Source organism: Saccostrea echinata, unplaced genomic scaffold, assembly GCF_033153115.1.
Source record: "Saccostrea echinata isolate AGI-Se365-2 ecotype Australia unplaced genomic scaffold, CSIRO_AGI_Sech_v1 ptg000009l, whole genome shotgun sequence".
Taxonomy (NCBI): domain Eukaryota; kingdom Metazoa; phylum Mollusca; class Bivalvia; order Ostreida; family Ostreidae; genus Saccostrea; species Saccostrea echinata.
The window spans coordinates 17,406,754-17,477,996 of NW_026889758.1; the positions used below are offsets into that span (position 1 = coordinate 17,406,754).

General features: G+C 33.3%; 7 protein-coding genes across 8 annotated transcripts in view; 3 read left to right on the top strand and 4 right to left on the bottom strand.

The window, feature by feature from the left end:
* Positions 1-647: 647 nt before the first annotated feature.
* LOC133181910 (lon protease homolog, mitochondrial-like) lies at positions 648-16,985 on the bottom strand. 2 transcript variants are annotated; one of them, XM_061316564.1, is made up of 22 exons: positions 16,497-16,985; positions 16,142-16,230; positions 15,744-15,863; positions 15,519-15,583; positions 14,574-14,690; positions 13,990-14,129; positions 13,714-13,775; positions 13,553-13,620; positions 12,186-12,244; positions 11,366-11,449; positions 11,113-11,244; positions 9,962-10,050; positions 9,541-9,679; positions 9,316-9,438; positions 8,858-9,001; positions 8,474-8,599; positions 8,116-8,232; positions 7,830-7,970; positions 6,991-7,156; positions 6,027-6,241; positions 5,398-5,562; positions 648-1,172 (listed from the first exon to the last, which is right to left on the bottom strand). In XM_061316564.1, exons 1-22 carry the CDS (start codon positions 16,977-16,979, stop codon positions 1,011-1,013), a joined length of 3,006 nt encoding a protein of 1,001 aa, XP_061172548.1. In that variant the 5' UTR covers positions 16,980-16,985; the 3' UTR covers positions 648-1,010. The 2 variants fall into 2 exon arrangements, with proteins under 2 accessions (XP_061172548.1, XP_061172547.1); XM_061316563.1 differs by having other exon boundaries at positions 14,574-14,699.
* Positions 16,986-17,170: 185 nt separating this feature from the next.
* Positions 17,171-20,366, bottom strand: LOC133181912 (BTB/POZ domain-containing protein 17-like). Its single transcript, XM_061316565.1, has 3 exons — positions 20,272-20,366; positions 19,400-19,755; positions 17,171-19,085 (listed from the first exon to the last, which is right to left on the bottom strand). The coding sequence occupies exons 2-3, from the start codon at positions 19,739-19,741 to the stop codon at positions 17,991-17,993; spliced, it is 1,437 nt and encodes a 478-aa protein (XP_061172549.1). The 5' UTR covers positions 19,742-19,755; positions 20,272-20,366; the 3' UTR covers positions 17,171-17,990.
* Positions 20,367-20,996: 630 nt separating this feature from the next.
* LOC133183393 (serine--tRNA ligase, mitochondrial-like) lies at positions 20,997-31,639 on the top strand. Its single transcript, XM_061318356.1, has 13 exons — positions 20,997-21,255; positions 21,440-21,475; positions 21,790-21,867; positions 22,146-22,200; positions 23,228-23,291; positions 23,425-23,578; positions 23,918-24,026; positions 25,202-25,241; positions 25,483-25,570; positions 26,555-26,658; positions 28,176-28,269; positions 31,155-31,250; positions 31,443-31,639. The coding sequence occupies exons 1-13, from the start codon at positions 21,001-21,003 to the stop codon at positions 31,623-31,625; spliced, it is 1,356 nt and encodes a 451-aa protein (XP_061174340.1). The 5' UTR covers positions 20,997-21,000; the 3' UTR covers positions 31,626-31,639.
* Positions 31,640-33,805: 2,166 nt separating this feature from the next.
* On the top strand, positions 33,806-41,675 carry LOC133181913 (uncharacterized). Its single transcript, XM_061316566.1, has 9 exons — positions 33,806-34,190; positions 36,223-36,310; positions 37,749-37,987; positions 38,277-38,404; positions 38,982-39,163; positions 39,262-39,360; positions 39,450-39,598; positions 39,715-40,787; positions 41,415-41,675. The coding sequence occupies exons 1-9, from the start codon at positions 34,061-34,063 to the stop codon at positions 41,622-41,624; spliced, it is 2,298 nt and encodes a 765-aa protein (XP_061172550.1). The 5' UTR covers positions 33,806-34,060; the 3' UTR covers positions 41,625-41,675.
* Positions 41,676-46,443: 4,768 nt separating this feature from the next.
* On the bottom strand, positions 46,444-48,597 carry LOC133183394 (peptidoglycan recognition protein 1-like). Its single transcript, XM_061318357.1, has 4 exons — positions 48,434-48,597; positions 48,138-48,329; positions 46,973-47,086; positions 46,444-46,743 (listed from the first exon to the last, which is right to left on the bottom strand). The coding sequence occupies exons 1-4, from the start codon at positions 48,588-48,590 to the stop codon at positions 46,535-46,537; spliced, it is 672 nt and encodes a 223-aa protein (XP_061174341.1). The 5' UTR covers positions 48,591-48,597; the 3' UTR covers positions 46,444-46,534.
* Positions 48,598-52,832: 4,235 nt separating this feature from the next.
* LOC133182474 (peptidoglycan recognition protein 1-like) lies at positions 52,833-55,054 on the bottom strand. Its single transcript, XM_061317321.1, has 5 exons — positions 54,792-55,054; positions 54,641-54,669; positions 54,346-54,537; positions 53,512-53,625; positions 52,833-53,278 (listed from the first exon to the last, which is right to left on the bottom strand). Exons 1-5 carry the CDS (start codon positions 55,052-55,054, stop codon positions 53,070-53,072), a joined length of 807 nt encoding a protein of 268 aa, XP_061173305.1. The 3' UTR covers positions 52,833-53,069.
* A 6,415-nt stretch (positions 55,055-61,469) lies between these two features.
* Positions 61,470-71,243, top strand: part of LOC133181915 (arrestin domain-containing protein 3-like) — a 15,385-nt gene continuing 5,611 nt past the window's right edge. Inside the window, exons 1-5 of the mRNA XM_061316569.1 lie at positions 61,470-61,605; positions 66,473-66,607; positions 66,789-67,012; positions 67,128-67,307; positions 69,775-69,957. Coding sequence (XP_061172553.1) covers positions 61,488-61,605; positions 66,473-66,607; positions 66,789-67,012; positions 67,128-67,307; positions 69,775-69,957 — 840 coding nt within the window. The 5' untranslated portion in view covers positions 61,470-61,487. The remainder of the gene's footprint in view (positions 61,606-66,472; positions 66,608-66,788; positions 67,013-67,127; positions 67,308-69,774; positions 69,958-71,243) is intronic.

Sequence of the window (71,243 nt, forward strand, 5' to 3'; positions counted from 1 at the left end):
GTAGAACGCTGGGGGGGGGGGGGGGGGCACTCCCCACTTTTTTCTGAGTGTAGTATTTTGCTATAAAAATTTTCCCTTAAATGCTGGTTCCCCCCACCCCCAACTTTTTGGTGTTGTAAGGTCGAGCACTGGCAAATTCCAAGATTTGGACTTTTTTTTTCCTTGTCAGATGATTTTTTGAAGCCCCCCCCCCCTTTTGGTCAGTTCAATTTTTTTTCTGCTCGTCAGATTTTTCTGTGAATTTGCCCTCCCCCCCCCCCCCTCCACAACTTTTGAAACCGTTGTTATGGGCTTGAAAGACCAGGCTTTTTAAATTATGGACAACAGCTTCTTAAGAATATCCACTCCTCAGCCAGGAAGGATAACTGTTAAATTTATTATTTAATTTTAAAAAGCGTCAAAATGAAGCCTGAAATTGAAAACTTTTTGTGCAACAATTTTCATTTTATGTATCTCAATATTATTCAAGTTTCTTTGAAGCCTTAGAAACGGTTTTGCATAGTGTATTTTCTACATCCCTGCCCTTATGTACAATTATAGAAGTATATCACATAGTATATCTGGCCTCTGTGTATACATGATTAAAATCATCCATAATGTGATAGCTTTCAGTTTATTGTTTTAATGAATGAGAAAGACATTGCGCATACAGGTAGACTTTGTATCACATTTAATGAACATGAACATAATTTACATACACATATACAGATATTTTATATATAATATCTCGGGCAAAAAACACTGCAGTCTTTAGTTATAAAGTTAATGATTTCTTTGCTCTATCTTTTCATTAAGAAAGTCCATGCAACTTGAATGTTGCTTACATGTTTCCATATGCCAAGCTGTTTTCTATGTTGCTTTGGACAACTCTTAATAACTCTGTAGATAAGGAACAGTGTCACTGATTTGTGAAAGAGTGAAACTTAATATCACATCTTAGTTCCTATTTGAGTTTGGATATAAATGTCTGTCTGGGGACTTTCTGTGATCGGTGTTTTTCTATATTCCTATCAAGATTGTGATCCTTCCCTTGGAAATGCAATATCAAACACTTCTTTGTAATGTTTCACAAAGTGCACTTCCAGATCAGATTTCACTGCATCATCCAAATCTTCAAATTTACTTCTGTTTTCTTCTGGTAATATAACACATTTCATCCCAGCTCTCTTGGCCTAGAAAATCACAGAAGAAATAAGATTTTATAGTCATAATCCTGTTTCCCCAGGACAAGAAGTAAAATGCATTTCAATTTTTTAGCCTTTGAGAACCATTTTTTTAGCTGCAACTTGAGTCTCCTGACTTTATAGATGCCATATCAATAAAATCTATGAAAATTCCCACATCCATACCTTCAATTATACTCAGACTAAAATCTATTACCAGACATAAGAAAATTGAAAAGGGGAAAAAACATGCGCAGCTTTCCAACACTGAAGTTGCCTTAATATTTATTTGCATTTACCTTTTGAGAAAATCTTTGGAACTACAACTTCAACAATAACAACAAAAAAAAAACAAGAGGCCCAAGGGCCTTAACGGTCACCTGAGTATAATACAACAATTTAGAAGTTAAATACACTGATAGATGAAGCTTTGTTGCCCTAAAGCAAGAGAAGTAGGAAGATCAGGATCAACAAAATAATAAGTCTAGTATTCAGTATCAACTCATAACTTTTAAGTTCTAATCTGTCCCCCACTTAACACTATCACCATGCAGACTATTGACAAACTATTAGTGCTTCTGTACTATTTTTAAACCCATATTAAGACCTCTAGCATTGACCTCTCTTATAGTCTTTGAAGAACTTTTAATAAGATAAGTTATTTTTGTCTCATTTTTATTTATCTATTACTTACATGTCTGCCTGATTATTAAAACTAAGAAAGTACTTTTTGAATTATACAATAAACATTCTTGCATAATTATCTTATTCTATTAACCTTTCAAATACATTATTTACAGTGATTAATTATCAAAGGTGAATGGAAAAGGGGAGTAACTTCTCTCAGTAGAATACAAATTAATAGAGCCCTGCCCAGAACCAGAATGCTTAGACAAATGGTCCAGATGTTCAAAAATCTGGTAGAAATACGCTTACTTACATCATTTAAACTTTTACTCAGTTTGCTTCCGATATGCCCAGAAGCAGAGAAGAATTTCACAGGTACAATGCATTTTCACTACAGATTCAACAAAGCCTTACCCTAACACCAGAACCCAAGACCAAAGGTCAAGAAATTACAAATTGGAAGAGTTACCCTCATCATCATAACTATGGACTTCAAAGTATTAACACTTTTCCACTATATTATCAAAAGCCCCCCCCCCCCCCCATTATGCCAGGACCCCTGACCCTAAGACCACAAGATTTAAAAATTCTGTTCGAAGCTCCCATTTTCATCATAGCTAAGCAATTTCTTTATCAGCTCAACGCTAAGGAGCAGACAAGATTAATTACTGATTAATTAATAGAATTAATGCTTTTTCACTGTATAATCAATAGAGCCCCCCCCCCTTCCTCAAGAACCCCAAAAACTGAGGCCATATATTTAAAAATTTTGGAAGAGGCATCCTTGCCTATCATAATCATGCACTTAGTTTGTTTAAATAATCTCCAGTAGCAGAGAAGATTTTCAAAGAATCAATGCATTTTCACTATATAATCAATAGAGCCCCGCCCTAACACCAGAACCCCTGATCCTGGGGCCATGAAATTCACAATTTTTGAAAAGGCATCCTTATGCATCATAACCATGCACTTAGTTTGTTAAAATAATACCAAGGAGCAGAGAAGAAGATTTTCAAAGAATCAATGCATTTTCACTATATAATCAATAGAGCCCCGCCCTAACACCAGAACCCCTGACCCTGGGGCCATGAAATTCACAATTTTTGAAAAGGCATCCTTATGCATCATAAACATGAACTTTGTTTGTTTAAATAATACCCAGGAGCAGAGAAGAAGATTTTCAAAGAATTAATGCATTTTCACTATATATTCAATAGAGCCCCGCCCTAACATCAGAACCCCTGACCCAGGGGCAATGGCTTTCACAATTCTAGAAGAGGCCACCTCCTCATCATAACTATGTACTTAGTTTATCACCTTAATGCCCAGGAGCAGAGGAGAAGATTTTCAAAGAATTAATGCATTTTCACTATATAGTCAATAGAGCCCTGCCCTAACACCAGAACCCCTGACCCCGGGGCCATGAAATTCACAATTTTGGAAGAGGCTCTCTTGCTCATCATAACTATGTACTTAGTTACTTTATTCAATACCCAGGAGCAGAGAAGAAGATTTTCAAAAAAATAATGCATTTTCACTATATAATCAATAGAGACCCGTCCTAACACCAGAACCCCTGACCCTGGGGCCATGAATTTCACAATTTTTGGAAGAGGCACTCTTGCTCTTTACAACTATGTACTTAGTTACTTTACTTAATACCCAGGAGCAGAGAAGAAGATTTTCAAAGAAATAAAGCACTTTCACTATATGATGTATATAGCCCCACCCTGGGGCCAGAACCCATGACCCTGGGGCCATGAATTTCACAATTTTGGAAGAGGCACTCTTGCTTATCATAACTATGTACTTAGTTACTTTATTTAATACCCAGCAGCACAGAAGAAGATTTTCAAAGAATTAATGCATTTTCACTATATAATCAATAGAGCCCCACCCTAACACAAGAACCCCTGACCCTGGGGCCATGAATTTCACAATTTTGGAAGAGGCACTCTTGCTCTTCACAACTATGTACTTAGTTACTTTATTTAATACCTAGGAGCAGAGAAGGAGATTTTCAAAGAAATAATGCACTTTCACTATATGATCTATATAGCCCCACCCTGGGGCCAGAACCCATGACCCTGGGGCCATGAATTTCACAATTTCAGAAGAGGCATTCTTGCTCATCATAACTATGTACTTAGTTACTTTATTTAATACCCAGGAGCACAGAAGAAGATTCTCAAAGAATTAATGCATTTTCACTATATAATCAATAGAGCCCCGCCCTAACACCAGAACCCCTGACCCTGGGGCCATGAATTTCACAATTTTGGAAGAGGCACTCTTGCTTTTCATAACTATGTACTTAGTTAGTTTATTTAATACCCAGGAGCATAGAAGAAGATTTTCAAAGAAATAATGCACTTTCACTATATGATGTATATAGCCCCACCCTGGGGCCAGAACCCATGACCCTGGGGCCATGAATTTCACAATTTTGGAAGAGGCACTCTTGCTTATCATAACTATGTACTTAGTTACTTTATTTAATACCCAGCAGCACAGAAGAAGATTTTCAAAGAATTAATGCATTTTCACTATATAATCAATAGAGCCCCACCCTAACACAAGAACCCCTGACCCTGGGGCCATGAATTTCACAATTTTGGAAGAGGCACTCTTGCTCTTCACAACTATGTACTTAGTTACTTTATTTAATACCTAGGAGCAGAGAAGGAGATTTTCAAAGAAATAATGCACTTTCACTATATGATCTATATAGCCCCACCCTGGGGCCAGAACCCATGACCCTGGGGCCATGAATTTCACAATTTCAGAAGAGGCATTCTTGCTCATCATAACTATGTACTTAGTTACTTTATTTAATACCCAGGAGCACAGAAGAAGATTCTCAAAGAATTAATGCATTTTCACTATATAATCAATAGAGCCCCGCCCTAACACCAGAACCCCTGACCCTGGGGCCATGAATTTCACAATTTTGGAAGAGGCACTCTTGCTTTTCATAACTATGTACTTAGTTAGTTTATTTAATACCCAGGAGCATAGAAGAAGATTTTCAAAGAAATAATGCACTTTCACTATATGATCTATATAGCCCCACCCTGGGGCCAGAACCCCTGACCCTGGGGCCATGAATTTCAAAATTTTGGTAGAGGGCTAAATGCTTATTACAATCATGCCAACAGTTTGACTGCTTGATGTCCAGGAGTAAAGAAGAAGATTTTTAAAGATAGCATTAATTTTGGTGGTTTTAGCCCCACCCCTCAGGCCCCAGGGAGGCAGGGACCATGAAATTCACAATTTTTGTTCCCCTTTACACATAGATGCCATATGCTAAAATTGGCTGAAATTGGTTCAGCGGTTTCAGAGAAGAAGCTTAAAATGTTCAAATGTTAACACACGACGGACGACGACGGACGAAAACAGATAGCAATAGGTCACCTGAGTGACTCAGGTGACCTAAAAAGAAAAAAAAAAACAAACAAAAAAACAAAAACAAAAACAAAACAAAACGAAACAAACAGAAAAAAATACTTCAGGTGAAAAAAAAAAATTTTTTTTTGGTATTATAAATATAGAAACATGAAAAAAATGAGGAAAACTTCTAGTAATCTAGAATGTAAAATATACATACTGCCAGCAGCTTTTCTTTGAGGCCACCAATAGCCAGCACTTTTCCTGTCAGAGTGATCTCCCCTGTCATAGCCAGTTCCTGTCTGCATGGCCGACCCATTGCTAAGGACAACAGAGCTGTAGTGATGGCAATACCTGCACTGGGTCCATCCTTTGGTGTAGCACCCTATGCAAACATAACACATGATAAGTATTTACTTGAAATGATAACTGGAATAAACACAAATTCTCTTTTATTATTCTTGTTTAAAATAGTAATTAATGATAAAGGTATACAATGTTCATCCTGGTATATTGATCATTTTCAGTGGGCATGCTAAGTAAAGAACAATTTATAATATTTTTTAAGCTTCTCAATCATTTACATTTGTATAACCAAATTAATCTAAGACAATGTTCATCCCGGTATATTGATCATTTTCCGTGGGAATGCTAAGTAAAGAACAATTTATAATATCTTTTAAGCTTCTCAATCATTTACATCTGTAAAACCACATTAATCTAAGAAATCAGTATTCATCAATTGCTTGATGCGCCAAAAGAAAACAAATGCCTTACATACATCAAAGAGGTAATAATAATAACAATTTACTGACCACTGACACATACTTCTGTACTGTAATTACTAACCTCAGGGGAGTGAAGGTGAACACTAGATCTGTGGAAGAAGTCGTTGTTAGGGTCCATTTCCTGCAGCAGTGTCTTGGAGTATGTGTAAGCAATCTTACTGCTCTCCTCCATTACTTTGGCCATGTTCCCTGTCACATTCATAGAGGGAGGGCTTTCCTTCTCCTTGTCTGAAGCAGGGGGTACCTTTACACACTCCAGATATAATGTTGTTCCTCCTGAAATAAACAAGGTATATGGGTTAAATGCTTATTTTCCTTAGCAACAACATTAAAAAAATGAAAAAAGGACTGACAAGTCCATCTTAAATGATCTTAATATGACATCCAATCAAAATTTAGACATCTTGATAATTGTCATTTTATTTTATTCTTCCCTTCCCCATTTCATTTTTATCACAATGAACTTACTGAGTGCAGGACTCACTGAACATGAGCATATCATATGAACATGGTCATTCATTTGTCCTTCATTTGAATACAAGTACAAAGTTACATGAATGATTGTGTATATTTTCATAAACTGTGAACCTCCATTTTAGTGTCAGATACATTCTAGTATGTATTCATTCTCCATTAAAAGGTCATAGTCATGACAAGATTTTTTTTCTTCCAAATCCTTTAACCTGGTCTAAAAATAACCTTGGATCAGGTTTTGGCTTTTAAGACATAATAAAAAGAATATTCAAACTTTTAAACCCTGTCACCTTGACCTTGTTCAATGATCTGGTTAAGAGCAATGGCATACTTTTTGGTCATAAGCAACTTTTGTGTGGTGTTTGTGCTTCTACAATTTTTTTTTAATGGGCATTGGCTCATACAAAACATAGTATTGACAGATGCTACAAAGACTGAAATGTTGAAGGGTGACTCCTATGTACCCTTCCACTTTGTTTGTAGAAGGGAGTTAAAATCGAATACATTTCATTAATTACAGCAGAGGATTTCTTTGGATGGGATGATCGTACCATAACTGGTCCAAGCTAGCCCTGTGACGACCCCTGGTGGTGTGACATCATACATCCTGTCCGTCTGGTAAATCGGCAAACCTATGAACTTCTGCAGAGTGTCATTTTGGACCTCAACTTTCTCACTCTCCTTCCTAGCAATCATCAAGGCACACTTTCTGTATATCTGGGGAAGGAAGTTTTGAAGTTAAAACTCTTGAAATAAAGTGCATCATTAAACAATCTTAACATCAAACATTTTGGAAATAATGAATTGTATATCAGCTAAAAATTCTGGATAAAATTAAGCCTAACTTTGAACAAGAGGCCCTAGGGCCTTAATGGTCACCTGAGTATAATACAACAATTTAGAGGATCCATAGAATTATAAAATAAACCGATCAATGAAACATTGTTGCCCAAAAGCAAGAGAAATAGGATGATCAGGATCAAATAAAAACTTAGTCTAGTGCTCAGTAACAACTCATAAAGTAGATCTACAATAATGTGCATTGAAGTGGTAAAATTTTCCGTTTGAATGAAACGTTTTGAGCTTTCTTTTGAAAGCAAGAGAATGACTTAGGTGCCCTGAGAAAAAAATAATTTGCTCACAAAATGACTATTTGTAGACCCATACATGTACTTTCAAATCAAGGTCAACATGCATTTCTGAAGACTGTACAAACCTGCTTAACACTTGCTCTAAGATAACACTTCATCTGTTAACAAAATTTAATCATTCTTGGCCTAGCAGCATGCAGAATATGATTCAAGCAAAAATCATTTAAAAATAATGTTACAGTAATATAATTTTTTATAGAACTGATGAGTTTTGATGATTCTTTGATGTGAAGAATTACCTTTTCGATGTGCTTTTGAAGATTCCTGACACCACTTTCTCGACAGTAAGAATGAATCAATGTCTTTAGGGATTCATCTGCTATATGAACCTGTTCACTTCCAATACCAGAATTGGTCTCAGCTTGTGGGACTAAATATTTCTTTAAAAAAAAAATAATAAAAAATTAACATCATTAATCCTATACAAGATACAGATTTCTTCATCAACATCAAAGAACAATGAGTTCAAAGAATACAAATATATAAATCCATGCTTGGCAAAGCATTGTTTATAATAAGACTAACCTGTGCTATGTGGAATTTTTCATCAGCAATGTACCCTGAAACTTCAATAACTTCCATTCTGTCCAATAATGCATCTGGAATGGTTTCAATGTCATTGGCAGTGCTTATAAAAAGGACCTGGAAATGTAAAGAGCAATATATGACAAGTGTCTCAAATGGCCCCTTAAAATGATTATCTTAATTTTACTTTATATATAGCTTTACTTTGCACAGCTATACACATGACCTTTATTCGTAATTTTCAATTTGATCAAAATGCCATTAATTTAGAAATATGACATCACATAGGAACCTATAAATTCTATGTTTAAAATGCAGCATAGAAAATTCAAACTTCATGAAGAGAGGGAATTCTGACCTTGGACACATCTATAGGTACATCAAGGAAGTGATCTAGGAAGTTAGCATTCTGTTCTGGATCTAACAACTCCAGCAGCGCTGCAGCCGGATCTCCATGCAGTCTGTTACTTCCTATCTTGTCTACCTGTTCAACGTAACATGGAATATAATTATAAGCATTGTAGACCTTTTTTACTAAAGAGATGTCATAAATTTCTTGAGATTAAAAAATTGTAACAGGTAAAATTTTTCTCTATAATTCACTTCTCAAAAATCACATAGTGCAGTGTTCCTAATCTCATTACAAATCAAACATTACAATAAATGTTACAGCTGGTACAGAACTGCTGAGTCTTGTAATTCAAACAGACCTCATCTAAAACAAACCTCGTCTATAACAAACCTCATCTATAAGCACCAGTGGATTCTGTGATTTTGTCTTCTTCAGACATTGAATCATTTTACCAGGCATAGCCCCTACATAGGTTCTCCTGTGTCCCTTGATTTCTGACACATCATACATTCCCCCTACACTGAATCTGTAATACTGCAAAATAAACAAATAATTACAAGATAGAATTCCCAAATAACTGCATCAATAAAATTTTTGGAAGAGTTCACAGAATAATGCCAGGAAAGTGAACCATCCAAGTCACTTCCTATTTATTATACTGCAGCATAGTAGAGGTTCACTGGGAGATACATTTGAGTTGGTACCACAAAATCAAGCTCTTACTTGTAGCAGTGTCCTTGTTAGTATTCATTGAAATTTGAATGAAAAAAAAAGGCAAAAATAAAAAAATACAGTATCATTGAGGCCTACATATTTTTTCTGTGTGAATTCACAGAAGTATCCATTACCTCTCTGCCTAGTGCCCTGGCTATAGACTTGGCTATACTGGTCTTCCCCACGCCTGGTGGCCCTTGGAAACATAAAATCTTGCCTTGTGTTGATCCCTTTAATTGGCTGACTGCTATAAATTCCTGTAGATTTAAAAAAAAAAAACAATCTTACTTTTACCTAAATGTACAACATTTTTATTTGTAATAAGTACAATTTTTTCTGCACTATTAAATGATGCATACCATTATTCTGTCCTTGACATCTTTCATGCCATAGTGATCGGCCTCCAATATCTCCTTTGCCTTGCTCAGATCTAGATTTTCCTCTGTGAACTTTCCCCAAGGTAGAATAGTTAGCCAGTCCAGGTAATTACGAGTGACACTGAAATAAAATAGGTAATTTTGTGTGATACTGAAATAAAATGGTTAGTAAGTCCAGGTGATTATGTGTGACACTGAAGTAAATGTAAAATAGTTAGCCAGTCACTGTGATTACAAGTGATACATGTAATTATAAATAAAACTGAATAGCACAACTCCATCAGTGTGATTTCATCCACATGGACAAAGTGGTCCTGATGTATCCACCAAGCATTTCAACATTTTCAAAATAATATACTCAAACTAAATACTCACAGACATAACACACAAAGAAATTGTTTACCTGAATTCTGAGGAGTGATTATCAAGAATGGATAATTTATTTAGTTCTTCATTGATAACTTCCATCACATGATCAGGAACTGACAAACCCTGAAAAGGTAAATAAATAAATATTAAAAACAAATCCTACACACTACTGATATTTACATTTATAATTTCAAATTTCTTCACCTAATGCAATGTTATGAAATCTGAGAAACCTAAATATGTATGTACATGTATTATTATACATCCTCACTAGTAAAACTTAATTTTTTACTGTGAAATCAGCATTAATGGTTGCAAATAACAGATGAGAAGACAGTTATTCCCTAATTTAAACTGTCTTCTTTGCTTTATCTGAATCAAGTCTCTTTTATTTTACAAAAATTTACTTCAAGTCTCGACATCTGCATTTCTCAAGTACAACCCTCATGACAGAAATTTTCTGAAACTCAAGTTGTTTGTGTCAAAACAAAAGGTTCTATATATGGTAATGAAAGGAGATGAAGTGGAGTCCCCCAATTGTGCCTCCTCCCCCCCCCCCCCCCCCCAAAGAATCTGTTATGATTTGGGGATGCATAAAATATTACGGTGTGGGCACAGTTACAACCATAAATGGCACTGTGAATAGACATACATGTAAATATACAGATATCCTTCAGAACAACTTGTGGCTCGTTAAAGCTACCCATTGTCCAAACCAAAACTTTTTTATTTCAAGAAGATAATGCTCCACTCCACCGAGCCCAAGATGTCAAAAATTACCAAGCCAGGAATCATATAAATTGTATCAACTGGCCTGCACAAAATGTGTGGCTAAAACTTAAACAAAGATTGCAACATTGTGTGGAAAACATCACTACAATGTACCCCGATGAACCATCCAGGGCTATCGTAGACATATGGCAAAATCTCCCCTTGGAATATAATTCTCTGCCAAAATGTATGAGGAAAGTGTTGAGGGTCAAAGGTCAAATGACAAAATATTGAACACAGGTACAGTATTTTCCACTTGTATTTATGTTTATAGTTTACATTATGCTTCACACTTGAGCAAGGCCATTTTGGTTTTCTGCCGTTAAATTATGGCACACGTCATACATATGTAACTATATATGACTTTATATAACTAAATAACTAATACTTATCCAGTTTTTTACACAAACTTACCTCTAACCTTTTTCTAAACTTTTCCTCTATGGCATCCTTATCATCTTTCTCCATACCCAATTCCTTTTTAATCAGCTTTAACTGTTCTCTTAAGATAAAATCACGATGTTGCTTTCTCACTTTTTCCTCAACCTATTATACATGTATATATATATATATATATATAAAAGATCCATAGGCCAATGTAATTCAATAAGCATACAAAGCAATCAATTCAAAATTATAAAGCAGCTTAACACTTTCTTGCCATTACCTCTTCACCAATTTTCTTCTGAAGTTTATTTCTTTCAAATTCTTTCTTCAGCAATGTGAGCACCATATGTAATCGCTCTGATACCTGAAGAGACAACAAAACATTAAATTTTATGATGATTACAAAGATATAATCATTTTTTTTAAATTTGTCTAGCTGTACGACAACTTAACCTTATCTAAATCGCTTGGTTTGACTAAGACACATATTTTTTCTTTAACAATAAATATACATGTATAAATAAAATGTGTATAAAAATGAAACATGCAACTGGTATTTTTTTTTTTTTTTTGGGGGGGGGGTGTTTAACAACATTTATAAGAGAAATCTCAGTTGAAAACCATGTTGACAAAACAAACACGCTGTGGATATTTAAATGAGTGACCAAGTGACTTCCAAAAGCTAAACAAACTCTGAGGTGAAGAAATACATGAAAATACAGTTTGACATAATTTGTATCATATTCCCAATCTGAACTCAGTCCTGGGGATTCCTGCAGGTACTCTGCTGTGTGCTTTTCAATACATTGTTTTCAGTCTTTTTTCCACTTTGGGTTTCTTCTTTTTTTGCCCAGAGTCAGGTAAAGATTAGGGACTACCACATGTTCATTTGACTTTCATCATGTGATTTGTTAACAAAGCACAGCACATATGCAAGCTTTGGATTCTCTTGGATTCCTGTGTACAAGTCTACTGCACCATTTACCAAGAAGGTATTGGTCTATTTTTCAAACAAATGATGAATGGTTTTACATTATTAGTTACTTAGGAATTGGACTATGTACTAAAGTCTCTGGTTACTAGAACTTGTATTTACTTACATCCAGCTCCTCTAAAACAGACTGTAAATCGGAGGATTCAGCTGCCGTTAACTGGGCACCTACACAAGAGTCAAATTCAAAGTCATGTCAACAAATAACAAGAGGCCCATGGGCAACATCGCTCACCTGAGTAACTTTGGCCATGCTGTTCTTTACCAGATTTCCCGCCTTTTAATATACCTATTGTGGCCCCGCCCTACCCCCGGGGGTCATGATTTGAACAATTAATAATCTACACTACCCCAGGATGCTTCCATATAAGTTTCAGCTTTTCTGGCCCAGTGGTTCTTGAGAAAAAGATTTTTAAAGATTTTTTCTTATGTATTTCAATGTAAAACTTGGATTCCCTATTATGGCCCCGCCCTACCCCCGGGGGTCAGGATTTGAACAATTTAGAATCTACACTACCCCAGGATGCTTCCATATAAGTTTCAGCTTTTCTGGCCCAGTGGTTCTTGAGAAGAAGATTTGTAAAGATTTTTCTTATATATTTCAATGTAAAACTTGGATTCCCTATTGTGGCCCCGCCCTACCCCCGGGGGTCATGAGTTTAACAATTTATAATATATCTACACTACCCCAGGATGCTTCCATATACGTTTCAGTATTTCTGGCCCAGTGGTTCTTGAAAAGAAGATTTTTTAAGATTTTTCCTATATATTTCAATGTAAAACTTGGATTCCCTATTGTTGCCCCATCCTACCCCCGGGGATCATGATTTGAACAATTAATAATCTACACTACCCCAGGATGCTTCCGTATAAGTTTCAGCTTTTCTGGCCCAGTGGTTCTTGAGAAGAAGATTTTTAAAGATTTTTCTTATATATTTCAATGTAAAACTTGGATTCCCTATTGTGGCCCCGCCCTACCCCCAAGGGTCACGATTTTAACAATTTAGAATCTACAGTATCCCAGGATGCTTCCACATAAGTTTCAGCTTTTTTGGCCCAGTGGTTCTTGAAAAGAAGATTTCTTAATGACCCCACCCTATTTTTGTTTTCTCTTGATTATCTCCCCTTGTAAGGGGACTTGGCCCTTTATTTTAACAATTTACACTCCTCTTCACCCAAGGATACTTTGTACCAAGTTTGGTTAAAATTGGCCTTGTGGTTCTTCAGAAGAGTTGAAAATGTGAAAAGTTTACAGACGGACGGACAGACGGACGGACGACGGACAACGGGTGATCAGAAAAGCTCACTTGAGCTTTCAGCTCAGGTGAGCTAAAAAATTAGTACAGTGTAGTACTTTCAAGTTCAATTCAATTTATTGGAATCGTTAAGTTAGCATACAGTAATTTGTCATTATAAATATTTCATATTAGAAACTGTATGTGATTACAGAAGTTTAACAAAAGGTGATGCCTATACCTAGGTCACTGATGTAAACTGGATTATCATTGAATCTGTTGTGTTGAATCATGTAGGCCAAATTTTCTCTGAAAAACACAAATTGTATTGATAAATTTTAGCCATGTGATTTTGAATGCACGGTTTACTTATTCTATGTTCACAATAAACTGTAAAAGTACCTGTAAATAGGATTCAGAGAGATGATATCTCTAATTGTTTCTACCACTGCTGCAGTTGTGGCCTGGAAAAGATATAGAGCAGTGCAAATGAAACACGGATATAAACTTACTGTAGGAATATAGTAGGTTTATAAATTACAAGTAATCATGTCAGAATATCTATGATTTGGAATATAAGACTCAAGTATTTTCTTACAGTGTAAATTCCAATTTATGTCTCACAACAGATTTAATTTCCCTCATACTGATATTTCAGTGCTAATCCACCAAACTTACCTTCATTTGATCATTGTACTCATAAGATATGTCCTTGACATTCTCTGTTTCCACCATCAGAATTTTATTCATGGACACAGTTTTGGCAACATCTTCCTCTATTTTTTCGCCCATGGGTGGAGGTGTAGGTGTGTTCATTGCTATAGAATAAAATATTGCCTTTAATGTGTCCCGTTGAGCAATGCTCAAGAGTCAACATAAAATATTCTTTAAAATTCTCAAATGAAAAGGATAAATGTATGTCAGCTGACTCAACTACTTGAATTCAAATTAAATATGTTTCTAAAATCAAAAGCTAGTTGTACCTACAGCTGTACATATAAAAAAATCTCTTTCTAAAATCTGAATCCTATTCAACTAAAATTTTCCATTGACACATTATCCTGATACAAAGAAATTAATCTTGCAATGCTTTTTTGAGTGTGCCTTGTGAAATGCTCTCATTTTTCTCTACAAACTTGGATTACTTTGTTACACTTCGAGAAATGACATTTTAAATAAATCTGTAAAAAATGTATCCTTGAATTAATGTTTTGTGCCATTCAGCCATAAGTACATGTGTTTTTATTAATGTGTCTACTTACAATTTGTTGATCCTTCTAGTGTCTCTGTGGTTTCCACTTTCTCATCACCATTGCCATTATTTGCCTTGCCATTTCTTCTTCTCTTCATTTTTCTTTTGCTGTCATTTTTCTCTTGAACTGTTTTGACTGTCAATAAAAAGGAAATAATAAATTAATGAACATTTTTATATACATGATATAAATTTAAATTCAGATTTTTAAAATCTCGAGTTTTACAAATTCAAGACTTGTGAGAAAAAAAAAGACAGCAAAATTCTCTCTTACTTAGGAGCTCATGTAGCTTTAAGAACACTTAATTTGATATACACTGTAATAATAGGAAATATTTCCATAAAAAAGTTCTACTTTAAATAATCAATAAGTGGTTTGATCCAAATTTCAATTCAGCTCAACAATCTACAGATATAAAACAAGTATAGACTAACAAAATGTCAGATATCCTCAAACTGTAGAGAGTAAACTAAGAAATGTCCTAAGTATCCTAAACTGACATGAGATGTAGACTACTGAATTTCAACAACTTTTGCTGAATAAAATATGTACTAGAAAAAAAAATACATATAGTGGCTTTATTGCACGGTTTTCATTCATTTTCAGGAATATCTGACGAAGCATAGTGGTGGTAGTTTCTATTGAACCTGATGGTTTTAAGCTATCTGAATGTTAGAAATGCTTGTCTATATACAAATGTATTTAATACCATGTATTTATATTCATTTCCTAAATGGCATCGTAAAATTTGTTTTGTTTTTATTTACCTCGCTAATATAGTTTCAGGTGTTTAAATCAAGTAAATTGATGAACTAGCATTGTTTTGGATAAGTCAATTAAGCCCCTCTATGGCTTGAGTAAAAATTATGGTCTAAGTTTTATAGTATGCTTCAATATTATACAACAAAGATCAAAACCAACTTTAACATGCATTTGTACTGTCTGAGTACCTACGTGGTGAAATAGTCCCCGTTGGAAAAGGTTCTGCATCTTCATTTAAAATATCAGTAATCCGGATCCTGGAAAAGGAAACCACACCTTTATTTTTGTGCATATTATTCACGAAATAATGTTTGACTTGAAAATTATAAATTTAAAATAAACTTATGAAAAATGTTCATTGTTATTATTCTTAATCTCATAAATAAGATAAATGCCAATAAAAATTACTGAGCAAACCTTCTGTGGCAGTTGACAATTAATCTTATTTTTGTTTTCATGTCTTGCAACTCAGCAATTTGAACAAATGTTCCCACTTTGTAGATATCATCTAAAGAGGAGACACAGTCTGCTTCATTTCTAAAGAAGAAATAAATATTTGCCATTTAGTTAAACATTGTCTTCTAGAACATTCTATAAATAGTACTATCTATCTGTCTATTGGCTGCATGCTTACAATCTAGACTTTTAAACAACAAACCATACTTTACCATTTGCAAACATCTACTGGGTCAAGGTTGCATCTGTGTTTTTTTTTTTTTTTTTTTGCTACAGTCTGATGATACTCATGTGCATTGTGGCCTTGATATTTTATGATGCAATATCAAAACATATATGATACTGTAAAAAACACTTACGAATCACTTTTCTTCAGAAAAACTCCTGCATATGGTTGATTCAATTTAACTTTCCTCCTCAACAAATCCATTAAATCAGGATCTTTTATCTATGGAAAGATTATTTTTAAACATTTAAAAACATCCAACAATTTCCAGCTCCACCTGATTGCCATGTTAATTTCATTCTACTAGCCATCTAAATATGCACTGTTCCATGTAAAATAATTTTCACTTTTTTAAATATCTTTATTATCGTCTTTAAATATGAAAAGATTAAAGAACAAGCATACTTTATACAATTCTATTTCATAACATCTAATGCATTCAGCAGATTATGTTCTTGCACATGTCAGCTACGGAAAAAAATATTTACCTCTAACATTTTACTAAATTTAGGGAAAACGGGATTTCTGTTGACAGCTAATACCGGCACTCTTGGAAAGTAATCTGGTACGGTAAGGGGTGTCGGGAGGTACTGGGGTCCCTGGGGTGGAGGAGTTTCTCCGTCCTCTGTGTCCCCCGAGGATTGTTGACTTGAATACGCTCTTAAACAATGCCAGTTTACAGAAGATGCTCGTTTCCATGTATTCAAAAGATTGTTATTCCAAACAGACAATTTTTTAGAATTACATAACCTGTTTTCTACACTGTAAATATGATGAAACCTCCGAACTGTCGATTCTTTAATCGTTGGTAGTTTGGCTGAACAGGAATGGCGAATAAAGTTTGATCGAAAATTTTCTGAAATTTGTCGAGATGACTTTGAAAAACACTGATAATGTCTATGTAATCTAGTTATTCGTGAGTGTCCAAAATTAAAGTTACATGTGCGTAAATTTCGCATGAAGGTCGCCATGTTTAATACTACTTCCGGTCTTCAGAGTTTAATGAATTCGTACATGGTCGACTCGTTTAGCTATTGCAGATCTTAGTGATTTAAAAATGAAATAATCAATATCAACATTGTTTCAAATAATTTTGATATATGTTTATGACAAAATAATCATTTCAAAAAAAAAAAAAAAAAAGAAAAGAAAAGAAAATTACTATTGTTCTAAATTTATTTGAACTTCTACATGCATGTTATTGAGTTTAATAAGCTCTATCAGTGAACACTGAAAACATTAAATGTTTCAATTTGATTGACATTAAACATGCAAATCATCTACAACAAACATGTAACAAATATAAATTATGGATATATATAAAAAAAATTCTGCATGAGACATGCCCATAATTGTCTGCATTTATCTGATTATACGCATACCAGCTAGTATATAACATTATTTCTGAAACAATTAACAACCTAAATGGAATGTTCTCCTAAATACGCCACTGTTCAATATGATTTTTAGTGTTTTGGTCCATTTTGATTATAAGCAAAATGAAACAACAAATTACAAAAAAAATAGTAGCTTGTCAATGATCCAACATCATTTAAATAAAAATTCTGCTATTGTGGACTTGGGTATAACAAGATTCTGGGATATCAGTTTAATGTATCTCAATCATTTTAACTAACACTTGTTATATCTGAAGTCTTCAACTCAACATAAGCTGAGAATCGGTCAGTATTTTAATAAACACTTATCATTTAGCATGTTTTCATTTGAAATAACATATGTTCATCTAATAAATGAAATTAAAGCTGAGTTTATCTAAATAAACAGACTACTTTGAATTAAAACAGTGCTTTGTGAATGACAGAAAATTTGCAATAAGTTAACTACTGAGACATCTGTTCTAACTACATTATACTTTACAGTACATTACAATATATAGCTGTGCATCCTAAATCTTAATGCTCTGGCACAATTTACGAATCTATAACACAGATTGCAGATCCCCAAATAGATGTATTAAATTGTTATTCTACTGGTTTAAGTGTTATTTGCAGGATCAAAGAGTCATCCAAAAGTAGAGGGGAATTTGGTTGGCAGAGTTCCGCAACAGATACTTTTTTATCCATCTCAGTGTCAGCGGTGTATCTTGTCTTGGAGAAATTTTTACGTCCACTGACAGAGTGAAGAATTTCTTCCTTCCCTACTACAGACAGTAGATACTCAATCGGACGAGGCTGATCCAAAATAAGATTAGAATACAGTATACATCTGAACTCCTCCGATGTCGATGAGAATCCTTTTGGGTGACATTTTAGATCCCAATCCCAAGTCTGCTGAGGAAAAGTTGAAGCCCTCGTTGAAAACCTGAAGCTTACTTCTGAACACTTAGGACAGGCAGAAAATGGTTGAATCACAAACCGTTTGTCCCATCTGAGATCTGTGTAGTTCCTCAGTAAGAAGCATGGACCACTGAATTCTTTAACAGTAGCCCTACTAGTCAAGGGTAGTGCATGATACTTATAAGCCTGAAGAAAATGCCTCTGGAAGATATCTTTATACTTCTGTGCCACTTCACTAGATTCTACAGCACAGAGCTGCTCAGCTGTCATCATAGGAAAACGAATGTGCTCCACAATTTCAGCCAGCTCTTGAATCTTCTCTCCTGCTCTAGCTGGGAATTGTGGACACAGTAACCACTTTAACATGGCATTCCATAGCTGGAATTCATCTTTGATACATAAATCTGAGCACTTGAGAAACTCAATGAGCTGCTGATTGTCCATATTAACCCACTCATCTTCCCATTCCACTGATCCAATGATATCATCCATCTTTTCAGCCATAGCTCTGATGCAGGAATTGGTCAGTCGAGTGTTGTTGCACTTTGTGGCATATTGAAACCAAACATGAAACACCTCTTTCAGCTGTAATTTTGGGATGATAAACGAGCATGCAAATGAGATACAGACATTGCGTAGGTCTGTGACATTGTATTTATCTGCTAGAATCAATACTGGTAATGTGTTGTCCATGTTTAGTTTGATATGACAACTGTATAGGAATTGCAGAAATCTTGGAAAGACATTGACACACATACTGTCCTCTGTCAAAGTAAGATCCTGAAATATAAAGAAATTAAATTCTTTACCTAAGCTTGTTCACACCACTAAACATTTAATATTAATCAGATGGAAAAAATATGTGCAACAATCTGAGTACTCAGCAAATCTGCATTAAATTGCATGAAGAAAAAATGGAAAATGTAATTTTTATTATCTTATTCTTGCAGACATGAATCTCTCAAATAATTTGAAGGACAAGCATTAAAATGTGTGATAGAATTGCTCCTCAAAATAAATCTACATTTGATATATTTTACAATTTATTTTATAGTACAATATATACACATGAGTAATTAGAGTTATGTTGGTACCTTTTTGCTACCATCACTCCACTCTTCACTCAGCATGCGCTCAAACACGTCACTTGAACGAACCAGAATGAGCTTGTGTGCGTAGAATTTGTTGCCTCCCACCACTAGTGTCACATCACTTAGAGTAGAATTGTTGTAGAATTTTGCCTGGTCACTAAGAACCTGTCTCTCATTACCATAGCAGTCAATTCCCTCTGGACTAGCCAGGGAGAGGGCAGTTGGGGAGGTGGGAATAGATACAGACATCTGACTTCTGGAGTTGAATGACACCTGCTCACTGTCATGTTGTGCTAGAGGTGCTGTGTCCAACTGTAGACCAGCAATGTTTAATCCAGCAGCCATCTATAGGCAATCAGCTAAAATTACAGAATACATGTATATAACAATTTCAAGAAATATGAAAATAATAAAACTGATAGAAAACACAAAATGAGAATGGGTTGCATGTCTCATAAACAAAATTGTTTGTAAATAATGAGCATTGGAATATGTATACATGTACATATATGTATATATCTTGTGAACAAACAAGCGAGATACAGATCTGCAACTATAATATAGCTATTTAATTAATTCATGATACAGCTGGTATATAATTCTTAATTTATTAATGGAAGGAGTTATATTTAAAGGGCGCATCAGTATATATTTTAATTAATATTATATACCCATTTACATAAATTCTCTTAATTATAAAAATAAATTTTACAGTGATTAAATATGATGGTGTGAAGGAAAATCGGTCAATTTTTTTTAACATGCATAATCAGATGTACACGAAATGACAGTTCTTCAGCAGTTTTATGTTATATAATTTCAAATATTTTAGATGTATTAATACCAAAGTGATAATAAATAAATACATATTTTACCTGTGTTGTTTAATGTTTACACACAGCTAGACTCAGCTGACTTTCTCTTTGTTTATGTTTTGCGTGTTGTCTACTGTTACCGGAAGTAAGTCTGTTTACATTATTGCCTCCCTTTGCACTCAGCACATGGGAAAAACGTTGAAGAGGAACATGTTAGAGTGATGTCAACTGTTTTTGAATATTAAGGTCAATTTACTAATTGTTACCAACTAGTAGGCTACATATATGATAAACTTGATAAACAAATACTTAATTAGTAACTGTTTTGTTAAGATATAGCAGAATATTCGACTTTCTCTTCATTATATCCACTGAAAAGTGTGCTCAAGGGGGATAACTCTGGGCATTCATGATGTGAACCAATAGGTTTATGTACAGCGTTGACAAGCGTAAAATGTCATGAGTGTAGAGACTCTCCCACACACAGTTGCTTGCAAGATGGATGACATTACTATATAGAGGATAAATAGCAGTGTAAAGATGTTGTCCAGGCCGGTATTCTAGCTAAAAAAAAATGTTTCTGTACCCGTCTATAGTTGTCAGATATTTCCTCTTTTTTTGGTAAACATTTTAATATTTTCTACTTGTATGTGTAGACGTGCACATGTATGTAATTATTCTATGCCTAGATCCACTGAAATTTACCATCCATTTTATTAATTAATAGCTTAAATATTCTTTCATTTAGTTAATTCAGCTACCCTACTGACTGAAGATTTCCAGTGTATTATGAATTTATGTGTATGCAGAAAAATGAAAGCTTTACAGTTAATGAGAAGGATTTCTATCCCAGACTTCACATTCTGCAAAACAAAAATCCTCACCAGATTTTTAAGTTCTAGCGATAGCATTAAAGAATGGACCCAGCCATTTGATCCTCCTGTCCCAGAGTTTGATTGGCAATACCTGTGTAACGACAAAAATCAAAAGGAAATAAAGGAAAACATTATTAACAGGAAAGGAATAGGAGACATAGAGAAAGTGGTAAATTTTATACAGTACATATACGTATTAATGTTAGTTAAAATTTTTGTTCAGATGTTATTGTTAATATAGAAAAAAAATGTAGAAAAATTATTAAAAAATATTTACCTTTAACATATTATTATTATTAACAATATTTTCTTTTGACAGTGTCTAACTTGAAGTTTATGTCCATATATTTCAGATTTCTTTGTGGAAATTATATCAAAAGGAAACGAATGTAAGTTAATTCTTATTCATAGTGCAAGTCTATATTTATATACATATATATATATATAGTTAGAATTTCCATCTTGTTCAATTCATGTACTTGTTCAGTATGTGAATTGAAATTAATTAAATCACTTTATTATTAAGATAGTAAAGATGATATGTTTAACAAAAATAATAAAAAAAATTCTAATAAAATAATTGATTGGAATTTTTATTTGGACACCCTAATGAATTGCCATTCTAACTCAAAAGTTGTGTTGGTATATATGAAAAACTTTTCCTGTGAAAATAGGCTTATAAAATTGGCTAATGTACATGTAGGTTGCACTGAAAGGCTCCCTGCTACAACAGTTAAATGAAGCAGCATCTGCACTTCCCAACAGAACCTCTCCAGCATCAGTGAGTTACTGCCCTTTACTGTACATATTATTACTAATTAGTCTTAGAAAGTACAATAAAACTTGGTTATAAGTCAATCACTTGAACCTTGAATTTGCTTCCTTATAATAGAGATTCTTTATATCCCTATAAGAAACAGTGAAGAGTCTTCTATGTGATTCTTACTTATAAAGTTTCTCACTGACATAACCAAGATTTCTTTGTAAGTGAGTTCTGTATATCCAAGTTTTACGGTTAATTCATTGTGCTATTATTTTTTTGTGTATTTTGTTATATAGCCAATAGGAAGTGAGGATGTGGCTGAGTGTAAAGGGCTGTATGGAGCAAGAAGAGGTTTGTTTTTAAAATCAAAATTTATCTTATAAATCAATAATTCATTCATTAATTACTGTATATACTCGCCAATAAGTCGGTCCGCCTATAAGTCGGTTGTATTTTTTAAGCTTATATTAGAGGGATTGACCCTCTAAAATACCAATCATTTTATAACTCGCCTATAAGTTGGACAAAGAGTTTTAGACCAAAGTTTAGCTCCCAAAAAACTGACTTATAGGTGAGTATATATGGTATCTCTATCATAATGCTTCTCATTTGTCTCAAAAGAAGATGGGTGAACAAAGCAAGAAAAATGACCATTGTGTGACAAACAAGAAAGTGAAAAATTAAATGTCAATTATGACAAAATTGTCTTTGATATTTCACTTATCATTAATGTATACTTTATGTAAAATCTCCACAATTTGCTACAATCTCACAAAGATTGAAATTATTTTCTATGAAATAGCATATACACACCATGCTATATCAATTTTTCCATATGAGTGGGTCCTCGCTCCATTTGAAAGATTATACTCAAAGTATGTGTATAACTAAATTCATATTTTGGCTAACTAAAACATGAAGCAAAGACCCACTATACCTAAAAGATACCCTTTTATGACACAACATTTGTATCTTTCTGAGAAATATTTGAAGTACATTTAGTCAAGGGTCAATTCACAAATGTGATTTATATGCAGTTAATGCCATATGAGCTGTATAGCATAGTGGTTAGCATGTTGGTCTCTAAGAAAAAAAAATTATCTGATGTTCAGGATTTTTATTGCTTGGGTTCGAACCCCAAGAATACCATATATATTTTTTTTAAAATCATAGAATGATTTTTGCTGGAAGAATTTTCTGCAGAAAAGTTTTCTTTGTTTGCCATAATTTCATACCTCTCAAAAAAAGAACTTTACTATATTTACAAATTGAATATGACTTTTACACATTTGAAGCTATAGGAATTTTCCATACCTTGTTTGCCCATTCCTTTAATGTACTAAATGTACTAATTTACTAAAAATCAGTTTATTTTCAGATTTTACGTTTAAACCACAGTCTGTGCTAGAAATTGGACAGAGATTAAATCTTTTAAGAATAAGGTACTCTAACATCGAGTCTACATGTATTAGATTTTCGTGAGAACTGAAATATTAAATGCATTTTTTTGACACTTTTATTCATACCTATGGATTTTCACTCATTAATTTTACTTCACATCTCTTGTTTTTTTAGTGATGTTGGCCACACTACAGGACCACGGACCTACTACTTAATGTCTGACTTTGCTAAATTGGAGCAGGCCTTGATTAGGTACACCTTGGACCATCTTCTGCTTAGAGGGTTCTCCCTGGTGTCTGTCCCAGATCTCCTAAATTCTAATGTCGTTGTAAGTCATCCATTGTCAATGCTGTCAAAGCATTACAGTTTCACTACTTTAATATTTTGACTAGTAAGTCACTGAGCTCATTGCTCAAGAAATATGAAACAACTATAAATACCATAAATGAGAATTATGCCTCCAAAGAATACACTGCTTATGCAAAAAAAAATATTTACCAATATACATTTTGTTGAACAAGCAAAGATTCAATGAGTATTTCCCCAAAACTGCTAGAAATGAGCATTTCACTTTTTGAATCTGTGGAAAGAAACTTTTTTAAAAAAAAAAAAAATAGATCAGCACATTAGACATGATTGTTATAAATTCTTTTTGAAAACCATGCAGGAAGCTTGTGGATTCAAAACAACAGGAGACAGGAACCAGGTTTATAAAGTAGATTCACATCACCATGACAACCTCTGTTTAGCAGGAACATCAGAAATATCTCTTGCTGGTAATGAAATAAGTTTTTAATTGTGGAATTCACATACTGTTCAAATTAAAAGTTTAGATCTCTAGTCCAATGAAAACACAAGGTTTTATAATTTGATACAATTTAACCACATTTTTTCCAGTCAGTGCCCTTGAGTTTCACAACTCATCGAAATAAAATAAATTGTTTCAATATATATATACACACACTGTAAAAATATGGGTGAATGGAAAGTATTGAAAAAAAAAAAGAACAATCACATTTTATAAGTTGTAAAAATAAAAATAGAAATTTACTCACGCTGTACTATATATAGACTGTCATACAATCATAATGTAAAACTCCTCAGTTTTACAGCTTGTTCTAAAAATTTTCAAATGTTTTTAAGTTCTTTTGTATTTTCCACACTAAGGAGCTTTACTCATTTAAAAACACACAGTTTATTAAATAAAACCACTTAATATACTTCATTCTCAACATAAAATGGACATTTCAAAATAAAATAAAACTCATCTTCCATATCATTTTGATCAAGATAACACTAAAATTTACAAAACCTTATATTCCTTCTCACATTATTATGCCTGATTTTTTCAGTATTCAAAGGGTGTGAAGATGTTCTCAATTTTGCTATACATTTTTTCCCCATTTAAGTTAAGTTAATTTGGTTTTTAAGATAGGCTAATAGACAAAAATTGTATTTCAAATATTGATGCAAAACACTCTTTGGTGAACTTGATAGAGAAGATTATAAATTCTGTTTGTAAATATCCGATATCCTATTTTCAATTATCTTATAATTCTTGAGTGATTTGTACTTGACTCTTTAAACATGAATTGTAAACCTATATTTGACAGCCGATCTTTTGTCATTGTTCGCAATTATGTTTTCATAACATTCTTTCAAAATACAGTTATTCATGGTTTTAGTTTTTAGCCAGTGCATGTATTTAAAAGTTCTTAATGTTGTTTTAATGTGTAGGGGGATCTACCCAGTTCACAATACATTAAGCTATTTTTAGTTCCTTTGTTTAATGAAAGAATACTATGTACATATGTACTGATCACTGTCTCACCTTACAGTAAACACTGACATTCAATGGGGAGTAAATACAAAATGCTTTCTTGATGAGAAATTGTTAGCTAATTATAGAAGCACACAGACTTTTATTTTTGTTTTCTTTTTCTGATCGTAGGTTTGTTTATGAATGAGTTGTGCAAAAATTTACCAAAAAGGTGAGTTTGTATTTGCATATTCTGTACATGCTTTTTCCATTCTTTGAAAGTATGAGATCATCTTGCTCTAAAATTATAGTGCCAAAAATTGTTATAGTGCTTTAATGATGAAACATTGTATTTTTATCTTATTTAGGGTAGGACCCCATTGGAAATAAGCTCTCCAGCTTTAATGGGTTATCCTGGTATCAACTAGTCACTAAATTGCTAGCATCTAAACTTTCTCACTATTTATTCACAGGGTTTGTGCTGTAAGTCGCTGTTACAGGGCAGAGGTGTCAGCTACTGAGGAGGAGCAGGGCATTTACAGAGTCCACCAGTTTACAAAGGTGGGTGTTAGTATATAAGGTATTTATAGAGTCCACCAGTTTACAAAGGTAGGTGTTAGTATATAAGATATTTATAGAGTCCACCAGATTACAAAGGTGGGTGTTAGTATATAAGGTATTTATAGAGTCCACCAGTTTACAAAGGTAGGTGTTAGTATATAAGTTATTTATAGAGTCCACCAGTTTACAAAGGTGGGTGTTAGTATATAAGGTATTTATAGAGTCCACCAGTTTACAAAGGTGGGTGTTAGTATATAAGATATTTATAGAGTCCACCAGTTAACAAAGGTGGGTGTTAGTGTATAAGGTATTTATAGAGTCCACCAGTTAACAAAGGTGGGTGTTAGTGTATAAGGTATTTATAGAGTCCACCAGTTTACAAAGGTGGGTGTTAGTATATAAGGTATTTATAGAGTCCACCAGTTTACAAAGGTGGGTGTTAGTATATAAGGTATTTATAGAGTCCACCAGTTTACAAAGGTGGGTGTTAGTGTATAAGGCATTTATAGAGTCCACCAGTTTACAAAGGTAGGTGTTAGTATATAAGATATTTATAGAGTCCACCAGTTTACAAAGGTGGGTGTTAGTATATAAGATATTTATAGAGTCCACCTATTTACAAAGGTAGGTGTTATTGGCATCCAATGCTGACATAAGTAGCACAGGTTGAGCACCTTCTAAGTTCATCCAGTGTTTGTGTCCAAGTGTGATCTATCTTGTATTTCTCCCATTCTATTACACAAAATTTATTTTTCTCTATCCTACAGGTAAGAAAAGCCAGTTGCAAACAAATTGTTACTATCAAACATTTTTTCTCACTCTCTGAATTAAGAACTTTACTTGGTACTGCGTTTTATAGACACACAAGGTAATTGTTATATTCCATATTCACACTGCAGACAAAAAGAATGTTTGTAAATTAAATGACATATTATATATGGCTTATAAAAGTCCTTTTACATACCAGTGTATGTACTTTGACAGGTTGAGATGTTTGGCGTAACAAAGAAAGGACAGGGAGATGATCTTCTTCAAGAGTTTTTAGAGACAGAAAAACAATTATTTTTGAATTTAGGATTACATTTTAGGTAAGTCACAAGTTTAATGAATAAAAGGAAAAAACTAGGGGAAAAAAAAATTAATCAATAGTTTCTCATTCACTGCCGCATCAGGACAAACACTGCCGCATTGATCAATTTTATTGACATATTGAAAGGGAAATAACTCAATTTTCTATTTTTCCAAGTTGAGAAAGAAAATTGAGTTATTCCCCTTTTCATAAATGGTATTAGACGTTTTTATTAGATAAACAATACATTTCTTGTTAATACGGTATTTTATGAATTAACTTTGTTTGGAATAACATTATTTAAAGTTGAATACATATTTCAATTAATGTAAGAGAACCAAAAAAGTAAGAATCAGTTGATATCATCATTTTGTTGAATGACTAACATGAAAAAAGGTATAAAACCTGCTTCAAAAAAATAAATAAATAAATAAATAAATAAGAACCTGCCTGCCGCATTGAATTTTGAAATTTTTGGCCTGAGAAACTATTAATTAATTTTTTATGGCCTAATAAATGGAAAAATGGACAACATATATGTATTTCGTACAATCCCTGTTCCAGTGTAATATTTCTTCTAAGGAAAAGAATTTCATATTGCAAATTATGTACATGGGCAGTTTTTTCTATGACTTTATGTTATTGATGTCAGCCATTTCTTTTACAAATGATCCAATTTTCATTTTGATCCAATAGAAAAGAAGGCTGCCATTAATGTAGATAGAACAGAAGAGTATGCAGATTTTGCCAAAATAAAAATTAGAAATAAAAGCAGAAAGGCAAAATGTAGTGCTGAAAATAATTCAAATGGCAAAAGCTTGCTACATATCAAGTTTCATAAAAATCTGTGCTCAAGTTGGAGTTATGGCCCCTGAAATGTCAAATTCTGATGATTTTTGGCTATTATCTTGCAAACTATCAGAATTAAAAGTGTATAATTATTGTAATAAGAAAAACTGAAGGCAACATAAAGTGTACCTGTGAACCATATTTCATATACATATGTTCATCCTGAATGTTGGGAGTTGTTGCTCCTGAAATATGATAATTTTGTTATTTGTGTAGTTTTTAGCTATTTTTTTGAAAATTATGAGATAAATTTATAAGAAGCAAATATGGCTGACTATAGACAAAATCATATGTCTTAACAGCAAGTTCTCTAAATATCAGTCCTATCATCTATTTTGAAATTTTGCTCCAGAACTGTTGATGTTACATGGTTCTTAGTTCAGACATGTATCTTAATTCAGACAAGTATTAGGATTCTTTTTTTATTGGTTACAGCAAGGTGAGGAATTTTTGCCCCTGGGAGCTTCTCATTTCTTGATGAAGACATATTTAGTAGTATTTTCAATGTTAAGACTTTATGAAACCTATTTATTTTTTTGCAGTTATGTACGTAGATGTATAAGGATATTGCTTGGACTTTGAATTTACTTTGCTATATGTTTAAATGTAATCAGTTATCCCACATCAAGATTTTAAACTAGATATTTGTGAGTGAATAGATAAAGAAGTTATTTTATTTTATTACAGAGTGCTAGAAATGCCTACACATGAACTTGGGGCACCTGCTTACAGGAAATTTGATATAGAAACTTGGATGCCTTCTAAACAATTCTGGGGAGAGGTAGGTTTGCCCTTGTTTTTTTTTTTGTTTTTTTTTTTACATTAGGAAATTTTATCAAAATTCAAAGTTACGCTTTAACTATAAATGAGATAATGTTCATGTATATAATTTTACAGACTGTGCTCATGCAAAAACATGTATTTATTGTACTTAGGTGCTTCTTTGAATTCTTACCTCCTTTTAATGTTCAGACTGATTTGGATTCTTAGTGATATGGTTCTTAATTTTGCATGTTCTTGAGGCTGCCACTTGCGATATAAATCAAGATTGTGTATGGATGTTAGGAAGTGACATTCACATGAAAAATCTCATTTCCACATCAAGATGTTGTGCTTTAATAAGGTTAATAATCAGATGCATCAAGACTGTGTTATATTTGATTGATTGTATGTTGTTTTACATCCCATTCAAGAATTTGTCACTCATATGGGCAGTCAGAGCCATTGAGTAGTGAGGGATCTTTTTCGTGCCAATGCCTACCATGACACAGGGCCTCGGTTTTTAAGATTTCATTTGAAAGACCTGCAACTTTCACTTCGGAAGTCAGAGCAGTTGTGAAGGAACAGTTGCTACCTACATGTATTTTTAATTGACTTAGGTCTGTCCAAGCCGGGGCTTGAACCCACGACCTTCCAATCACCATGCAAGGGCTCTACTGACTGAGCTACCATGGTAATATTGTTAATTTGAAAGACATTAACTGTTTATTAAATATATTTTCAACACCATTCTGAAAAAAAGTTAACTTTACTAGAGACCCATCCTTTGTGTCATATGAAACAGTTTTATTTTGATACCAGTGTAAGTTTTTCCTCATACTAGAATTTCTTTAATCCTAGAAATGACAGGATCACAAAATTGCATGAACTTATTTCCCTTTGTCCGTGTGGTCAGAGATTTTACTTTTAATCAGAGTCTTCTGAACTTTCAGTTTGCCAAGCATTTTTAGCTCAATTGAGCTGAAGGCTCAAGAGAGCTTTTCTGGTCAAAATTTGTCCATTGTCTGTTATTTTTGTTGTTGTTGTTGTCATAAACTTTTCACATAATCATCACCTTCTCCAGAACCACTTGGCCAATTTCAACCAAACTTGCCACAAAGGATCTTTCAGTGAAGGGGATTCAAGTTTTTCAAATGAAGGGCCAGGCCCTCTTTCAAGGGGAGATGATTAAGAATTAGTGGAAAATTAACTGCATCTTTCATAAAATCTTCTTCTCAAGAATCACTAGGCCAAAACTTATGTGCAAGCTTCATTAGAGAAGATTCAAGTTTGTTCAGATCATGACCCCTGGGTTAGGGTGGGATCACAATAGGCGATCAAAGTTGTACATGGGAATATATAGGAAAAAATATTTTAAAATCTTCTCAAAAACCCCTTGGCCAGAAAAGTTGAAACATATGTGAAAGCTTCATTACATAATGTAGATTCAAGTTTTTTCAAATCATGACCCCAGGGGGTAAGGTCAGACCTTAATGGATGTTCAAAATACATAGGAAAAATCTTTAAAAATCTTCTCAAGAACAGCAAAGGCATAATTAGTCATATTGATATGGAAACCTCCTCAGGTAGTGTAGATTCAATTTTGGTCAAATCATGCCTCCCCGGGATAGGGTGGGGCCATAATAGGTGATCAAAGTTTTACATAGAAATATGTAGGAAAAAATCTTTAAAAATCTTCTCAAGAACAGCAAAGGCTGGCATGATTATTCATATTGATATGGAAGCATCCTAAATTAGTGTAGATTTAAGGACAAACAAAAAATCGATGCATGGGTTGGTACATATTTTGACTGATTTTGATGAGAAATAACACAAATAATAAATTCCTAAAATATTAAGAAATTGTAAGTATTCTTTGGTGTTTAAATTTGAGATATTTTGCCATTTTCTATATAAATCTATACAATTTTTTGCACTCATTTTATGACATTATTGCAAAATCTTACAAAATTTCTACATTTACTTTGGTAAACATTATTCAAATTATCTATAAGAACAAAAATTTATTAGACTTATTGCTGATTTCTGAAAAATTTTGTTTGTGTTATTTATCCTTAAGTTTGTTCAAATCATGATCGCTGGTATAAGGTTGGGCCATAATGAACAAAAAAGTTTTACATATGATTATAAAGGAAAAAATCTTCTTCATAAAGAACAGCCCATGATCGGAAGGTCTTGTGTTCGAAACAAAGCTGCAACTGACCTAAGTCGATAAAAAATAGGTAGCAATTGTTCCTTCACCAAGCACTTGGCACTTTGAAGTGAAAGTTGCGGGTCCTTTGGATGAGACCTTAGAAACCGATTCCCAGTGTCATGGTAGGCATTGGCATGATAAAGAACCCTCACTGCTCAATGGCCCTGAGTGCCAAGTAAAGGTCTAAATTTGAAGCCCTTCATGGGTATATGGTGACGTCTCCAGATGAGTGAAAAATTCTCGAATGGGGTGTAACACAACAAACGATCAATCAATCATACAGAACAGCAAAGACATGAATACATGTAGTTATATTGATATGGAAACATCCTCAGGTAGTATAGATTCAAGTTTGTTCAAATCATGACCCCTGGGAATAGGGTAGGGCCACAATAGTAATCAAGGTTTTACTAAGGAAATGAAGGGGAAAAAATCTGATGTAGAAAAGCAAGGCCATAGTGACTCAGGTGAGCATTGAGCCCATGAGTCCCCTGTTTATTTATTTATTTTTTTATCAAAGAATTATGGACCATGTCATTTTAATGGAAAAGAATAATTTACAAGGAAGACCAATTACATGCACCCGTAAATAGGGTAGGAGCCGCAGTGCCAGCCAAATGACACACACAGATTGTATTATTTTTTGTCATTTGATTTAACATTTTCAAGAGATTATTATTTTATGTCAATAGATATCAAGTGCCTCAAATTGCACAGATTATCAGAGCAGAAGACTTAACATCAAATACAGAGACCCCAACAAGGAAGGACCTGTTCATGTTGAAACTGTAAGCTAATTTTTATCTCTTACTTAACCTGTATATCACATTAAGGATACATTGTATATACCATGAATTGTTTGCAGTGTGTTACACTCCATGATCTTTGTAAAATTTATGCAAACAAAAATATTTTTAACTCAACTCAAACTGAGCTGAATATTCTTTTTTTATGGTTTTTATAACCTTTTGTCTATCCAGGTTAATGGCACAGCCTGTGCAGTACCAAGATTAATCATGGCGATTATTGAGAATTACCAACAAGAGGATGGCAGTGTAGCTGTCCCAGAGGCCTTACAACCTTACATGTCAGGACAAACTTGTCTACAGAGGTCACCAATCAAAGGAAAAATGAAGTTTGTCCAAGGAAAGTTCTCAAGATAGACAGCTCATTTTATTTTAATTCATTATTTTTTTTAAAATTTTTTATTTATTTATTTTTTTTTTTGTATATAAGATTTTTCTTAAATTGAGATTATAAAATGCATGGGTTTTAGCTCACCTGAACCGTGGGCTCAAATGAGCTTTTCTGATAAAAATTTGTCTGTTGTCTGTCATGATTGATTGATTGAATATTGTTTTAGGTCCCATTCGAGAATTTTTCACTCATATAGAAACGTCACCATATACCGGTGAAGGGTTTCAAATTTAGACCTTTACTTGGCACTCAGGGCCATTGAGCAGTGAGGGTTCTTTATCACGCCAACGCCCACTGTGACACGGAGCTTTGGTTTTTAAGGTCTCATCCAAAAGACCCACAACTTTCACTTCAAATTGCCAAGCGCTTGGCAAAGGAACGGATGCTACCTATTTTTTATCGACAGGTCAGTTGCGGCCGTGATTTGAACACATGACCTTCCAATCATGGACCGAGCACTCTACCAACTGAGCTACCGTGACGGTGTAACGTCGGTGTTGTTGTCTGTCATGTGTCATCTGTAAACTTTTCACATTTTCGACTTTTTCTAAAGAACCAATGAGCTTATGTCAACCAAACCTGCCACAAATCATCCTCTGCTGAAAAGCATATAAGTTTTTTCAAATGAAGGGCCATGCCCTCTTTCAATGGGAAATATTTTAAATTAAAAATTAGTGATAATTGAAGGCATCTTATAAAAATCTTCTTCTCAATAAACAAAGATGAATCTTATGTGAAAGCTTTATTAAAATCTGCAGATTTAAATTAAGATCAGGAGGGGGGAGGGGAGAGAAGTCCACAATGGGCAATCAAAGCTTTACAAAGTAATATAAAAGAAGAATCTTTAAAAAAATCTTCTTCTCAAGAACAGGAGAGCCTTGATTATTTATGTTTTTATGGCAGCATCTTCAGATAGTGTAGATTCAAGTTTGTTCAAATCATGACCCCCTTCTTTTTTTCTTCTGGGTTGGGGTGGAGGGTAGAGAAACCACTTGTATATTTAATTTTTCAATACTGAACTGATATCTGCTTTTCTGTAGCCAAAGTGCTCAGGTGAGTGATGTTTTTTTACAAAAAGAGGGATCTTTGTTTCAGTGTGGATTACATTTTTTTTTCTTCCATTAAAGATGAAATAAACTTTAACTTTTTAGTCTTGTATTTATACATTCATTTATGACCTTAAGGTAAATATATTTTTAGTATATAATCTGTACTTTATAATTGATGGAAATCTATGTTATTCTCCTGACTCTCCTAACAAAAAGTTAGGTGTATCATTTTTCAGCAAGCCACGATGGTACAATTCTCTGCAAAGGAAACATTTAACAAACTACTTAAACATCATTATTTTTAAAGCAGACCCTGTCATGACATTTGAAATAATAGATATTAAGTTTCTTTTTTAAATACTTTTTCAAGCTATTAAAAATTCGCTTTAAAAATCGCAAATAGTTTATTCAAGGAATAATATATATTTCCTTTCAATTAAACAAATACTTTTCTGACCAATTAAAGAAAAATAATCCGTGACATGAAAATGAACACCTTTCCTGGCAATATGGTCATGAACACAAAATATTCTCAATATTGTTGTGAAGAATCAATATTTATAGTCGCGACTATTCATTCTCTTGTGAACTTTTAAATGTAACCATAACAAAATTATTCTAAGTTTTTCTTGATTTACACAATAAAGGTTTTAAAGTCCCGATTGAAAGATTACGCTAAAAATAAACCGGAGGAGAGCAGCAACGATTTTTTTTTGTTCTCTTAGATCATGTTTTTAGTCTTTAGAATTTATGTATCGAACACTTGAAAGTTTTGGATCATTAAATCTTATGTACACAGTTTATGTACCAAGAGAGGACGGTCGCTAAATAGCTAACCAAATATGCTTCTGTCCATGTGTGATGTATAGTATGTACAGCAAACATGGTGTAGAACAAAAATGACACGTGCTATGTTTGAGTTACGGATAATTTTTCTTCCTGTAGTATGTATCAGGAGAAAAAAAAAGACAGTACATGAAAAAACGAACCAACAGAAAACGTACAGTTTTTTGCGTTTGACAAATTCTGACGTCAGAAATTAAGGAACTTCATTATTAACAGAGGAAATTTTTGTACATCAATTGAAGAGGAAGAATGTTGTAAAACGTAGTCTGTTCTTCTGAACTTCGTTTATTACAGCTGAAAGTTGCGTGTATTGTGAAGTGGAGCGATTGTTTAATTAATGGTGTTTACCCCATACCAATTTAAACACAAGGATTTCTCTAAAGTTTAATGGACGAGTTTATTCAATTTAAAGAAAACGTTATGCAATTTTTACGGCCCAGAGTAACCTGGCGTTATTAATGAAAAAGTTAAAAGATACTCTCTAATTTGTCATCCGCTGAGTGAAAATGGCACATATGCAACAAAGAGTTGTTAAAATTATTTCTAAGTCTCCAAGCGAGAGGAAAGATGCAGAAATTCAGTTGGTTCTACCATGGTTACGGAAAAAGAGCGATTTATTTAAGGATCTGGACAAAAGTGAGTACAAATTAATTATATAGGAGAGAGAGAGAGAGAAGCATGATTCAAAACTTGAAAAATATTCATAAATATTCAATATAAATGCTAGTACTACAATATTTTAAATTCAAATTTTAATTTCATTTTGCACAAAACATTTGATAAATTTCAAGCCCATATGCATATTTTACATATCTACAAATATAAATGTTATTGTTATCTACTGAAGGTATAATGTTTCCAACTTTTTGTAAAGCTTTTTACATTTTCCGGATTAATTCTGACACATCAAGAATTAATCTGTCAAAAAGAGAAACGCTATTCAAAACACCGACTCTCTCTAGTCGCATTTATCGAAGATTTTCATCTGCAATGAACAGTCAATTAACGTAATTACGTCGTGGCTCTTATGATTTTGTGTGTAATTGGTCTTTGGAATATATCCTTTAAAAGATTAAAAGGCCAATATTTTACAGAATATGCGTGACCTTCTTTGAGAAAATGAAGGAATTAACCGAGCGCTCTTGGAGGTATTCAATAGTAGAATTGAGATTTCATTGAAGAAAGACGACAAATTATGACTATTTATCAGAAACATACATGCCAATATCTCTATCGGTTTTTATTTCTATAAAATTTTGCAATTTGACATTTACGTTAATTGAGTGTTGGTCAAGACCAACTGATTTTTACACAATATTTGACATCACAGTCGGACACATTATCAAGTTGAATAGGGTATACATTTTGATGGTTCTCAGATATTAACTGCATCTAATGCCCTCCCTCTTGTATCAATAATTCTCAATAAAACGTTGTTTAAATTTAATCTAGCGAGTAAATTTACAACAATAGAGAGTACTATTGACGATGTTGATTCAACACCATTTTCTTGTGAATACACGTTTAAATTCTGTTCGTTCTACTCCAACCTTCTGTCTTTCATATACCCACAGGGATTGTGGCTCGGACAAAGACTTTTGTTTCATTTTTAATCTCTCAATCAATAGCTTTCCTTAATTTGAATGAAGCCTGTATATTTATAACAAAAAGCTATCAACATTCACATTGATTTTCTGTTTATAATTTATAATTTACATAAAGGAAAACATAGTAATTATATGTATGGATATACACAGGCAAAGAAATGTTTATAAATCTTTCATTATCAAATTACAAATCTGAAAATTTCAGACTGCAGAGGAAAATATGATGAAAAACAATTTTTTTCTTTTAGCTAACCTGGGCACCGAGTTAGCTTTTTTGTTCATATTCTGTACGGTGTTTGTTTACTTTTTATATTTTTTTTTCTCTGGGCCCCCAGGATCATGAAACAGTTCTAGATTCACGTCAGAATTAGTATATTATATTAAAGGTTTTATCATAGAAAACACGATAGATTCTAAATTGTCAAATTTTTCTCCCATTGTTGTTGTTAATTGAAATTTTCAAGTGTCAGTTTCTAACATATTTTCATCTTATGGATTATTGAAATTTTAACTTAAGTCTAAACTGCTTCATGATCTTGGACCAGAATCACTGGGTTCAGTTCCACTAAACTTGCCTCAAATAATAGTATATTTGACATTTAGGCCTAAAATCAAAATAATTAAAACCATATGCTTGAAAGTAAGGACAACAAAAATGGATTTCATATGTTCAAAATTTTTTTTCTAAAAGAATGAGAGACGTTGCATCGGTAAACGATGTGACCCATGGGCCTCTAATATTTTCGCCTCGGTTTTCTTTCAAATAGTACCGATTCAAGTTTCGTAAAATATTGACCAATTTTTAGTAAAGTGAGTGAAAGAGAAAGGGGACGAGAAAATAAGAACACTTGATAATTAAACACGTTTATAGACAGGTACATTTCTTGCAAAACTAGCTCCTTGTTTTCAAGGAGGTGCATGCCATCCTTATATTTCTACACGGAAAACAACTGCACGCAACCATTTCATAATTGTACACAGTTCCTTCTGTCGCATCAAAGAATTACATTGTTTATTTCTTATGAGAAGGTTATTATACCTGACTTTATCTTTCATTGCAGGTGTTTTGACAGATGTAATACGAAACTGTGCATACATGAAAGCTTTCCGAGACGACGTTATTATAGCACAGGGGGAAAAGGGAAACAGGTAAATTGACTTACAAACAACCACGTCACTGTCTCATGATGTCAAAATGGAGGAAAAGGGATTTAACAAAAAAAAAAATCTTAAAGACTATTAAAGATTTGGAAATCCTAGGCCTTTTCCAGTCTAGAACTTCATTTTTTTTAAGAACTATTTTTTTTCTATTCTTTTATAATTTTATAATGCCAGGGAACATTTTCCCATTCATTACTCTTGAAAACAGTACTTGTTATTCTATCTTACCATGTAAACAATAATGTAAAACTGTCCAAAATCATCCGAACTTTCTTAGAAAAATAGGTCATGTAAAACTTAACGATTTATCAATGTACAAGTACTAGTATTTAAATTGGGAGAACTCTATAAGGACTGTGCAACTGCTGATACATGTAACAAACATGACAGGAATGTATGTAAATTTGTTTCAATTGTTACAACTACTTCATCGCAAACAGTACGTTTGCCTCCACTTATTCCAATTTTAAAAGAAAATATTCAAAAACAGTATTCTCGTCTTGTTTTCTAATCATTCTGTTGCATTACCCAGAATTATTACAAATAAATATACGACTGTACATTTAATAATTAAGTCAAAATTTTCAACCAGGGAAAGAAGGTTGCAGTTACTCGAAGATGCATATGTGAACATTTTTTAATTAAAAAAATATAATTAAACAACTGTATGAAGTTGAAAGCTTGTCACAAATATTTGTAATGGTTTTAAACAAACCAAATCTGTTCTCTTTTTACGGAGACTCTAGACCTTTAAACTAAGTCTTTCGTCGTTTTCTCGAATAAAAATGCAAACTATATATTGTCAACTGTCAGATTACAGCAATGATTTTTTTTATAGTCCTTTCCTCATGTCAAATAATATATTCAATACAGAATTTATCGAACTATTCTATATAAAACGGTGAAAGGTGCGTGTCATTTTTGGAGGGTCATTGCTATCGCTTATTGCAATAATGCCATATACAACAAGAATTGTATCGTTCAATTCTTTATAAATATTTTCAGTTTTGTTACCAGAGTATGTAACATTAAATCCTCTCCAGTCGCCATTGTTCCCCAGTGCTTTGAGTAGACCACTTTTCCACCGAGATATTAAGTTTTAAAAGACGTTCAATCAGGGCAATAATTTGTTGACTTATTTGACAATGCTGCAAATAAATAAAACTCTTCCAACTCTTATTTCAATAATCTGGATAGGAAATCAGTGTTGGCAAAGCAAAAACGAGATTCAGCCATTTCCGTCGGGTACAAAGAACAAGACCTGCTCGAAAATTTGTTCTGGAGAGACGCAAATTGACTGTGGTAAATTAATTCTTAATGATTCTCGATATAAGGGTCATAAATGTGGACAGGGACGATCTAGACTGAATATTAAATGTTGCTATAGGACATACGACATAGAATTATTTTGAAAGTTTTGTTGTAGTTTCTTCATTATGCTGACTGGAAAAACTTCAGTTCTCATCGATACTCAGAAATCAGACGATGATGCACCGCCGCCGGACGAAACAAATCTAACAAAAGACTCCTCAGTATTGGAAGATAAAATTGAGGATATAAACGACGACGCAGACGACATTAAGAATAAACGAGAAAAAGACAAACAAAATGGAGTCAAGAAAGTGGTTGATCGGTCTAAGTACGGAAAGTTCATTATTCATTATGGTATGTTTTTTTTTTAAATTTTATTAAATGTGCCGATCAATGTATTTTTGATATAGAGAGTGCATAATTTTTTTTTCTCTAATTTGATACTGTATTAAAATCAGGATAATATAATTCGTCTTCGAAATATTCAAACGAGACTGCTGTGCATTCGCTTTCTCAGATGTACTTATATTACATACAAACATCAGTTACTTTTGACTTTTTTCTAGTTGTATCATTTTCTGAGGAGTAAAACATATTAAAAACATTCAAACCTTACAGAAACATTTTCAAATGTCTTTCACAGAGGAAGGGAAAAGTTTTGGCGAGGTTGCGTTGATGTCGGAGGACTCTGTACGTAATGCTACTGTGCTAGCGGACGAGGAGACTGATCTAATGGTTATCAGTCGAGAACTCTTCAACAGGTCCATGAAGGTACCGAAGGATTAACCTTATAAATTTAAATAGTGACCGTGTTTATATTGTCACTCTGACATTGATCACTTTTAAACATAGAATGATTTAAATCTGTTGCAAGGAATAGCATTAAGACCGCGGAACATTAGCTGGCAAGATTGGAAATATGCTGCCTACGTCATCTCCATATGTTATAGTCAAAACATTTGATGATTTGAGGACAGACGAGCGAAGCCGAGGTGGATTGAAAAATGAATTTCGAACTAGAATTTCAATCCAATGTTTTCTTAGTCGTCCGTGTCGAATTGTACCCTCCACACAATGAGACACTCTCTACCATCGGCTCATACCTTATGTCAAAAATCTTGACGCGAGCCCATTGCAGAGGTGTCTGAGAGAGGAACGAACGACAGCTCTGCAAAGGAGATTGTAAAAGAGATGGAAATGACGTATGTAAGCTGCATATTTCCAATTGTTCCGTGGTCTTATATGAAAAGGAATAGTATTATATAGAAACATACCCGTATGAAGAATTAGTGTTATAGAACACACATTTGAGACTAAAATCTAAGAATGAAAATTTTAAATCTTTTAGGCAAAACAAGAGGAGGAGTATCAGGAAAGACAAGATTTCATTAAAAAGTGTCCTTTCTTTAGTAACTGGTCGCCTAAATTCAAAAAGCTATTGGAGATGAGTTTGAGAAAGGAATACTACCATTACGGGTCTACAATAGTCAAGCAAGGAGATCCACCTCCTGGGCTACTCTTTATAGTTCAGTATGTATTTCATAATAATGAATATATACAGTGTATGCTTACTAGTAAATATATATGTCTTCTACAATCTATATTTTGGAATATCTTCTTACCTGCAGGGGACAAGCGAAGATAGTTATGAATCCAACCCAGCATTCTAGTCAATATTCGTATATGCTCACTCAAAACTCCGTACCAATACAAAATCAGTTAAATAGGTAAGACATAGTGCATGAAAAAGATCATATTATGTGAATGTTATTGTAAAGCAAACCAAGGGATAACAGGTTCTGTTGATTAATTATAGGACACATTTAAGACCAAGAGAAGAAACAGAGCGTGATGTGCTCCAGCAACACGTGCGCGTGCGTAGACGAGATGGATATGTAGCAGCGGAAAAGCGTCAAAGAAATATGTGTGTTGAACTCTGCTGTGTTGAAAGACATGATGTCATAGGTAAGGAACCAGTAGTTATTACAACAACAAACAAAAAAGAAAAAACCCCATAAAGATACTTTTATGTTTGGATGATAGTTAGGAACAGTTCTTGAATGAGTTCATTTAAATTTCAGGTGATGTTGAAATGGCACTAGAGCTTGACTCTTGTGTCAGTTCTATGATCTGCAACTCAAACGCCACCGTTATGATACTAGACACCAAGAACTACGATCGTCTCGTAGCAAAGAAAAACCAACAAACAATTAACAAAATATGTCAGAGGGCTTTACAAAAATTACAGTGTCGTTGTCATACAACTAAAGGATCCAAAATTCCACTGTTAACGATTCTTGTTGAAAAGTTAAAAGAAAAGTTACCAAGTAGACAAAATAATATACAACTGCGCCAACAGATTACAGAGTTAGACAAAGAAAAGGAACAGCTGATGGAGCAGTTGATAGATCTGTATTTAAGAGGAAAAGTACCTATGATTGAACCATTTGTTCCTAATGCACTATATTACCGAAAAAAGACAATAAGGAGGGCAGAAATTATGGAACATAGAAACAAATTGGCCAAAGGAGTTCCACAGACGGGGAAACGAAGTTTGTATGATATACCGAAAAGAAAGGTTGCTAGAAGTATGAAGCAGCTGAAAACTGCTAATGCTGAGCAAGAGCTGTTAAGTCCGTCCATGAATATTGTCAGACCATTTAGTGATTACAGAGCGACGACTCGACGGGAGGTTCAACAACGACCCCGCACTGCCATAGGCCTGACAAGTTTGACATCAATGAAAGAGCGAACCAGACCAGTTTCAGAAAACAACCGAGTGTTTTTAACTGAATGCAGCAATGGTAATTCAGAGGGTGAAAGGGATAACATGATATTGAATGAAAACGATAATTTTTTAAAGCAGTTAGATAATCTTCATCGCGAAAAATATGAAAATAGGTCCAGGATTATTTGCTCTGCCACAGCAAGAGAAGAATTGATGAACGATATGCGATACTTTAACGGTAGTACAGGCGAGGTTCAGGTACCAAATGACGATGCTTATTTTGACTGGGAGACCAGTGAAGGGCACCTTAATAGGTTAGAGGATAGGATTAAAAGTTTCTGTGACAAGCTAGAAAAGACAGCAAATAACAAGGACGCACCAAGGCTTTCTCCTCTAAAGAGATTTTCCATTCAAGATGATAGAGATGTGAGTACAAACTTTTTGCAAGAACATTTATTGTACTTAATCGGGAATAAATGGGGGAAGGGGGTTGTTCCAAAATATAGATAAGTACCTGCATATGTTGAATTGTACAAAAATGATTCTGGTATATAATTGTTTGGTATGACAAACACGATTTTTTTATTCAGTAAGAAATAAACAATTTTTAGCTCAAGTGACCTGAAAGCTCAGGGTGAACTTTTCAGATACATTTTGTCTGGCGTCCATGTGTAAACTTTTCACAATTTTGACCTTCTCAAGAACCACTGGATGAATTTCAGCCAAACCTTGCCACAAAGTATCCTTGGGTAAAGGGGATTTAAATTTCTTCAAGTGAAGGGCGTCACATCTTTCTAGGGGAGATAATTCAGAATAAGTGAAAATATAATGCATCTTTCAAAATCTTTTTCTCAAGAACCACTGAGCCAGAAAAGTTGAAACTTGTGTGAAAGTTCCATTACATAGTGTAAATTCAAGTTTGTTCAAATCATGACCCTCGGGGTAGGGTAGGGCCACAATAGGCATTCAAAGGTTTACATAGGAACATATATTTAGGCTAATGAATATGATATTTTGGAAGAAGGTTGATGTAATTCTTTTCATTTCTTACAGGAAAATAACTTTGATCTTAAAGTTCCCAAACCAGGAGGAACAGTATTCGTTCGTACAAAAATATGCAACAGTCATGAGATGTCATCGGAGGAAGACGTTCACCAGCATGTACGGAGATTTATTCTAACAAGGGAGAGTAGTGGTGTGGATCAGGTACAACTTCCGGACAGACCTAAATCGGCGTTTGCTGGTTATCAAGAAAGAAGATAAAATTAGTCCTTAAATGTTGATGCTTAAGATGCAGGAGATACAAATTGGATGGAAACCATGTTTGTTAATTGAAGATAATGAACAACTTAGTTCCTAACTATAATACTTTTTTATCACTCATACTTGAGACATGTACATGCAGTTTAGATATAATAAATGTATGTTTGGAGTTTCTCTCCCGTCCACTTTCTGGTAAAATACAATTTGTTGTGATTTACTGTTGATAAATTATATCTATTCAACACCACCTTAACTAATTAAGAATATCTTTTATGACATAGTTTGAAAACAGGGGAATGTAAAGCAAATGTCCTTTTGAAGGAAAATTCTCTACACAAGGTATTCTTAAAAGACTTGATTTTATGGTCGTTATAATGACCTTGTTAACAAATATAACCTATCATTAGGTCGTGTGTTGGCTGATGTGTTTCATACCAATTGTAAGGCCTTTGTTTTTATACTAAATTTGACAACGGAAGGTTCCGTCTACCTGATCTAGACTGGCGGCGGGTGACTAGTTATCATTAGATGCTTGCTCCTCCTAGGCACCTGATCCCTTCTCTGGAATTTCCGGGGGTCCATGTTTTATGTCCTGTTCAGGTATTTGTATTGTTTGTAGATTTTTTAGGTCGATCACAGTTCGCTATCTTAACCTTTTTCATTAATGTGATTTTATTCAGCAGTGTACTGTGGAATCAAGTCACTTCTCCAGGGTTTGCTAAAAATAGATTAAGTCTTTTTACATTGTCTTAATTTTGATGCCTTCCCAACTATATAAATACACATGACGTACTCCATTTCTATTTCCATGGTAAATTTGGAAGCATTGATAATCAGTCTGCCAGGATTTTCGGAATATTTAGAGTGATGCCATTTTTCAATTTCTTCAAAGAGAAGCTGTCCTGGACTCTCTGTTGGTCGCATATCTGTGTGTCCTTCAAAATTAAGTAAGTTTTCTGATGTTTCTTATTTCCACCAGGCCGCTGAATTAATGCTTTAGCCGCCCCAAGGCTTTGGGATTGGGAAAACGTTGATTAAAGTTTCTGATGAAGCAGTGGTCATGCTTAAAGGTCCAATTAAACGACTCAAATTGAAATCGTGAGCAGAGCCAATTCGGACCCCTGAAAACAGGTGGGATCAGGTGCCATGAAGGAGTAAGCATCCCCTGTGACCTGTCACACCCGCCGTGTGCTCTCTGAAAAAAGAGCACATGACGAACACACAATCAAACACATACAAAAGAAAATAATAACTTTGAAAAACATTAACAACAATCGGCAAATTTCATAATAATAGAAAAGATTTATAGGAGAGGTATCTTAATTCAGATTGTTTTCCCTAAAATAAACAAATCTTAAAACAGAAAGTTTAGTACTGTGCAACAATTTCTCTTCTGTAAATTTGGTGAGATTTAATTCTTTTGGTTGTCTGGCGTTTCAATCCAAGCAGGTATGAATATGTTCCTCATAACGTCGTGTTCTTCAGTGTGCCAAATTTCACTGTCCTAAGCATTTTCATCATCGACAAAAATATGTCATACAGCTTTACAGAAATAGCAGGGCCGTTGCCACACGACTAAAGGATCTCAAATTCCATTGTTAACGAATCTTGGGGAAAAGTTGAAAGAAAAGTTACCAAGATGACAAAATAATATTCATATACAACTGCACCAACAGATTACAGATTAAACAAAGAAAAGGAACAATTGATGGAGCAGTTCGTAGTTCTTTATTTAAGCGGCAAAGTACCTATGATTGAACCATTTGTTCCTAATGCGCTGTATTGCCGAAAAAAAGACAATAAGGAGGGCAGAAATTATGGAACATATAAACAAATTGGCCAATGGAGTTCCGCAGACGGGAAAACGAAGTCTAATTACCTGGGTAACAGATATTTTTTTATTGATCATGTGTGTTGTCATCTAATTGTTCATTCTTGATTAATCTGAGATCCTTTATATATATTTTGTTATAAGCTACACATAGATTTAATTCCAGACTTAAAGACGTACAACACGGTGGGGGAGATAACTCTTGTTATGTTTCTCAGCAGAAAATATAGAATCCAGAGATCAAAACTATCGTAACTTCCGTCAAACAATTTCTCTGTTCTGTTCACCATTTTCTTTAAATTTATCTTTTGAAAAAGTAGAACTTTTCGAATGTTAAACTCCCATCAAGCTTCGACAGAAATTTCGTGTTTTTTAGAAGTTTACGAAACAAATCTGTCCATGGACCATATAATACGCTTGATTTGATGCATTCGGTGTATCTTGTTCTGACGCGCATAAATTGGGCATTCTTGGTTAGCATTAAAAAATTAAGTAATCTTATTATCAGAAATGACTTTTAATTTACATGAAATTAAACATGCCTTTATATTCATTGTCTTAAAATGCTATGCTGCTCTGTGGTCCACTAAGCTGATGTTGTCCAGATCAGTTGTTTTCTTATGAATAGAAAATGAAGATACGTTTTCAGTTAGGTGAAATGTCAAGTAATTCTACATTCGAATGCTGCAAGAAAACATGTTAATATCCAGCTTTTTAAGGTATATATTGACTTTGTGCTGATCTGGAAGGTAATGCGAGATCAAAAAGAATAGAAAACAATATCCGAGAAAGATGAATTTTAGTGTACATTTACACTTGATTCTATTTACACCCTTATGGCTATTTTGCCGCGAATATACATATATGCATTTTACATTATTTTATATTTAACATTACTTTTTAGGTACTGTATGTGTTGAACAATGTGTGGATATCGAAGGCAATGTAAAGAACAAACGGGAGGAATCGAAATCCATGTACGAGAAATCAAGTCTGATTCATTGCAAAAAAAAACAAAACAAGTTCACACCTATTCGGAACACCTAGCAATTTCTTTGAATCTTGATATCATCATGGTAATATTGCAAATAATATTCTTTTTAATTAAAAAAAAAGACTTTTACTGTATTAAAGTAATGTGATCCGCCTCTTACTGCAAAATGAAAATATTGGTTTTCTAAAAAGAAACACCCGTACTACAGAGAATGTATTTTTATTATAAAATATTCCGATATTTCCATTGCGTACTTTAGAACTTAGAATTTAGAATTATACCGATCTGCGTTTTGTATCGACTTTCGAAAAAGACTTACTTTTGGGGAACTGGAATCTTGCTCCCTCAATGATATACATGTACTTAAACTGTATAATAATAAATTGCTTACGTTTTCATTAACAAAAAGGGTAGCTGTATTTTTTAATTGTTCTGTTGATCACTGTTGAAAGTGCGATCTTTACAAATTTGAGTCAGTTTATAAACTCTTTTTAGGTCACCTGAGTCACTCAGGTGACCTATTGGTATATGTTTTCGTCCGTCGTCGTGCAATGTGCGTCGTCCGTCATTTGAACATTTTCAGCTTCTTCTATGGAACCGCTGAACCATTTCCAACCAATTTTGGCATACAGCATATATGAGTGAAGGGGAACAAAATTGGCGAATTTCATGGTCCCTGCCCCCCCCCCCGGGGGCCTGAGGAGTGGGACTAAAACTATAAAAATTAGTGCATCTTTAAAAATCCCTGTTGAATATATAGTGAAGATGCATTATGTCTTTAAAAATCTTCTCGTCTGCTCCCGAGCATTAAGCAAACAAACTAAATACATAGTTCTGAAGAGATAAAGAAGGGTACCTCATCCAAAATTGTTAATTCCATGGCGCCAGGGTCAGGGGTTCTGGTGAAAGGGCGGGGCTCTAATGATTATATAGTGAAAATTCATTAATTCTTTGAAAATCTTCTTCTCTGCTCCGAGGTACAAACCGATGAATTAAGTACGTATATATGATGATGAAGGGTGCCTCTTCCAAAATTGTGAATTTTATGTTACATGGGTCAGGGGTTCTAGTGTTAGGGCGGGACTCTAATGATTATATAGTGAAAGTGCATTATTTCTTAAAAAAAAATCTCTTCTGCTCCTGGGTATTTTGCAAACAAGTTTAAAACATAGTTATAATGAGATGAAGAAAGGTGCATCTTTCAAAATTGCGAATTTCATGGCCCCTGGATCAGGGGTTCAGATGTTAGGGCGGGGTTCTAAAGACTATACAGTGAAAATTCATGAATACTTTGAAAATCTTCTCTGCTCCAGGGTGCAAAACCGATGAACGTATTTCATATTTATGATGAGCAAGGCTGTCTCTTTAGAATTATGAATTTCATGGTCTGGTGTTTGGGTGGTGCTCTAATGATTATATAGTGAAAAATTCATTACTCCTTTGAAAATTTTCTCCTCTGCTCCTGGGTATTAAGCCGATGAAATAAGTACATGGTTATGATAAACAAGGTTGCCTCTTCCAACATTAAGAATTTCATGGTCCCTGAGCTTGGGATTCTGGTGTTAGGACGGGGCTTTAATGATTATGTAGTGAAAATTTATTAATTTTTTGAAAATTTTCTACTCTGCTCCGGGGTACAAAGCCGATGAACTAAGTTCATTCTTACGACTTGGGACTTGCTAAAGTTTATATTCCATCCCTCAATCACCAATCATATAAGATAACAATACATGTTTTTGGTAAATTACCATGCTCAGATCTCAACACTAGAAAATTTTTCCATTTTTATTATTGAGGTCAAACAAATTACAATTTAGCCAGTTAGTTTTAAAATTATTGTGCATTGATTAATGCATTTTATTCATGGTTTTAGGTGTCAGTTTTGAGATCTTATCTTACAACTAATCAATGTTTTATAATGCAAATGTACCTTCCTGAAAATGCGTTATTATTTTCTATGTAATCCCCTGCATGAAAGTACAAATGAATGTCAGTTTATCGTGTTAAATTTTATTGAAACGAAGTATTCATTGCAAAACAGTAGATAATAATAGCATTTTGTAATCTCTGTCGACATAAGCAATATCAGTTTCCATGATAAAAAGGCCATGTCTTTAAATCTTGGTATAGGCATTTCCCAGGACTCACTGTGTCTCTAAAATCTCTGTGACCCATCAAAATGAAATTAGTCGATATTTTGCCTTCTTTCACACCCCTGCGTATCAGATCTTTAGCAGCTCTAAGTGCTTTTTGGTTTGGAAGACGTCTGTCAAAGTTTCCAATGAAGCAAATACCTGAAAAAAGGAGATAGATCTGTTCAATGACTTTTGTTTCGGTGGAATTTTTCACAAGTTTTAATCTGATTTTCTTTAAACTTAATTTTTTTTTATTCTATACTTTTCATAAATGTTATCTTAGTAAAAAAAAAATTAAAAGCAATGGTCAGTAAAAAGAATATGAAGAAACTTTTCGTAATTATCATATAGAACATAAATAAAGGTTAAATAAAGATGTATCATATACCTATGCTGTATTTGTTGAGTCCTTTCGTGTGAGCCCCTTCCTTACCCCATCCACGGCCCTCATATACATTCCCATCCTCTCCAATCAAGAAATTGTATCCAATATCAGACCATCCTTAAAATAAGATTGAATATGTCCATCCACTAGTTTCTAACAATTAGAAATACATGTTAATTAAGTATGTATAAAAATTAGGTATGTCAAATCGATCAATATTTGATAATCGGTTACTCGGACGATTTTCCGATCAAGTACCTGAGTACTTGATAAAAATATGAATACAAGGGGTTTTCTTGAGACCAGTTAAACCCTGTTAAGCCTCAACGATATTTTTGATTGGGCTTGTGTAACTTACGCCACGTTAATTACCGTATAGCCATGGGCTGTTTTTTTAAAAAAGATTTTTAATAAATAAATGTAGTTTGAAATACGAAAAAATATACAAGTAACCAAGTACCAATTTTAGTATTCGATACTCCAACGTTCGATCGAGTACCCTTTTAACAGGGTACCAGTTGACATATTTTTTTATTAAAAAATATGTATGCAACTGTTTTCTCGATCGGTTATAACTACGATTTTTCAAAGAAAATTCATGGGGAAAAACACCATGTTAACAAAATAAACAAGCGCTGACAGAAATCCGAATGTATATTAAATGATAAGACCACGTGACTTCTTTAAGCTTCAGAAATATTTTTGGAATATCGAATTGACAACCAAATGAAGTTATATCGTTAGACATTTTGTAAATGTTCTTGACTGGATTTAATGCCAAGTAATCCACTGCTCCGTATGCCCTTCTGTACATAAATGCTACTTTGCGGTCTTTTATATCACAGTTCAAATCATTATCTCTTGTCCGTTAGGGATTAAGTACGACCACGTTTTTGTTCGAAAGCCACATGCGATTTGTTAACAATGTCGCTGATCATGCACAAGAGTTGCATTCTCTTACTTTTTGTAATACTTAACAAAAATACTTTAAAATTTTTATATACATGTTTGAATTTTCATATCTTTTTAAAGAAAACCAATCTGACTTATAATTTGACGAAAGTTGAAACTTTTAATACAGGATTATTTTTCATGAAAAATACAAAATGGTTCTTTACCATAAAAAAATCGGACCGAGCGCATTTAAGGAATGAATCTGTCTACACACCTTTGGTATAAATATGGAAGGTCTGATATGAACGCACTTCTGCTGCACACTGCTCTTCTGTAAACGCTTCCTTACTAGAGGCACTGTGTGAAATAATGACGTATTTTGGTAGGTTTTGCAGACCATCTACCTTTCCCCCTGGCTGTATTGCTCCCCATTCATTACGGTCTATAAATCTACTCGTAAACAGCTCTAAAATGTAGGTAGTATAAAAATAATATTATCAATATGTACAATGTGTATAATCAAAAACTGAAGATCGATAATTCAATCTTTTAAAGAAGTTATTTAATAACCTGAAATATTGACTCTTTCCAAAGGATCTCTGGAATCCTTTGGCCCACAGTCATATTCCTTTGAGCCTAGTGTATGTAAAAAATCTAAAAGTTTCCGCAGTAATTTTGTGTAAACATCTTCTTCAGGATTTATTGCAGTGATGATATTCAATGCCATGAATAAATGTTTCTGAAAAAAAAACCAAATACCTTCAGTGAAGGATATATATATATATATTATATATATTTAAGGAATAACTGTCTAATTTTTTGGATTCATGATGTGATCAATCGAGTGGCTTGCGTGATAATTTGCATAAACGCCGAAGGCGTTTATGCATAAAATTATCACGCAAGCCAATCGATTGATCATCGTCATGAATCCAAAAAATCTGACAGTTATTCCTTATATTTACATGCTCCTGATTCTGCAAATTCCCGTGTTAATAGCCCCGCTTCTGTCTCTATTTGTCCCGCCCCGCACGTGATTTATTTTAATCGCGCCTATCGATGAACCAGTAGATTTATGTAGAAATAAAGTAATTTTACAATTTGTAATTTTATCTCGGACAAAGACATTGGAAATGTAAATATTACATTTTAAACAGTGAAATATTGTGATTTATTTATTGAATAAAAATTGATATTATCTCACAGAGTGAAAGGATACCAAAATTATATTCCGTATAGTGTAAAAGGATATCAATGTAATTAAAAAGTAATTTGCGGCCTGAAATATGATAAAGATAATAAATAAACCATCTTGATAGAGAATAAAACTGCAAATTTCTTCCCAAATATGTTGCTAAAATCCATGTTACAATGCTTTCAATCTCACAACTGCTAAGCTATGACGTCTCAACTGCTTAACTATGACGTGCCTGCTTCTTACAATAATGTTAGTACTTTGATTTAGTAAAGCCATGTCGATCATTTGCCTAGAAGACATAAATCATATCATAAGGTGTAACTTATTCTTTTTGGTAGTGTTTTGAACAACATCTAGAGTTTGACCAGGAAGACATGGCTAGGGTAAACGGTTATCATTAAAATAATGCTAGGTACAGGTACATGTATTTTGGCTGCTTTCCAAGAAGAATTATTCTGTTTAATATATAACTCATGATAATGTTATCGCTACCACAAGGTTTGTTAAAATAAAACATATTATTATATATTAGAGTATGTTGATTTTAAACCTGTTGATAAAATATCTTAGATAGTATGTGAAGGTTATATCAATCAAACTTACTCATTTGGACGTCATTTCAAAAGAATTTTAGTTACTTGTGTTTCATTTAAAACTAAGATGGCCAACCTGTATAATCTTATGGATCATAATTCAGCTTCATTAGCTACGGGTAATCAGCATTTAGGTATACTAAATATGAAATAATGCATAAAATATATTTATAATTTAAAAGGGTTTAACTTTGGTTGAAACCGAAACTTTTCAGTTAACTTTCATTTTACAAAATATATACAATTCGTGATGTAATGTTTTCTATATCAAAAGGTTAACTGTTTAAACAACACATATTATAATATTTTAAAGTATGTATCATTTTAAGATTGATTTTAAACCTGTTGATAAATCATCTTAAATAGTGTGTGAATGTTATATCAATCAAACTTACCCATTTGAACTCCATTTCAAAAGAATTTTAGTGACGTGTGTCTAATTTAAAACTAAGATGGCCAACCTGTAGAATCTTATGGAATCATAATTCAACTTCATTAGCTACGAGTAAACAGCATTTAGGCATATTAAATATGAAATAATGAATAAAATATATTTATGATTTAAAAGGGTTTAACTTTGGTTGAAACCGAAACTTTTTAGTTAACTTTCATTTTAAAAAATATATACAATTCATGATGTAATGTTTTCTTTATCAAAAGGTTAACTGTTTAAACAACACATACAGTGTATTATAACATTTTGAAGCATGTAACATTTTGAGATTGAATTTAAACCTGCTGATAAAATACCTTAGTGTGTGAATGTTATATCAATCAAATTTACCCATTTGAACTCCATTTCAAAAGAATTTTTAGGACGTGTGTCTAATTTAATCTTATGGAATCATAATTCAAATTCATTTGCTACGGGTAAATAGCATTTTGGCATATTAAATATGAAATAATGTATAAAATATATTTATAAATTAAACGGGTTTAATTTTGGTTGAAAACAAAAACTTTTCAGTTAACTTTCATTTTACAAAATGGTATAAACATCCAAGTTTTTGGTATGCGAAGAATTTTATTTTTTGAATAAAGATTCTTATAATATCCCCTTCCGCTTTATTAGCACTTTGAAAAAACTTTCACTTTATCTCAACGTCAAGAACGGGTATTTTAACTATAGATATTTCTTTAAATTTTTTAAATGGTATCTTCCTTTTGTGCGAAACATTGTTTTTGTACAGAATACCGGACTTCAACTGGCTTAAATATCGCAATATTGAGATCCAAACAGTTACGTTATGTTTAATCTATTTTAGGATTTTATTTTAGAAAAGACTAACAAAAATTTCAATTTTGCAGCATATTTTTGTATAATATTAAAACGTCTTCAAATTACAAGTTTACGATTGAAGATTACTACATCTCGAAAAGATCAAGGAAAGTCCATTTTTTGATTCCTCGACACCAGAATATAGGCTCGGATCTGTGATTATGGATATTGCAAATCATAGGTTTTTTAAAAACCCACGTTTTACTGAAGAAAATGCAGCTAAAACAATCCGTTTTTTCCTTTAACTTCAATATGCCAACAAAGGAATTGATGCGGTTAATATAAGTAATATTCTTAATCACAAAAGGGTCCAGTCTTGTATTCCACCATATTTCAAGTTAAAGACTACGCCTTGTATTTCCTACAAATATACATCGACTATTGCTTCCAAACTTTTTAATTACAAGAAACTTTACAGGGCCTGGATATCGAATATCTGAAACATAATCCTCCATCGTGTTCATGTTCTTCTTCACCCTATAACTATAGTCCTGCTGGAAACGTTATTACTGGTGACGTAAATATAGTTGATAATGACGACCTTAGATCACTAATTTTAAAAGGTCCTAAATATAGGGAACCCCAATCCTTCAACTGGCGTCGGAATTTCATAAATATTATGGATTCTGTAGAGGATTACGCCAGGCGATGGGCCAGACATGAAAAAGAAGACCTTAACATTTGTCAGAATGGATTAAATGTATCAGATGTATGTTAAAATCGCGCATTAAAAGATTGAGGGGCAATTTGAGAACCATTTATCCTTCTGTATTCAATAATCCAGAAGTGAAAAAAGAATTAGAAAGATTACATGATCAGTACGTACTGGTCCCTGCTGACAAAGCAGGTAACAACATTGTCTTTGTTTGTAAGGCTCATTACATGTATATTAAATGTATTTTAGAGGAACTTGGATTTAATTCTACAAGTGGTAATCCAACTTATACTCATAGTTCCCTTTCTAAGGAAGAAATTCTTGAAAATCATATGTCAGTTTTGAATATTTTTAATATTCCAAACAACCAAAATGAATTTGAATTACCATATCTATATTGGATTCCGAAACTTCATAAAAATCCTTACAAACAAAGATACATAGCTGGTTCCAGTAAATGTTCAACCAAGCCTCTTTCTTTACTCCTTACTATGATATTAACCGTAGTGAAGGAGAAACTTTAAGAGTACTGTGCAATAATATATTGGAGAAGTGGTGTAAATCAGATGTGGATACTTAAAAATTCCAAGGAACTTTTGGAAAATTTAAAATCACAAGATTTTACCAAAATCAACAGCTTAAAAACTTACGACTTTTCGTCTATATACACAACCATTTCCCACGATAAATTAAAGTTCAGGCTTTTAGATATCATTGACAACTGCTTTTTCAATAAAAATGGAACTCGTAAATTTACTTACCTTGTCATTGGTCATTTGCAAAATTATTTTGTTAAAAAAAAACATTCTTATTGTACACAGAAGTACTCTGAAGTTGACATTAAAAAGATGCTGAGTTAAGTTCTGATTGACAATATCTATGTGGTTTTTGGAGACCAGGTCTTCCAACAATCTATTGGAATTCTTTTAGTATTTACATTTAATTTGAGCCTGAAAGAAAATATATTTTTTAGTCCATCGAAGCTGAAAATTGGCTGGTTGCTAGGGAAATTTCTTTACCCATGTTTCCATGGTAAAAAAATATAGTAAACTATAGTTAACTATAGTATTTTTTGTTAGGGTTACTTCAAGTATGAGTTTGATGACGAGTTCCGAGCAATGCCCTTACAAGGGGCAGAAAAAGAAAAAATAAGAATAATTGTATGCTGTTGCATTAGTATTAATTGAAACCTCCATACACCTACAAAATTCCTATTTCTTAGGCAAAATATAAAGATCTTAAAACATTGTCAAAGAGGTTTAATTCCACCAGAAAAGAAGGTCGTAAGTGGTACAAATCATATCATCGACATTTTCAGGCATTGTTTTGTACTGTAAGTACTACAACGTACTTCATGTACACGTGTAATAAGTTAAATCCTGTATTAAAGTACGAATAGATGTCAATTTATCATTTGAAGTATTCATTATAAAATAATAGCTTGAAATAACATTATATAACCTCGGTCGACATTACTAATATCAATTTCCATGACTAAAAGGCCATTTCTGCAAATCGTGATACAGACATTCCCCAGGACTCGCAGTATTACTAAAATCTCTGTGACCCTTCAGAATGAAATTAGTCGGTATTTTGCCTTCTTTCACACCTGTTCGAATCAGATCTTTAGCAGCTTCAAGTGCTCTCTGGTTTGGAAGACGTCTGTCAAAGTTTCCAATAAAGCATATTCCTGATAAAAGAAGGTAGACATGGTAAAATATTATTTCAGTCACTGAATGGGATATGTACCAAGTTTACATCATTTTTTTCCTTGAAAAATGTATTTTAAATCCTTCATAACTGTCGTCCTAATTAATATAAATATTAAAAGCAATAGTTAATAAATGGAATGGGGAGAACTGTGCATAATTCTGATATACAAAAATAAGAATTTAAGTGTTTAGACATATATTAACAACACACCTATGCTGTATTTGTTGAGTCCTTTCGTGTGAGCCCCTTCCTTGCCCCATCCACGACCCTCGTATACATTCCCATCCTCTCCAATCAAAAAATTGTATCCAATATCAGACCATCCTTAAAATAAGAATATGCCCATTCACTATATTCAAGATGAGTTAAGGCCGGTACACACGTTAAGATATTTGTATTATACTACGAAAGTATTATAAAATATAAATCTTACTGTGTATACCGGCCTTTAGATATTACAATGAAGCGCCTTGAAGTGGTAAAATTTTCTGTTTGAATGGAATGTTTTGAGCTTTCTTTTGAACGTTGGTTGTAACACAGTGACACGCCTATTTCTTCAGAAAGGAAAAAAAGAGGGTATGTAGGATAGGTATTCACTAAATACAATAGCCAATCAGATTGGCAGGCTACATAAACACCGAGTGAACACGTGTTCGACCGATATATACTAGTAGGTTGTGATAACTTCAATAAACAGAATAAATTCATAATTATGTACATATTCTTTGCAATATGTTAATTTTGCAGACACGGGTGGTCTCTAACTGTCTCTTCTAACTTCATAAAATATCCATTTCAGCAAAACTCATGTTGCTAGCCGCAGAGAGTGAGGTGCCTCATAAAGCACTGAGACGAATATTTCTGTCTGGTTTCTACAGAAATGGGCGTGTCATAATGTAACAATAGACGTTCGATAAGAAAGATCCAAACGTACCATTAAACGATAAATTTTACCGCTTCGATGCGCTTCATTGCATTTCCTCTGAGAATTATTTTTGAGTATACTGATTTGAATTCAGTGAAGGAACGGATCTGTCTACACACCTCTGTTATAAATATGATAGGTCTGATATGAACGCACTTCCTCTGCACATTGGTGTTCTGTGAATGCGTTGATACCAGAACCGCTGTGTGATATAATGACGTACTTAGGTAGGTTTTGTAAATCATCTACCTTTCCCCCTGGTTGTGTTGCTCCCCATTCATTACGGCCTATAATTTTGCTTGTTAATGGCTCTGGAAATTTGGATAGTATAAAATAAAATATATTATTCACAAGATATCAAATTGAAAAAACTTGAGATCCTTTTCCTTTTATCATTTAAAATAGTGCAATAACCTGAACTGTTGACTTTTTTCAAAGGTTCTCTGGAATTAAAAAAATATATACATTTTTTAAATTAGAAAATACTCAGCATGCTTCTCTTATTAAAATAAATCAAATTATTTTTGTATCGTCAGCATAGAATAAAGTCCCCTCAATAAATTACCTCAATTCTTTAATGGTTTTCTGAGCTTCTTCGATGTATTCAATCGCTCTTTGATCACAGTCAACGAAATATTTTAGAAGTACATCATATTTACCAGGTGACAAATACCCCTTAGCCTCAAGAATGTTAAAATCTTCGACCACATTGCCTTTTGGATACGGAGCTTCTGTGATTTGTCCAATAAATAACCTCCATGAGTTAAGTTTAATAAAATCTAAAAGTTTCGATAGTAATTTTCTATGCACCTCTTTTACGGACTCCATTGTGGTAATTTAAATGTCATGATTGCATATGTTCAATTTCTTTTAGGGATTTTTCTGCAAAATAAAAGCAGATAAATACTTATCAAACAAAACGAGAGGAATACAAATTAATTTGATGGTTTATTTCATTGATTTTTTATTCTGTCAGTTATATTTTGTGAAACAACATTTCAGATTGTGTTTTTCGAATGTAATTTCATGTTTTCTCCTTTGGTACCATTTAGAGGAATTTATACGTAGTTGAGAGAAAAACTATTCACATATGAATAATTTTTATCTTCATCAAATAACTCATTTCAATTTTACTCAGTTTAGTTTTTATTTTTGCCATATTAGATTTTAAGATTTTTCTATAAATGATGGCATATGAGACGTTGCAAAGACGCACTAAATAAAGTTACAGGCTTTCTGTTGTCTTAAAATAAACTTCATATGTATATATACATGTACATAACCATAAATAGATCTAGATCCATAATAATTTTCATGAAGGAGGAACACAGAACTGCCTACACTTTTTATTGCAGAGATGTCATCTAAATCCTCATTTTGGTGGAGTTTCAGAGATACATGGTGTAATTCTTGTATTTTTCAAATTATGTTGTTTCACTGTGATTCTATTTAATGTATATCAGACTCTTCCTTGTATATCATATCATAAAGGACGTAATTTACATTATTTTCAAATCATTAACTGACACAATTTCTAGTTTCTGTAATCCACATCCTTACATACGTGTACCAACTTATAATGACTCTTAATGATGTGCATGTATCTGATCAGTAGCTTGCATATCACAATTAATTAAATCTTTCTGCATTAATAAAAAAAATATGACATCCTTCAAATAACTAAATTTTTAAGCATGAAATTTCAAAAGCGTAAAATTGATTTTCATAGCGTAATGTAGTAATAAAAGTGGAAGAAATGCTCCAAAAATGAAAGGGTAGATAGGTCAGGGAACAGGGCATGTACCTCGCCAAATATTTCAGAATATGAATTGAGTTTGAAATTTTTTAAGCATTTATTAATTTCGCGCTGCATATGACTTGAACAAATTAAGCAGTTTTCAAGACAGCTTCAACGACAGAGCTCATTTGGGAAAACATTCTGTCAATCAATATTTAAAAATCTACGTCTAAACTGCATGAAGTCCTTCATTTTAATAATTAGTACAAATCTCTTTTCTATTAAACTTTCAGTAAGGCGTGGCATTCTCGGCGATACATAATTAGTGTCTCTCAAATGGGGACCTAGATTCTCATTGGTTAAGAAATTAATAACATTAGCAACTTCAGATTGTTGTTAATTAACAAACGATGAGACGGCATAAGCCACACCTCTTTCCTGTAAGAAACGATGTAATTGGTTTCTTGCGTCACTCGTTGACTCTGACTCGTTTTTATCCCATGTGTATTTCACCCGTGAATGAAAAGCTGTGCAAATTTCAGTATTGATGAGCTAATCCGGCAACCAATGAGAATCTAGGTCACTATTTGAGAGACGCTAATTATGTATCGCCGAGAATGTCACGTCTTACAGAAAGTTTAAGCAGAAAAGAGATTTGTACTAAGATATGTCACTCGTAATTTTTTGAGAAAAGTTGGATCAAAATCTCTAATTTCAAAACTATTGTTTACAGTTCACTTTTTAAAACATATTTAAATCAAACATTGCAAATTATAAAATATTCAATTCAAACACTGCTCGTACACTGCTCATAAAATCGTTTAAGGAGGTTGGATCCTGGAATCAAAAGTAATGAGAATTTTTTATCAAGTATATTTTTAGAATTTATACACATAGCTTAGTTAAAAATCAAAACAAAAAATGGGGGTAAATGCGCTTCTTTTGGTGCTACAGAGCATTTAGTTTGACCTTTTTGCACTGTAAATATGTCTTTCACATAAATCAATTTTTAAAAGTTTTCCTCCAATATTTTTTTTATTCAAATAGATTATGGGAACAAACACAATCTTATTTCATCTTGAATAGACACATTAAAATTTGTTCAATTATTTGACCTTTTTGCACTCAAAAAATTTCAATTTTCGCCATTAAAAATTTAACAAGCAAAAATATCATTTGAAAGTAATGACATTTTACTGAATTTAAGAAGAATGTTTAAAAGTATCTTATATATTCAGAAAATAAAATAAAAAGTGGGGGTCTGTGATGTTAATTTTTAGGTATAACTAAAATAGTGCTAATTTTAAGCTTAAAATAGGGATATTTTTTTTCTTGAATTTCACAATATATTTGCTATAATTATCAAATATGATGATAGAATTCATGACAGTTTATTTAATATATAGTTTAAGACCAGTATAAAACAGTTCACTGCACAAAATAACTCTGTGTGCAGACTGCATGTAAAAATAGGAACCCAAACTTCACATCCTTTAAATACTTCGAAAGAGAAAAAAATGATCATTTTCTTTTAAAAAACCTTCCGCCACAAAATATAGTTCCTCACTTAATGCTTTTGGTATGGAATTTAATCCTGGAGCTTTAACTGAATATAGTTTAATTGGCATTGTAGAATCCAAAATTATTGTAAGAATTAAAACTTTAAGCAAAGTTTTTGAAATCTAGGTTAAGATATAAATCTGCTCAAAAGCTCAGGAGCGAACCTCGTTAAAAAGGTTTATGGGGGACTATTTCTTGTGTTGGAAGGATTTTTAGAAGTAAATTCTGCAATTCTACGCATTTGCTTAATTTAATATACTGGAACTTAAACCCAACATTGTAAACTCAGAGAATTCTTTCATCATTATATGCTAGAAATTTTAAATAAAGGTTTCATTTGATATAATTAGAGCAAATTTTACACATTTAAACATTCGTTCAACAGATTATGCTAAGGAATAAAGATATATGCTGAAGAAGTCAAGATAATTGACACTGTAATTTGCCTGAAAATTGCATATTTTGACCAATATTTCAAAATTTACATTACTGACGCAAAGTTTTTCTTACATTATTTTAAACTACAAGATACTTTCAACCGATCAGCATTAAAATCATTAAAGGCTTGATAATGATTCAAGAAAATATTTTATTTCCTGTTTACAGTTTATACTTTTAATAGCCAAACATGCTATATTTTTAGTGTAAAAGAATATTAATTAAAGCGCATAAATTTGCAGATTTTTTTCAATGATAAATATTATTCAAACTTTTTTTTATATATAAAATAAGATTATAATTATTTTCATGAATACATCTGTCGAAATATGATAAAGGTTAAAGTGATTAACCTGAAAATTACAATTTAATTTACGATTTTGAGTAATGCTGTATGAGTATAGTTAATTAAGAAATAGATAACAAGGTTAAAAAGTTCTCTGGGAAATGAATTTGGTTGGCCACGTGATCAAATCCTGTGAATCCTGTGAAGATTGAAGTAGATTTGATCACGTACCAACCAAGTTCATTTCCCAGAGAGTTTTTTAACCTTGTTATTTATTACTTATATTTACATTTGAGACGAATATTCGAATAGAAATATTACAAAAACGGCCTGCCGTATGTTGTGAGAAAAGATGTTGAATAATTCGAAATTCAAAGAAAAATCATGGATCTCATTCAGAATTTTAATTTTTGAAAATAGCACTAGATTTTAAATATATGAATAAAAATTAGCTTAAGAAAAGAAAATGATTAAAGAACATGCAGATTTGTTTAAACGAATCTGCATTTTAATAATCGTTATATTTTCCCGCCATATATCTAAAACCGGCGATTCCTTGCCGGTCGTTTCCAACCGGCATACGCCGGCAAACGTTCCCCGTTCAAATGAAGTACAAAGCCAGGTTACCAAAGGTCAAGAGGCACAATGACAAATGAAGTCCTACCCTAGAACTGGAAGTTAAGTTAGCCTACCTCCAACATTTGAATGTTAACGTTGATGATTAGCAATTAAGCTTTAAAATATTCATTGAAAGGCTGTTTGTCCCCTCTTTTTTGTTGAAGAATAGTTAAATCATGATAATTTGGTAATGTATTAATAAAATGTGGTTGTGAAAGGAATTTGTAACCCTTCCCCACGAAATAGCATTTTCGTGTTTGGACAATTTTCCCTTCTTTAATTAAATTTATTTATTTTATTTTTGCTTTTCAGTTTGTTTTTTTTTTCAGGCGAGTTGTAATTTTTTTTTCTGGCTACCCCCCCCCTTCCCCTATCGTGCCTGTCTTTCAATACTGTCAGTACTTTGATTTTTTAAAGTATGTCTTCACAACAAGGTGTAAATATTTCTTAGTAGTGTTTTAACATCAAATTTTGACCAGGAAGACATGACCAACCCTAAATGATGCAAAGAAACACAAAACTGTCTTCCCTTTATGTTAGTATAATTATTGGTATAATGTAATCTCTACCAAAGGATTAACTGTTAAAATATTACATTAAACATTCCAGTATTAGTTTCACAGTGAGATTAATTTTAAATCTGTTGACAGAATATCTTAAATGGATTTGAAGGATATCATTATCAAACTTACCAGAAAGAGCCACTGGAACATCATTTTGTGAACTTGTACGACAGAATTTTATTGACGTGTGTCTAATTATAAAACTATGATGGCAAAACGATTTTTCTTATGAATGACAATTTTACGTTATCAGCAACGGTTGAACAGCATTTTTTGCATATTAGATTAGAAAGAATGCATTAAATATATTACTATTTTATCAGGATTTTACTTTTGATTGAAGTCATAACCCATCACTTAACTTTCATTTTCACAAAATATTGTGAACATCGAAGTCTTTGTTGTGCAAAGTCCTTCATTGATTGAAGAAATAGAGGATTTTTCTAATTTCTCCTTCAGTTTTATATATTAGTTCTTTAAAAACTCCCACTTCACCTAAACGTCAACTGTAAGTGCCTCTTGTATTATCCTCGCAGCACTAACATGGTAATGTTCTCTTCTACATTCCAGAGGTGGGATGTTGTCAGAACAGAAAGAAATGGTCATATTCACCTACAGGTATTTTAACTAAGTATTATTTTTTTTTTTTGTAAATTTTAAATTTTGGTATCCTTTCTTTTCTATTTGTACGAACTTTTGTTTTTGTATAAGAGATCCGACCTCGACTTGCGTAAATATCTCAACGGCCCAGAATGTGTAAAGTAAAGTATCTTAGAAAAGACTACAATTTTTTTTTAATTTCATGACATAAAATAACTACATGTATCGAAAAATGTATGCAAAATTGATTAACTGATTAAAGCTACAAGTCCATGTATGATTCAGCACTGTCTATCTAAGATATTACGGTAAATGCATATACAGTTGTATATGTCTTTAAAAGTCATCTGACCTATATATACTGTACATAGACATTTAAATGTGAAATAAGCACACAATCATTCTCAAAAGTGCTTTGGTATTTAAGTGTTTATTGTGAAATATTTTGAATGTCTTGAAAAAGTTGAGATATTCGTTAATAGTTCTGACGGATAACGTTCCTCTCATAAGGTAAGTTTTAATGAGAGATAAGTTCCGTAATTGAAGTAAGTTTTAATTAGAGATACGCAGTGTTCATGGAAACGTTCACCATGCTTATCATTTATATAACATGTCTGCATCATGGTAATAATAAATATATCTATTCTTAAATTATTGTTTTTCTAAGCTGTGCAGCAGAAAGTATGAAAGAGACGAAAAGACATTTTTACATGAAAGATTAGTAGTGAAAAAAGCTGAAACTATGCAAGGTTTTACAATTTAACTCAACTGGAAAAGAAAAACCTTAGGACATTTTTCAAGACGTTTGGTTAAAACGATCTACAAAAGTAATCAGGATCGTTGCATTTTAACATTGCATGCATATGAATATCGCAAACAACATTTGATCGAGTCGGATCAATGAAAATTGAGGCACGTTTTGCCATGTCCCTATTCCCTTTAAACTCTGGATCGATATTCTTTAAACTGGAAATGTAAATGGCTGAGAGCTTATTATAGTCTTATCTAAAATACGTAATCATTCCATAAGTAAATATCTCATTCTTTCATCGTGAAGTGAAGCCTGCATTTTCAATGTGTAATATATATATTTCGTATATTTTTGAAAATCTTTGAGTTCAACATTTTCAATCTTAAATCCCTTTCAATCCAAATTTAGACACACAATTTTAAGAATTTCGAGAATCTCCAGGCATTGTTAAACCGTGCAGAGCGATTGCAAAATAATGTACGAAAAAAATTGACATGTATTCTTTCGTAATTCCCAGCAATATATATATATATATATATATATATATATATATATATATATATATATATATATATATATATATATATATATATATATATATATATAGCTTTAGATGTACCAACTACGTAGTAAACAAAGTTTTTAATTTCTGTAAATTCATTTCAATCTTTTCTCCTTCCAAGTGTATATGTTAAAGCAGAGTCACGATGGGAAAGTTAAGGAGTTTCCAGATAGACCTGGATAATCTTCAGGGATTGTATTGGGCGGGGCAGACGGTCAGCGGAAGGGCGACAGTGGACCTCGAGTCCGAGATGAAGATGAGAGGTAAAAAATCTCAAAGCCTATATATCTTTCTCTATCCAGAGTTGTCTTCCGCTTCGCTCCCAAGGAGCGGTCCCCCGAACGACAACTCTGGATAGAGATTGATTATCAAATCTGTGTCCGAACTTCTCTTCGTACGATTTTCGTCAGTATCTTAAAGTCAGTGCACAAGCTCCAAAACTGTAGCTCTCTGCTTGAGAAAATTCGGATAGATAACGCAGAGAGCTACAGATCCAAGCGTTATCAAAACCTTCGATTTACGCCGCCGCTTTTTTGTCGCTCGCTTCGGGTATTATTTCTTAAATTTATGCTTTCCCCTGCTTTAATAATGGCATCCAATAAATAACTATTTATTTTACTCCTATTCTTGATACTTTATTTACCTTTCAACAGTCCAAAACAGCCCTTAATAATGGTTGTGGAATGTCGGATTAAAAAATTCCCATTCCGACGTCCATGTTGGGGGGTTGTGTTAAAAAAGGTCTTTCAAAGAACATACACTTAGCCCAGAAAATGTAAATAAAAAATATTAAAAAATGCAGGAGGTTCAAATTTCATGAATATTGTCTATAAAGAAGACAACATGTATGTAAAAAAAAAAAAGAAAACAAGATGTGTTTGTGAAACACTGATGCCCCCGTATGGCAGCTTATGGCGAAGGTTAAAGTTTCTCAAATGCAAGTCAAAATCCAGGCCAAAAGATAAAAAATGTTGATACCCAAAGAAAGGTCTTGTCTCCAGGAATACACCTGTGAAATTTGAAAGACCTAGATACAACTGTTCAAAAGTTATGGCCAAGGTTAAAGTTTTTTAAATAAAAGTCAAACGTCAAGGTCAAAGTGGTTGGTATCCAAAGGAAGATCTTGTCACAAGGATTACATATGTGAAGTATGAAAGCCCTAGCATCAACCATTCAAAAGTTATGGCACAGGTTAAAGTTTTTCAAAAGTAGGTCAAACTCCTAGGTCAAGGTCAAAGGGTCAAAGTGGTTGGTATCCAAAGGAAGGTCTTGTCACATGGATTACTTATGTGAAGTATGAAAGCCCTAGCATCAACCATTCAAAAGTTGTGGCCAAGGTTAAAGTTTTTCAAAAGTAGGTCAAACTCCTAGGTCAAGGTCAAAGGGTCAAAGTGGTTGGTATCCAAAGGAAGGTCTTGTCACAAGGATTACATATACGAAGTATGAAAGCCCTAGCATCAATCATTCAAAAATTATGGCCAAGGTTAAAGTTTTTCAAAAGTAAGTCAAACTCCTAGGTCAAGGTCAAAGAGTCAAAGTGATTGATATCCAAAGGAAGGTCTTGTCACAAGGAATACACATGTGAAGTTTGAAAACCTAAGCACCAACTGTTCAAAAGTTATGGCTAAGGTTTAAGTTTTTCAAAAGTAGGTCAAACTCCAAGGTCAAGGTCAAAAGGTCAAAGTTGTTGGTATCCAAAGGAAGGCCTAGTCACAAAGAATACACATGTGAAGTTTGAAACCCCAAGCACCAACTGTTCAGAAGTTATGGCCAAGGTTAAAGTCTCATAAAATTTTGCAAAAGTGGGTCAAACTCCAAGGTCAAGGTCAAAAGGTCAAATATGATGGTACCCAAAGAAAGGTCTTGTCACAAGGAATACACATGTGAAATATGAAAGTCATAGCTCCAACCAATCAAAAGTTATGGGCAAGGTTAAAGTTGACAACAGACAGACAGACAAACAGACAAACGGACAAACAAACAGACAAACAGACGGACAGGACAAAAACAATATACCCCCGGGATCTTTCGATGCGGGGGCATAAAAAGAAATGAGATATATATACATGTATAACTTGGGCGTGTTATTTCAGGACATTAACATGGATGTCGGAATGCATTTTTTAACTGATACTCCAAAACCACATACGACCGTTTGGAATCGTTGAAAGGTAATAAAATAAATAAATAAACAAAGTATCAGGAATAGGAGTAAAATTTTCAATTAATTATCAGTAGGGATTTTATCGGTATACCGGTATATCGAGATTTTTTTATTGTGTGATACGTATCGTGATACGGAGACTAAAATATCGGTATTTGGTACATAATTATAAATTCCAGAAATTATTCATTTATTTGTTCAAACTATTAAATAACAATTACAGGAAGTGTAAAGAATGTTGAAAAAAGTTAAACAACGGCATCCAAACATGCTTTATATTATAAAAATAAAACTTTAAAAAGTGAAGCAATGTTTTTATAGCATCTTTGTTAGAAATAAGGAAATTCATTGGAATTTGTTGTAAAAATATTTGTGTGTAAAAATATCACAATATTATCGTGATATTCTGAGGAAAAAATCGTGATATATCACGATACGAAATTTTAGGCGATATCCATCCCTGATTATCAGATACCATTCTTAAAGCGGGGGAAAGCATAAAATACAAGAAATAAAAACCTAAAACAAAAAGCGGCGGTGTAAATCGAAGGTTTTGACAACGCTTGGGTCTGTAGCTCTCTAGAGAGCTTCAGTTCTGCAGCTATGCTCTAGCATGTGGAAAATGAAATTATTATTAACAAAGAGTTTTCCCAAAGAATTATTATGTTCTTTTCCTCGTTTCAATTCAGCGTACATAAATCTTTTTTTTTTCTCCTTGTTTGATTAAAAATATTTTAAACTTATAAAAAATATAAAAAAATAAATAAATAAAAAGGCGCAGGATCTTAGACTAAGATTTTCTTGATGTGAGTGTTATTTTCATTTTTACTGTTTATGTTTAGTCTGCACAAACTTTTTGAGGGTGTTATATAACCGACAATCAAGTTGTACATATACGGACGTGTAGCAACAAGCGTTACTTTTCAGAAAGAATGGGGACGTACAAGGCGAGAACAACCCTCCGCTCTGAGACTTTATATTTCTCAATTTCAAAAGTTCATGGAAAAGTTTTATTTTTCAAAAGTTATGTTGTCAGTAATGTCATCTTTAACACATTTTATTCATTTATTTAACTGAATAATTCATTGTTTTTAATTAGTTTTTTAAGTTGACTGTTAAAGCATACATGTTGTATTTAGTGGAAAATGGGTCTATTAGAGCCATTCAACATGATTTTGAATATGAAATATGAATTTGAATATGAATATGAAAAAGTCTCCATTCTACATAAACGTTTAAGGTCAAGATCTAGTAAATGAGTTTAGTCTGTCTTTTGGTGCTAGACCCATTATGACGTCATAATTGATTTAATTTTATTTTTTCCCGTATTTTATGGCTATAACAGAATTAAGTAGAAAATGACACATTTTCATGGAATTCAATTTGAAATCATTTCAAAAGGAACCCCGATACCTATATTCAATTTAATATCATTTTAAAGAAGACGTCAAGAAGATATGAAAAACCGTTTACTGAGAGACTGTAGGCAATATTGATACATTTTGTTTGTCTGAGATGGAGAAAACTCCCATTTTTATTCCTGATTTTCTTCATTTTTCATTGAAAAGGGCAAGTTAAAAGGTGTTTTTTCGTTCCGTTTATCTAAATATTATGCCCCGATACACCTCAATTTATTTAGCTACAGTTGTAATATATTATTAAAGGAATTTGTTTCTCAAATTTGAGAAATCTGTAGGCACTCTTCATTTACTAGATCTTGACCTTAAATGACGGGAAAATGAATGTGAAATCTATTTTACATTGTTTTATGTTTTTAAAAAAAAATGGAGTCAGAACTTATTCTATATGAAAAATGAAAATTTAAAAAAAAATATACGCTTCAACAAACTAGTTTATTTAATTCACACTGACACACTCGAGATACAAGAAGACTGCATAGCGATTAAACACTATGCACCATTGCTAGCATGAGGATTTTTTTTTTCTTTGAACACACACTGTTCCTTAAAAACAAAAATTCAATGAAGTAAGGGATTCAAATGTGTAAAAGATGATACCGACACACAATTTTTGAAAAAATAAATGTATTAATTTTCTGAACTTTTAGAATTGAGAAATATCTTTCTCAGAGCGGGGGATTGTCCTCGCCTAGTACGCCTTCATTCTTTAAACCTGAAGATATCTCCTATTTTTTATTTTTCGGGGGCATTCCACTCAATGTGTGACCGTTGACCCAATGTGTTTACTGACAGCAAAGTAAGTTTCTGTCTGCTTTATGTTGAATCCCATTGATAATTGCATGCACGTGGTGCAGATTTTTATAGCGTACGTAATTGATAAACTTTGTAAATTATTATATACTAATATATAGACAATAAACTGAGACACACGACCAGTCATATTCTGGACACTAGCCTCAAAAACGTTCCTACTATTGGACCTGATTTACAATGGGTATATGAAAATAATACAAAACAAATTTCTTCGAATTCATTGTAAAACAATTTATTGATTATTACATTCTTTCGTCAAAGAAATTTCTATTTTATGAATAAATCATTTTGTATATTTCAATTTTTTATTATTAATTTGGATGCTTTGTCATACAAGCATACATGGTAGCAAGACACGCCGGGGGGGGGGGGCACTTTTTCTGAGAAAAGTCTTTTTGCTGTAGTTTTACTTTGTTAATTGTCATTTTGAAGCTGCTCCCCCCCCCTCGCTTTTTGTAGCTGTAAATATACGATGTAAATTGTCATTTTGAAGCAGCTTGCCCCTCTCCCGTTTTTGTTGTTGTACGGTCGAACACTAGCAAATTTCAACATTTAATAAACTGAATGTACCAAAAAGTTAAAGAAAGTCCAACCCCCAAGAAGTAGTATTTTTCAACTTGGGAGGTTATATAACTTTTTTTTTTTGCTTGCCAATTTTTTGGGGGGAGAGGTATTTAGTAATCCTATAAAATGTATAAACATTTTGATAATTGTCATGATATATATTGTTAGAAATTAGGTTGAATTTTGAGGGGAAAGGATACGTAAGGTGGACAGAGAGCCGTGGGAGTGGTCAGAATAGGCACACTGTAACCTACAGTGCGACGGAGTACTATTTCAACAATGTAATGTCGGTGTTTGGAAAAGGTAAGAGAGAAGCTTTACATATTTTCATATTTCTTAATTCATATTTTGAATTGAAATGGTAAATATTTCAAATTTATAAAGCTCAGATTTCCCATATTTAAAACCTGTGCTTATTTATCGTTATTTTATTGTATTTTAGCCAAAAATTCTTTGTTACTTTCTTACTTCCTTGAATATGTAGGCCTAAGTGGTGGAGATGAATACAGTTTGCCTCCAGGACAACACACATTTCCTTTCTCATTTGTATTGCCTCCAAATTTACCATCCTCATTTGAAGGGAGCACTGGTCACGTTCGATATATCATTAAAGGTACCATTGACAGGCCTTGGAGATTTGACGATCACACAGTTCGTGCATTTTCAGTCTTATGTGCCCTAGATCTCAACCAACTACCATTAGCATCAGTAAGCATTGGAAAATATTATTATAATTAATGTATAATATTATTGATTATACAGTATAAAAACCTTTTTTGTGTGATACGACTTTTAAAAACATCACATTATGTTTCGTTTGCAGCAAGGGGCTGAGGCAACAGATTCAAAGAACCTTTGCTGCTTGTGTTGTAAATCAGGTCCAATAGTAGGAACGTTAAAAGTAAACCGGATCGGTTATGTTCCCGGAGAATCCATATATTTTGAGGCTAGTGCCCAGAATATGACTGGTCGTGAATGTGGCATGTCTGCTAACTTGGAAATGGTATTTGCTTTCAATAATCTTGTTAAATTAAGGTTCCCTTTTTACAAAAAAGGAGAGGTTAAGAGAATAGTCTTCATGTTGGTACCACTCATTCATACTTGCATATAAATCTAGGCTCATGATATATGGCAGGTGGATAGAGCATCTTCAGACAACACATTGTGTATCATCATAACCGCCGTTACATTGAACTATGGCCTCAAAATGAAATAAGTATTTCGGCATGAAAAGCTAGATGTAAAACGTTTTGAAAAAACAAGATGTGTTTGCGAAACATTAATGCTCCCCCGGTTCAATGTCAAGAGGTCAGAAGTATGGGTTCTATACCTGTGAAATATGAAAGTCCTTGCACACACCTTTCAGAAAATATGGCTAAGGTTAATGTTTTTTCAAAAGTAGATCAAACTCCACGGTCAAGGTCATGAGGTCATAATATTTATAAACAAAAGGCCCATGGGCCACATCGCTCACCTGAGAACAATGACTAAGGGAAAAAAGAAATGAGCATTGAAAAATATAAATATAATAGTGGTCCCGATATCCGCCTTCTCCGGATGATGGGGGAAGGCATGATGTCAACAAACTTGAATCTTCATTACCGAGGATGCTTCCATAATTCTTTGACTAATCAAGTCTTTAGAAGAATTTTCAAGATTTTTTTCCGTTTTACATTTAATCTTCTATTGTGGCCCGCCTTAACCCCGAGGTACATGATTTGAACTAACTTCAAACTAAAGTATTTAAGGGTGCTTCTGAATCAAATTGACTAATCATGGTTTTGCTCTTCTTGAGAAGAATTATGTAATGATTTTCCCTGGATATTCCTTTGTATAGCTTTGATCCCCTGTTGTGACCCCACCCTCCCCCCATACACTGCATGAGGATCTTTTGTTTTAATATGACTAGTTATGGATTTGCTGTTCTTGAGAAGAAGTTTTTTTTAAAAAAAGATATTTCGTATATATTTCTATGTAAACTTTGATGACCCATTGTGGCCTCACCGTACACCTGAGGGCCATGGTTTGAACAATTTTGATTCTACATTGCCTGACGATGCTTCCAGATAAATATGATCAATTATGGCTTTGCTGTTCTTGAGGAGAAAGTCTTTAAAGATTTTTCCTATGTACTCCTATGTAAAACAATCGCTCATTGTGGCTCCACCCTAGTCCTGGAGGTCATGAATTGAACAAACTTGAAACTACACTAACTGGGGATGCTTCCATATAAATAAGACCGATCATGGCTTTGCTGTTCTTTGGAAGGAGAGTTTTGAAGATTTTCCCTATGTATTCTTTCGATAAACTTTGATCGCCCAATATGGCCCCACCCTACCCCCAGGGGTCACGATTTTAATCTGCACTACCTGAGGATGCTTCCACTTTAGTTTCATGTACGGATGCCGAACAAACTGTGATCAGAAAAGCTGACTTGAGCCATTGGCTCAGGTGAGCTAAAAAAAAATAAAGGGCCTAAGGTCAAAGTCTAAAGATAAAAAAAATGTTGATACTCAAAAAAGGTCTTGTTACAAGTAATGCACAAAAGAAATATGAAAGCACTAGCATCAATCATTCCACTGTTATGGCCAAAGTAGGTCAAGGTTAAAAGGTAAAATATGTTGAGAAACCAGGGAAGGCATTGTCACAAGTATTAGACTTATGAAATATAAAGTTCCTAACACCGACCGTTCAAAAGATATGACCAAAGTTAAAGATCCAATATCGACTTAAAAGCCAAAATGTCTTAAAGATCTTAAGAGAATATCTTGTCACAAGTAAGAGACCTTTGAATTATGAAAGTCTTAGAACCAACCACTCAAAAGATATCGCCATGATTAAAGTTTTTAAAAAGAAGGTCAATCTCCAAGGTCAAGGTAAAAAAAATGTTGAAACCAATGAAAGGTATTCTACAAAAAATAAACATGTGAAATATGGAAGCTCTAGCACTAACCGTTCAAAAGTTATGGTCAATGTTAAAATTTGGTAAAATTTTGCGAAAGTGGGTCACACTCGAAGGTCGAGGTCAAAAGGTCAAATATGTTGTACCCAAAGAAAGGTGTTGTCACAAGGAATACACATGTGAAATTAAAAAGCTCTAGAGCCAACCAATCAAAAGGTATGGATCAGAAGACTAAAAACGTTATCCCCCGAATCTTCGATTACAGGCGGCATAGTAATCTTCTAACTTCTTTTATGATATTAAATCGGCATATCATTGTTTTGAGAGAGCTCGGGGGTAACTGGAAAGTTGCAGAGTTTGGTAAAAATTGCAATTTATAAATTCAATTCAATTTTCTCTTGTGATTAAGTGTCCTTTGTCTTTTGCAATTGCATACATTGTGTATATTTGGCATACATTTATAAGTGGGAATTACGTTTTAACTACCTTTTCATCTTTTAGCGGATGACCTTGTTATTACTAACTAGAGGAAGTATGATTTCTCTTAAATAACTTTTTCTTAATGAAGATAACTACCTTTCATGCGACGAGGAAAAGCCGACAAGATCGTAAAGTTATCAACACCATTCAATACCAGAACCTAAATCCCGGAGATTCTACCGTTTGGAGTGGAGACAGATTTATAATACCCCCTCTACCACCGTCCTATCTTGTCAACTGTAATATCATTGATATAAGATATATTATAAAGGTAATGTATCCATTAGATTTTAATAAGCTAATGAATCTCTTTTTGAAGAATAAGAGGGTTGTTCGTAAAGTTTGTATACAAACAGGGTTTAAAATTAACTTTTATTACCATATTAAACAAATTTTTGCTAGTGGCAAAAGCATTTACTAGCAAAATTGAAAATTTACTAGCAATTTTCAGAATTAAGTTCAAGCTAGAATACAATGTAAAAATAACTGCGGTCAGTTTGGTTTTTTTTTTGGGGGGGGGGGGGGGGGGCTGGGGCCCAAAGAATTGAGAATTTAAGTGTCAATTAGGCTTAACTGAGATTTCAAGAAAACCCCTGTCAAATGAGAAGCAATTTCAAATATCTATATTACTATTTCAAGCAACTCAAGAATATTTTAGGTATGAGTTATCTTATAACTTACATCTAGAACAATAGTGGTATGGATTATCTAATAAGGAAATCCAAAATGGCTGACCAAATAAAAACCTACTGCAGTTTATTGAAAAATATGAAATAAACAAACTGATTTTGATCACAAATATAGTATGGTATTCTTTGGGAAAACTTCCAATATATATTGGGAAAATACGGGTTTATTCAATTGGGACTGCTGCCAAATTTTGGCCCAAGATCAGTCCTAAAAATCATGACAAGCCAGTCTGACTGGAGTCAGACCCTACTTTTTCACTTCGTTGTACAAATCGAAGTGAAATAGTAGAGTCTGGCTTTAATCACTGCAGTCAAGCAGTCTTTCAAGCACTTTTAATATGGACATGTAAAATACCCCAAACTGGAACTTATCAATAATTTTGCTAGTATGAAATGTGATGCACTCGTTAAAATGTATTTTATGCTCGCATTTAGCAAGTATTTCTACTTAATTTTGAACCCTTAAAATGTATTTTATGCTCGCATTTAGCGAATATTTCTACTTAATTTTGAACCCTGTATAAATGCTATTAATAATGACCACACTTGCAAACGTACGATGATACATTAATAAAGACCATGATTTAACAATGTATATTACACGAGCGTCATCACTTTCTAAGCACAGACTGCACAGCCCCTAAGTACGTTGCACTAGAGTACGTTAAGACGTGAATGCGGCTGCGTGAATGCCACATGTCCTATTTTCATCAAACAACAATGGTTTCCTCTTCTTGTAGTGTCTCCCAAATTGTTCACACCGTTAAAAAGCCGTAAATACCTATCTTAAATCAATGAACTAAATATATTCCAATAATATCCATTTGGTTGATTAATTATTTTGTCTCTGACGTTTTAACCTTACTAA

Excerpts from the sequence above, each read along its gene's own strand:
- LOC133181912 (XM_061316565.1), bottom strand. The coding sequence starts at position 19,741 with ATGGCTGCTGGATTAAACATTGCTGGTCTACAGTTGGACACAGCACCT. Across the intron at positions 19,086-19,399 it reads GGAGTGATGGTAGCAAAAAG|GATCTTACTTTGACAGAGGA; the intron begins GTACCAACATAA and ends TTTATATTTCAG.
- LOC133183393 (XM_061318356.1), top strand. The coding sequence starts at position 21,001 with ATGAATTTATGTGTATGCAGAAAAATGAAAGCTTTACAGTTAATGAGA. Across the intron at positions 24,027-25,201 it reads ATCAGAAATATCTCTTGCTG|GTTTGTTTATGAATGAGTTG; the intron begins GTAATGAAATAA and ends TTCTGATCGTAG. Across the intron at positions 25,571-26,554 it reads GAGTCCACCAGTTTACAAAG|GTTGAGATGTTTGGCGTAAC; the intron begins GTGGGTGTTAGT and ends GTACTTTGACAG.
- LOC133183394 (XM_061318357.1), bottom strand. The coding sequence starts at position 48,590 with ATGGCATTGAATATCATCACTGCAATAAATCCTGAAGAAGATGTTTAC. Across the intron at positions 48,330-48,433 it reads GGAAAGAGTCAATATTTCAG|AGCTGTTTACGAGTAGATTT; the intron begins GTTATTAAATAA and ends CCTACATTTTAG. Across the intron at positions 47,087-48,137 it reads CTTCCATATTTATACCAAAG|GATGGTCTGATATTGGATAC; the intron begins GTGTGTAGACAG and ends TCTTATTTTAAG.
- LOC133181913 (XM_061316566.1), top strand. The coding sequence starts at position 34,061 with ATGGCACATATGCAACAAAGAGTTGTTAAAATTATTTCTAAGTCTCCA. Across the intron at positions 36,311-37,748 it reads CAGGGGGAAAAGGGAAACAG|TTTCTTCATTATGCTGACTG; the intron begins GTAAATTGACTT and ends GTTTTGTTGTAG. Across the intron at positions 39,164-39,261 it reads GGGCTACTCTTTATAGTTCA|GGGACAAGCGAAGATAGTTA; the intron begins GTATGTATTTCA and ends TCTTACCTGCAG.
- LOC133181910 (XM_061316563.1), bottom strand. The coding sequence starts at position 16,979 with ATGGCGACCTTCATGCGAAATTTACGCACATGTAACTTTAATTTTGGA. Across the intron at positions 14,130-14,573 it reads ACTAGAAGGATCAACAAATT|CAATGAACACACCTACACCT; the intron begins GTAAGTAGACAC and ends TTTATTCTATAG. Across the intron at positions 9,680-9,961 it reads AATCACTCCTCAGAATTCAG|TGTCACTCGTAATTACCTGG; the intron begins GTAAACAATTTC and ends ATTTTATTTCAG.
- LOC133182474 (XM_061317321.1), bottom strand. The coding sequence starts at position 55,054 with ATGGAGTCCGTAAAAGAGGTGCATAGAAAATTACTATCGAAACTTTTA. Across the intron at positions 54,538-54,640 it reads GAAAAAAGTCAACAGTTCAG|AGCCATTAACAAGCAAAATT; the intron begins GTTATTGCACTA and ends CCAAATTTCCAG. Across the intron at positions 53,279-53,511 it reads ACTCAACAAATACAGCATAG|GAATATGCTTTATTGGAAAC; the intron begins GTGTGTTGTTAA and ends TTCTTTTATCAG.